The 64,498-nt window shown below is 40.4% G+C and overlaps 1 protein-coding gene across 1 annotated transcript; it reads left to right on the forward strand.

Annotated features, from left to right (window-relative positions):
* Positions 1-22,354: 22,354 nt before the first annotated feature.
* On the forward strand, positions 22,355-54,545 carry SUSD4 (sushi domain containing 4). Its single transcript, XM_027911446.1, has 8 exons — positions 22,355-22,427; positions 23,690-23,902; positions 31,189-31,368; positions 34,705-34,893; positions 49,413-49,604; positions 50,087-50,231; positions 51,888-52,270; positions 53,446-54,545. The coding sequence occupies exons 1-8, from the start codon at positions 22,355-22,357 to the stop codon at positions 53,472-53,474; spliced, it is 1,404 nt and encodes a 467-aa protein (XP_027767247.1). The 3' UTR covers positions 53,475-54,545.
* The last annotated feature ends 9,953 nt before the right edge of the window (positions 54,546-64,498 follow it).

A 64,498-nucleotide genomic window follows, 5' to 3' on the forward strand; every position in this document is an offset into this window, starting at 1 on the left:
TAAAAGTCCATGAAAGTTGTGGTTTTGCACTATCTTTTGAATCTGTATCCTGACCTAAGACACCTTAATCATATGGCACCATAAATTCTGGCCACTGTACTCAAATCTCTTTAAAATGTGACCGTCTGGCCAGGGTTCTGCAAAGGCAGGAAATATTAATTCCAGAGTATTCTGACAGCTCTGGATTTATAACACAACTGAATCTCACCCAATATATAAACAAAATTGCAGCTGATGTTTATTGAAAAATGCACAGCTCAATAGAGCTTTGCTTTCTGAACTGTTTTACCTTTGTATATTAGACAAAAGGAGTATATTTTAAAATAAGACATTGAGTACAAATTTGCATTAAAATGGTACCGTTGCTACAGGGTTTATTATGAACTGTTATATAAATAATCTGCTTTTAAACAGACTCTAAATACTTATTTATGCAAAGTAGCAGTTGAAAAGTTAGTATGTATTTTAAGACTGACAGTAGCTTGCTGTGTTCAGCATTGATGCTTTGTACAGCAGAACATTTTTCACTTAACAACATATTTAAAAAACCAAAGCAAATACCAAGAGACGTACTGTGCACATACACTGGATTTAAATATAAAGTTCAAGTCACATAATGACTCAGCTACAACCAGGAAAATATTAAATCTGACAGTTTTTTAGTAAATGTTTTCCTGTGCCTAGACGTTACAAAGGTTATTTGTCAATAGATAATGCTGTATATGCTATGAGTTGAATGAACTAAGCTGAAAAGGTTTCTAAATGGTTACATTTTAAGTATTGGAACTACACATCAGAGCTACAGTCTGATCCCCTTGGCCAAGCCCATGAGAGGACTCATCTTCAGCTGTGCTGTTCAGTTCTGCTCACTCTGTCTGCAAAACTGCTCACAACCTTGAGTGCTTGCTAAACAAGGGCAGTGCTCTTGCTTTTGTCTTGCTCTTTTAACAGCAGCGGCTCCTAATTTTGTCCTTCTGTTTTTGAGTCCAGCGCCTGACTCAGAACTGAGAATCTCTACCACAGCCTCTGGCTGAGGTTGTGTATCCCTTGTTACCACAGATGACTGTGTCATATCAGTGGATTCACCTCTTGTTAGACCATTATTGAATCTTGCTCCAAACATCAAGTTTAAGAGCAAAATTGCAGGTTTTTGGTAGGCAGTGGAATAATCTTGACGTTGCTCCAGGCTTGAGTTTGTGAGATTTTTATGCAATATACTTCTGTAATGGAGTGGAATATTGTATTCTACCTACTCATTCTCAGGTTCTTCATGTAAATATATACTCAAGTGTTTGCTGGAGGCAGTGATTTCTTAAATCAAACAAGTTGTATTTATTTAAGCACAGATCTTCTACCCACTCCACTAGAGCAGGTGACAGTTCCTAAGACTGATTATTCGGGATGAACACCTCTCCCTTATTCAAAGGCTACGTGAGTATGTCTTCTGTACGTGCAGGAAAGCACTTTTGGCATTCTGAAGTGGTCGCCTCTCTTGCTCACAGATACTGTCCCATGCCTTGCATGTGAGTCCTTCAGGGACTGCTTGTGCCTACAGGTACCCTTAGAATCAGTAGCTATGGTGCTGAATTTGTCTTGTTCTGAAGTTTGTATGACCACACCAAAAAGCTACTGTTGGAAGTAAAAGTAATGATTGTCCATGGTCTACCTCAAACGGGCTGACCCACTGCCATTCCACTTGTCATACTGGAGCAGCTGAGATGTCCCTGTGCACTTCAGTTCACTGGGACACAGTGGTGAGAATCCCTCCCATATCCTGCCTGCAGGGAGAATATGTTTCAAGGGTGGAAAGCAGTGACTTTGTATTTGAAATCTGGAGGAATAAATAGCTGAAGTAATTGTTACCAAATTGTTTTTCTATTCTGTTTTGAAATTAATATATGATTTTTTTCAGTGATGTATTAGCAGTGCAAAGTGGAAACACTCCTTAGGCAAAAGATCTGACTGTTTAGAAGTTATAATGGTACAGAATAGATATAACATCTAGAAGATTATAGTTTCATCCTTTGGGCATGTTCCTGTATAGGCTGAAGAAAGTAGTGAAGCTGGTCTCCTACCTCAGTTTCCTTAATGCCTTGTATATATTTTATACAACATTTTGGTTTTATAAGCAATCATTCACACGTGGTTTCTGATTGTTCTGTTTCTGACTCTGGAAAGTTCTGCTTTGTATTACAGGTCTGGAGTTGGTGAGATATTAAAGATTTAAATTTTGAAATATGTTAAGTGAAGCACATTTTTCTTTACAATCATCCTCAAAACTGAAGACTCAATATATTCTTTGTTTTGAGTGCTTCTTGAAGACTAACCCTTTCTAAATCTCCTGGAAGGAGGATGTGATCACTTGTCGCTTACTGTCTGTCCTTGTACTAGGTACAGTTCTTTGAGATGCAGTGAGGCCATTGGTAATCAATCCTGCATTCATTTTCCAACAAAAGAATTAATCTGACTGATATTCAGTAGAATTTTGCATTGAGAGAGAACTGCAGAAATAATATGAACTGTGCACTTTGACTTTCACATTTTTAACCTCAGTTTGCTCTGGTGCATCTGTCTAATCTGTAAAGATGTCCAATACTAGAAGTTTCTGTGAAAAGAAAGGTCAGGAAAGCAATCATTGACCATATGTATTCCTCCTTTCCTCTGCAGTGCATTAAGCAAGAGTGCAACACAGCTGAATTTTTTACTGATGTTTTTCCCATATATTCTCATTGAGAAAATTCCTACAGAAAGCACTAGATTGCGACATGAACTTTTTGTTTCGTTGTGGTAGTAGTAAATTTTGAGATCACAATCATATTCATACGTGGTATCTCAGCAGAAGAGGTGAAATTCTGACACCCTTTGCCACCCGCATCTATTGTAGTTGCAGGTCTGGTCTGTGGCATCTTGGTCCTGGGAACACTGAAGGACTGCAGCTGCTGGGGCCATAAAGGGGCAGTTGCAGGAGAGGGTGGAACTTTCACACTTCTTCATTTGGAAGATCAATTTGATTTTGGCTCCTGAAACAAACCTCTCATACTGGTTCATTGGGAATGTGTTGTTCTTTCCCTTAGTTATAAACTCTGTAGCTTCCTTCCTGTCTCTATGTATAATGTGAAAGGATAGTTGAGCCAGAAGATGAGAAAGGTGTAGTGTGCTTTGGCTGTGACTTCAAGTCGTGGAAGAAGTCTTTATAATTACAGAAGCCATCTGGATATTGAGTAAAAATCCAGAAGACACTTCAGGATGCAACATGCTACTGATTCCTTGCCTTTGATTAAAAGCTATCTTCACAATGTAGCAAATTCTTTAAAATATTTTCCTGTTCAAGGATTCACTTTTTCAGGATAGCCCAGTGAAAGTTTCATCTGTTTGAAATGATGGATGTATAAAGTAGAAGACTGGTTGTGTTTCATAGGAGGCATAAAACCTTGTGGTGCTTGCTGGTATTTATCTTTTCTCATCGTATGGGACAGAATTGAACCTTATCAGACTTACACCAGGCAGATGTTTTCAGAGCAGAAGACTAGCTGTCTGTTCTGGTCCTATATGGATGTCTGAGAGGAATGTTTTAAGTCAGGGTAGCTGGAAGCTGAGCACTCCACTTTAGGTCTCATGTTTGACTCATCAACACTTCACAGTCAACTGTAACAAATTCCACTGCCTGGTCTAGACTATAGTTGGGTTTTTTGGGGGTTGTTTGGTTTTTTTTTTTTTTTTGGTTCTTTGCTATTTGTGCATCTACATCCAAGTCTGGTGTTATGCAGGCACACATTTTAAAGGGGCATTCATTTTCAGACACTCATGAATCCTTTTAGTCAGTCTGGGGCAGACCAGAGGGAAAGCAGCTCTGCGGTGAGGGAGCTTGGGTCCTGATGGACAACGAGCTTGACCATGAGCCAACAGTGAGCCCTTGCAGCCAAAGCAGGCAACAGCATCCTGGACTGCCTTAGGAAGAGAGAGAGTCCTGGGGCATGTTTCATGTGAGGAGAGGCTGAGATTGCTGAGAGCGTTCAGCCTGGGGCAGAGAAGGCTCAGGGAGAGTCTTACTGATGTATAAAAATAACCTGAATGGAGAGGACAAAGAAGACAGAGCCGGGTTTTCAGGGGTGCCCAGTGGCAGCACAAGAGGTAATGGGCACAAACTGAAACACAGGAAGTTTCCTCTGAACATCAAGAAACAGTTTTTCACTGTGAGGATGACCGAGCACTGGTTGCCCAAAGAGGAGATGGAATCTCCATCTGTGGAGATACTCAAAACCTGACTGGACATGGTCCTGGGCAGCCTGCTCTAGCTGTTCCTGTTTGAGCTGAAGCATTGGACTAGATCAGAAGATCCCTTCCAACCTCAACAGTTCTGTTATTCTATGATATACCACAAATCAACACGCATCAGAGGAAGCCTCCCAGTCAGAGTTGCCTATCAGCCCTGTCAAGGACACAGGTGTGTGACACACACTCTGTTATACAGACATTATGTAGTGATGGAATGACTGAATTGATGGCACAGGCCACGTCCAAAGCACGTGGACTTACATCAAGTTAGGTGCAAGGCTGAGGTGTATACGTAACATAAAGAAGCAGATGGAGAGCTGAGTCCTGCTATTTGAATATTTAGGTGTATCTAACAAGATTTCTGTACACACCTGTGGACATTTTTGCTCATATTCAAGAGCCTGAGTGATTCCAGCTGGGAAATATGGCCTGAGAAATACATAATTTTGGCCACACGTAATCTACCCTTCCTCCCCTTTCCTTCCTATCCCTTCTAGCTTTAGTCCAGCATGAATGTAGTACTTGGTCAAGGGAAGCAATTTAACAACCCTTTCAATACACAGTTAAAGATCTGTAGTGCAATGTAAGTAATCACAGTTATAAAATAAAATTAAAAAAAAACCTATAAAGACATTAGACATGGCAGTGCTTTTATGGTTTGCTATTACTTTTACCACCATTGTTATTGCCATTATGACTGACATAGTTGTTTTTAACTATGGTCTGGCTGCCATCCTCAGCTGAAATTAGGAAGTTTGTTGTATTGGTGTTTTGATGAACACACAACATGACCGTATGCTGCCTTGGCGCAAGTAGGACCAAACTGCTAAGGCACAGCTCGTATTCTTCAGTGTCCTTGCCTTGCTGCTTTCATGATAGGAACAGATGGCATAGCAGGAGTGTTCCCAGCTTGGTTAAAACAAGATGCAGAAGGTCAAATGAACTGGCTTTTATTGGAATATGCTGGCTATTACAGATGGGTGTTGTTTAGCAATTAGTTCTAGATGTTGTTCTATTCTGTTCTATTCTGTTGCATATGCCACATATAAGTGAACTGAAGTTTTTAAGAAGATGCAAAGTGATTGATTTCATAGACAGATGTGCATTTTGAGACATTTCTTCCCATATCTGGTTCTGAATGTGTGGATACGTTTTCGTTTTGTAACAATAAAATGACTGCTCTTTTGGCAGCATCTCATAGTTGCTTACATGAAACCCATGATTGCCTTGAAACCTTGCGTCTGGACAAAGGGATAAAGAAAGGTATATTTTAAGCTCCTGATTCAGTGACCTTAGATCAACAGCAAGAAAAGATTCCTGCCATTTAAATAGATATTAAGTGGCCTCACAAATGTAAAATGGATTTTCCTATTGCTCAGATGTCTGCATCGCACATGATCTCCTCATGACCTTTCACAGTCTTATCAGAGGTGCCAATTTTGGATGAGATTGTGGAAGCTGAACTGTGCTTGTTTGTTAAATTTAACGATTTGGGAGCAGACAGTGCTGCTGGGATGATGGGAGAAATTTGCAATCACCCTCTACTGCGTGTACTGTTCCTTTACTTCATAGCGCTTTACCTTCATTCCAAAAGGAAAATCCTTTTAATGCTTTTCAGACTTTATTCAGTGATGTTTTCTCACTGTATTTTGGCCTTCTGTGTATACTGCTAGAGGTAGGCTAATTCATGTCAGCGTGTGATTGCTTGCTGTACTTGTTCCTGAAACTTGGGGGAGAGGAAGGGCGGAATCCTAGGAACAGATCTGCAAAGTGATTTTATCTTATTTTCTTTTTGATTGCTTTTGCATTAGACTGATCTATATTCTTTTCTTTGTTCTGACATGCATTTCTTGGCCTCTTAATTTTCCACATAAAATGTAAATAGTTACTCACTGATCCACATGTATATGAAAAGGTGAAAGAGGTCAGTGAAGAGAGTAATGATGAGAGGGAGAGGAAAAGCGCTTTTGAAAATATGTTTCTAGTTTGATTAGGTTTTGCCCCGGTTCTAAAAATGAAACCTTTGCAACCTTTTAACTCCTGTAACTGACTTAGGTTTTATTCCCAATGAGTTCCATCTTCTGGCCAGCACAGCATTAAGCAGGCATTTTCTAGTTCATAACTGTAGTAGAGACAATACAGCAGACTTTGTGTGACTGCGAGATGGTCTGTTTTTTATAATTATCTTAATTGGTGTAGTAAAATATATTTCTTTTCCCTACAAATGTTTCCTTGGTGTATCTTGAAGGCAATCACAGCTACAACAGTTCTACTGCTGCTCTGAAAGTCACAGCTGAATATGTCAGTGGGAGTCAAAGTAAAAGGTGCAATAGAAATGTTATGAATTATTATTAAGATACATGAGAGAGCTCTGCAGGGAGGAACTGGAACATCTTGGGAAATGGTCTGCAGTCAGCCAGCTGGGAAAGCTGAAGACAGAATGCTAATAGAAATGTTGTTTTTAAAAATCACCATGACATCAACATTTATATCAAGTGCCTTGTGCTAGAGCCGGTTATATAACTGTGATTATATTAGGTGTGATGAGCAGCTGTGTAGTCAAGAGGGGTTGTGCTGTGTTGGGGAAGGTGGAGTTGGCAATGATCCCTGTAGCTAAAGCTGCTTCGGTAGGAATAGTTGTTTTTATAACTTTATACAGAAACATTTAACTGAAATTTTCCATTCTTGTTTTATCTCTGGCTTCATAGCTTTGGATTTCAGGAAATGTTAGAACAAGATTTTAAAAATACCTAATTGTGTCCAGAGTGTTACTTCATGGTTTGCCTGTACAGAGTTATTTCACATATGTTAAAGAAAGATATGTTCAACTGATCAGTGTTACTGCTGTGGGTTCCAGTAGCATCTTTGCTTAAGTCATGGGGGAAAAAAAAAAATCCAGAACTGAGTCCCCTAGTGTGCAAGAGAAGCATCTTGAGAGAGTATGGTAAGTACCATACATCACCTAGCAGTTAGTCTGGTATTTGCCTGGCAATATTTTCCTTCATTAGTAGAAAGAGAAAGGGAAGCATCTCAGTTCCAGACTAAGTAAACTAAAACATAAGTTCTTGTAATTGTGAAGTAAAACCCCTCTGGCAAAATTTGTTAGAAGGAGGATAGTTAAGAAAAACAACATATAAAGTCTTTATATTGGCAAGTATCTTCTCAGAAATGACATAAGCAATTCAGAAGTAGTTCAGGGACTAGAACAAGTGATGAATATTTCACTAAATGTACTGTTGGAGATACTAGTTACAAACATACTGTATCCTTTTTTTATCCTCTAAGCAATATATGCTTTAAGGCAGATTTCTTCTGAAGAGCCGTAGCAGGAATGGGATATAAAGTGCAGATGCTACTCTGTAGAAGTGTATTTTTAATATTTCATATTTTTAATGAAATTTTGAAGGTCAGCTGTCTAGGGAAGATGATAGGGTTATGCAAGATGTTGAGAGGTCTGAGAAAGCTCTGCTGTCATTTCTGGAGAACTCAGGTTTCATCCCTCTTCTTGGCAAGGCAGCTGTGACACATATTAAAACCTGTGTTCACACAGACTTCCCACATAGGAAAGAAGCTGTATGTTTTCTTTTGCAAACTCCATTAAAAAGTTTATGTCTCGATAGTGAAAATTTTATACTGCTACCCTCCTGTATTTATATATTAATATCTGGTTGCAAAAGACATGCTTTTGGGTAGCCTGAATTGCTTCCTCTGCATGCTTTCCATATTGAAAGGAGGCAGTTATGCCGTAAATTACATCTTTTGACAAAACCTTATACTGAAACAGAATTTGGTCTTAAGGCAAAGTCACTGCTTCTTGGAATTCAATTTCCCGACTATAATTATTTTCATTAATTTTTCTGTCACTGTCAATAGCTTTTTCTTCTCTAGAAGGACATTAGAGGCTCCCTCTGGTGGCTGCGTTAACTTCATTTGGCTTTTGTTTTTTAAAAAAAGCTGGAAAAAAAGAATACCCCCTATGACTGAAAGCCCAAACCAAAAGAAACGATAATAATAATAACAATAAACACAGCTGTTGTACAGGAGCAGGAGGGTAGATTCACAGTGAAGAGGGAAAAGAGAATTTCTTGCAGGCATAGCTGAAGGATTTGCAGCACTGTGTAAGCATTAATTCAATGCGTTCATACACCATTGCTATTGAACACTATGCTCGGAGGGGAACAGGACATGATTTTTACTGAGTGAAGATTTGGCCCGTTATCTCACTTAGCATGGGAAACTACTTTGACTTTTTACTTTTTCTAAAAAAATAGAATTGTAATGCACAGAGGTATTTTGAAATAGTGATGCAGTCCATTGCACTCAAAAGGGCATCACTTAATTCCCATTAGTTACTTACTTTGTGTTTATTCTTCTCCCATGCTTTCCAAGCATATGTAAAATAATTCAGCAGTTCAGCTCTGGTGTTTGTTAGGAATCCATCTGGCAAATTGTCTGGATGCAAGAAGTTAAAACTAATGCATTTAAATCTCAGACAAAGGGCATGCACAGTCTGTTGCTGCAGCTCAGCTGCCACACGCTCCCTAGGTAAGCTTGATCGTGCAGACACCAGCTCAAACAAGGCTCTGTCAGCCCAAGGGGCAGGACTGCCATGTCCCCCAGTTGCCAAAGCAGGGACTGGTTTTAAGTAGTGTCATTCCCCTTTGTACACAGGGAGCTTGTGCTGTCCAGTTCATTCATTTTCTGTAGCTCATGAACAAATATTCATGAGACTTCAGGTTGCCAGCTGCTCTCCTCGCTCTTCATGTTCTGCCTTACCCCTTCCACAAATATAGCAGTCTGTTCTGGGTTACACAAAGACTCTGGTATCTGCTTTTTTCTTTTTTCTCCAGATATGCATACTAATTTAGGCTGTGGGGAGGGACTTCAGATAAGGATAGTTCTCCTAGGAGAAGAATGTATCCATCAGTGTGAAAAGACTGGAAGGCTGCTAACTCAGAGGTGATGCCCACCTGCCCTGTGAGGGTTGGGTGTTGTTTCTTTGTCCTTACACAAATGACTCATCTGTGACAACTCCGCTCAGGGAAACATCAGGTCAGGGAAACATCACACATGTGGCCTGAAGATATTCATCTCTGCTGATGGCCATAATGGATCCACCTGTGCTTAGAAGGTGTCAGAGACTCTTGAAATGTCCCCTGATCCAGTAATAAAAATCCAGTGAAGAACTCCCCACCCCAGGGGAGGTATCAGAGGTGTTCCCACCTACCCTGAGCCCACTAAAAGATCATACTCGGACTTCGCTCGGCACGTCGAGGATCTCCTTCCCTCACTCCATGGGACTTCTCCCACCCAGGCCTCTACCACCGCCTCAGCGGATCAGGACTGCAACCGCCATCGCAGCTGCAGTGGCCAGGTCTCATCGCTGCAGGAGGGTCAGTGCTGGAGTGAGGCTGCAGTGGTGGCACAGGCAGTTGGAGCGGGGCTGGGACTGGAAGGACCCACAAGACCCGCAAGATCCAGCGATGAGACCTGGTCACTGCAACTCCTTGTGCTAATCAGGCACAAGATGATGCATTTTATGAGAGCAGTAGGTCTAAATGCCTGAAGGACAGGCCTGCTTTGTGAGTGGGAAAGATCTTTAGGTCAAGCCGTGTGCTTCACACCACATAGCGACATCTCAGTGTGGGAACTCGTAACTACCTCTGGAGGTCACTTCTGCCTGATGTGTGATGATTGATATGTCTTTGGTGAGCAGCATGGAGGCTACGAAGTGGCTTGAGTCAGAAATCAGGAGCAGAGATCCTGCTTTTCATGCCAGCAACAAGTATTTCTTAAGAATAAGCCAAATCAGATCAATGGCAGCCTCCCTGTTTTTAGGTACGGTGACATATTCACAGAAAATTAATCACAAGTGAAGAAAGGTGTTGTTTTTTTTTTTCCCAGGAATAAAAAAAAAAAAATAAGTAAAAGATTAACATTTTCAGGCCAAGGTTATGGTGGACTGTGTCAGAGACCACCAGATGTGGCAAGATGCTTTTTTGTCTGTGGATTTTAACAACCTAAACTCAAAGACCTCATGGAGAACAGCCCTCAAAGTGGAAAGCAGCTGTCCCTGGCAAAGGATAATTTAAATAAGTGGGGTTTTGAGATGGAGTTTAAAAGACAGCTTGACATAAATGAGGAAAAGGGGGAATAGGGAGATGTCATAAAAATATAAATTCAAGCTTGAGAAGAAACTAGGCAACCAAAAGTATATCCTGGGGAGAATGTAGAAGAAAATTAGGGCACAGAAAGAATGGAGAGTGGAACATGTGGTGAGGAAGAACAGGCTGAGAGGCTTGAACTTCGCAAAGAAAGGAAAGGAGAGGCAGTGAAGGGAACTGGGGCTGTGCTCTCACCAGCCAAAGCACAGGCCTGAGCTGCCTGGAGCTCAGGGGCCATGGGCTGAGGGTGTGAGTGGGGGTTTCCAGGTGGGGCCAGTCAGTGCCATTAGTGCCTGTCAATGCCCTTGGGGTCCTGGCAGAGACATTACTGGGAATAACACAGAGATATGGGATTCAAGGCAGTTCTAGAAAGGCAGTTTTGGCATCAGACGCTAGATGTCAAATCATGTTGGGTGATTCCCATCAGTCAGAATGAGAAAGGAAATTATTTTAAGAGAGGTTTTTGGAAAGAGGCACCCAAGAGAGCTGGGTGAGGATAGAGGAGGTATGGAAACAAAGGGATGTTATTGTTCTCAGGAGGACAGTAAGATTGGTAATGATGAAGAGCAAAGGGGTGACATAGTGTGGTGGTCAGGGAACTGATGCACGTACCATTCTTTTTCCACTAGCATTATCAACAACCAAACCTGGAGTTTTATTCTGAAACTGTTTTTGAGTTATTTGGGGCCAAAAGTACCCATGCATTTCATGTGTAACAAACAAAGACAATTAGTCTTGCCTAATCCAGCAAGAATTTTGCAGGAATTGGGTGGTGAGGCACTGGCACAAGTTGCCCAAGAAGTTGTGGATACCCCATCCATAGAAGTGTTCAAGGCCAGGTTTGATGGGGCTTTGAGCAGCTTGGGCTAGTGGAAGGTGTCCTTGCTGATGGCTGGGGGGTTGGAACTAGGTTGTCTTTAAAATTCCTTCCAACACAAAGCATTTTATGATTCTATAATTTCTGACATTCCTAAAGCAGTTCATCTCTGGTCTCAAACAAGGTTCAAGATGGTCAGATTATGGAAAAAAAAAGTCTTTCTAAGGCAGTCAGACACTGCAAGTTGGAGTATATTTAGGTGTGTTCAGCTCAGTTTTAGTCATTGTATAGTATGACACATTGGACTAGGTACTGGCTGACTGGGGTTTGGCTTTCTACTCACAGCTGTTCCATTGGCCCATGCTATTTATGACCTCTGTTTGTTTCAGTGCCCCTCATGTAAACTGGAAATATATTCGCCTGTCTTCATTTTAAGGTAATCTGTAGTCTGGTTATAGGAGTTAAAAATCATTTCTGATCATAAGATTAGAACTGGCATGCTGTAGTCACAATAGCTACTGGAAGGCCATGCCTACTTAATAAGCTGCTTAACTAGCTCAGTTATTTGGGATACATTTATAGAAAGAGGCTGTAAATGTAAAGTGTAGATATAATAATTAGGAAGAACAAAATTGTCTAAATAACCGAACAGCTCTTGTAAGTCAGGAAGCTTGATGTGTTGTTTGTATCAGGGAGTCTGCAATTCGCTGAATGCTGGAAGGCGGGCTCGAAAATCTGCATAAAAAGAAATGGCCAAATATTTTGTAAAAAGAAAGTAAGATTTGAAAAGAGAGACCCAGAATTAAATCAGGCAACCTATTATGCGCGTGGCTGGAATCTGGTATAAGGAGGCAGCCAGACTCCTGCATTTATTTAAGTCTGCTTACTATATAATTCAGGATGGTGAGGTAAACTAAGAATGAAGCATTAGCTTCAGCGTAGGATGTCTTATTCTGATTACTGGAGCCTAAGGTTATTAAAAGAACAAACACAATTACGACATCCTAGGGGACTGGCACACACATAAATCTGGATATGCTGCCTGTTTCTCGCAAAGCATATGTATGGATCTGTGTGCCGCCTGCTTTTTATTTTAACTAGGTTTGCTGCAGCTGTTGCTCTGAAAAGAACCATCTAACACTCTGGGGAAAGAGAAGCTGCAGAAATCCTCAAATGAATATCTATTAAGAAAAATTATTTTAAATAAATGGCTTGTTTATGTGGTTAAAGCTCTTGTCCCTTGAATAAGAACAAAGAACTACTACTTTGCTACCTCTAGACCTTTCCTAGTTCCCAGTTAATCAACTTACAGTACCATAAAAATTTAATAACAGCTTATTCTTCCTCTAGTTCTTCAAAATGATGAGAGCCTATTTTCATGATAGGTAGGGATGTGAATGCTTTTTGAAGCATATAATCTTTAAATTTAACTAATACATGTGATTTTCAGATTGGCTTTTATGAAAATATTTTGAGCATCAGGTGGCTTAGCAATACCTATTATCTGTGCACATGAATGCCATATCTCTCAGTTTTTCAACTAACAGTGATGTGTAAATGTTATATAAAGTGTATCAGACTTAATCTGACAGTCTCAGCTTCTGTGTTGTCAATGCTGTGTGTGTTATGGACTGTATAGTTTTTAGAGGTGTCATCAGAAAAAAAAACACCCAGGTTCTTCTGATCCGAAAGGGTAGGCCATTAACCCTTGGGAAGGCTCTCACAGTGTGTTGCCAGCCTCCAAAGTTGTTCTGCCAGGCATCTTCCTGGCACTGATGCCCTGTTCCTGTTGCAGGCACTGCCTATCCTCTTAGCTTAGTTGCGTGTGACTGAGGGTTTTTCCCTCTCTTCCCACTTGTCTCTCTCCAGTTCCACGTTTTAGCCTCTTGGGAACCATACTGGGCTTCTTCTTGTGTTCCTATCTCTTTCTCTCTTACATCCTAGTGGTATCACCCTCCAAACAGCTATCAATCAGCTTCCAGGCTAACATATTTTTGTATGTTGCTACATCCCATCTCTGTACCTTTGCCAAGTTGCTCCTGCTGTTCCTGCTCCAGTTTCTTCGGTTTCTTTTCTGTCCTCAGCTTCCTCCTCTTCTGTATAAGGTCACTGCCATATAACTAAAAGGGACTGACTTTCAGTAGTTCCCTAAAACACTATCTGTAATACCCACGGATTATAGAGAAAAAAAAAAAAAAAAAGAGAAAACCCCAGGATGTGGGCAATCAGGGGCTTGGTTCTCTTGCTTCAATAATTCATAAGATTTTAGAGTTGTTTTAAGATAGTGAGGTTAAAAACCTTGGAGGTATGATATAAAATAAAGCATAGCTCTATTAAAAGAAATATTATGTCAGGCTAATCTGCTAATCTCCTGAGACACAGCTGGTTTCCCAGGGATGGGAAGTGCACCAGATATCGTCTGTCTTGACTTTTCAAACTGTCACCAGGGAAAGTGTTTGTGAAGATTTGGATTCATAGAAGAATTGAAGAACTGATGGGAAACTGGCTAGAGGGGAAACAGATTGTGTTGAGAGGGAAATACTGGACCAGAGAGGACTTCACACACCAATAATTTTTTGATGATGCCACAAAAATTGAGAGTGTGCCAGTGGGATTTGTCATTGACATTTTTATGGAATTTTTTTAGGGGGTTAAAAGTGATGACTGTGTAGTGGCACAATGTTTTAATTATAAATGATTCCATCTTGGTCACTGCCTCTTCTGGGACTTTGCTCTGAGTTGCTTGCTCCGATGCTGTGAGCAGCCTGCCATCCTTGTGGCCAATGGGCGATGCTTGGGGAGGACTGTACGACAAAAATGGACACACGAGAATTAAGTTGAACACAATTATGAATCAAAAAGAAAGGGAAAAAATATGCTTCTGCATCATCTTAAACTACCACTGATTTTTCCAGTATGGGCAGAATAACTCACAGGAAAGAGCACTCTAAATGAGTAACTTAAGTTAAAAATTATTTGGTATGATGACAATACTTCATTATTAGTGCCCAACTGGATTCCTGTTGCCTTTCTATACAATTTAGCAAGACAACTATGTTTCATTTTACTTCAGAGAATGCATTCTCATGAAGGGAATCAACAGACTAAAACCTCTGCTTAATGCTAAGAGTACTAGCAGAATATAGAAACATACAGTCACTTTTCAATACAGAAGCAAATCAGAAGTTCTCCTTGGGTCCAGATTAGGACCAAAATCATTAAGGGTGTGGTGTTTTTTTTTTTTTTTCCCCAGTGGATATTATCTGCTTGCTTCCTAAAAGCTTTACTTGAGTAGAAATGCTTTACAGGGTGATGTGAAGCAATTGTGAAAGGTGCAATGCCAGTCCTCATGTGGAAAATACCTGGTGAACCAGCAAAGCCACCTTGTCTTCCTTTACATCTTCTAGACCTGTAGGTAGATAATGTCACCACTTTTCAAGGTTAACCAAAACAAGTACCAGCAAGCAAAACATACACAAAGGAAAAGGTGAATGAAAAATGGATGACTGCAATGGGGTCCCATCTAAGAGAAAAGGTCATGGTTTCATGGGTGGGTGCATATAGAGAAAAATCACTGTAGGGCATAAGAGCTGTCAGAGTACCCAGAAGCATCATAGGATTTGTGATAAGGAATCAGTGCAAAAGCTTGAAACAGTTCCTACTCTCCTGTTTTAGTTATGTACCAGCTTTTTAAATTCCGTGTCTCTCAGTCTTCTCTAGTATGCAATTCATATAAAAGTTTAATATTACAATATTCACACATTAATCCTGGTTGTCCCTGTATCCAATTCTGCCTGGTCTTGGGAAAGTATAAAATCAATTTATATAGCACAGCTGAAAAGCAAAAAATTGTTGGATTACCATACTGTGGTGTACAACAAAAATACAGTATTGTCTAGGGAAGTCTGTAGTTATTAGAGCATAAATACCAAACCCCCAACTCATACCCCTGAGTATTTGTTTTCTGCATCTTATAGAAACAAGGATCTATGCTGAACAATGTGACATTTCGTCACTTTGGATTTGCTATGATGAATAATATTATATGCTATTGGCTAGAAGAAATACTACTATAGTAACTAGCTCATGATTCTTTTTTTTTTTTTCTATATTTCCTAAGGGTTGCATATCTAGACTAAAATTGTTTAAAATAACTCACAGTAATTAATTTTTTCCAGAGTGCTAAAAATATAGGACAGATAAACAACAGTACTTAGATACTGCTTTTTAAAAACAGAGCAGACCCGTAACATTCTTGAAATTATGGGAATATTGGTATATTTTATTTGGCACTTTTTTGTTAGTAGCTTTCTACGTTGTTATTAGTCCGGTTTAGTGACCTAAGGCTGGATTCCCCCGTCAACAATATTGCAACTCTAATGAAATCCTTAGACATATAATATATAAAATGTTACATCTGAAGATGAAAGTATAAATGGGGTTGGTTGGTTTAAATCCAAGTAATGAGGTCACTTATTCATTTAGATCAGTAAAAAGAAAATCTTGGCATAAGCGATACATTAATATTTTATATTTTGGATTTGTACATATTTAACTCCTTATGATGATTCTTATAGGTCAGCAGTCAACAAGCACATGTTGTCAAATACCATCTTTATTACAGTGCCTTATCAGGAAAATGAGTGGGAGGATGTGTTAGGTATGTGCCCATTTATTGAAGCATATATAGAGCTTAGCATGCCTTTACTGCATCCTAGCTTTTGTTGAGGTGAAAGATGTGGTTTGATTATTTTTTAAAATTGAATTGTTTCAAAAATTAGTCATCCATGTCAAAGCATGTTTGTCAGGAATAAGAATTCATAGATATTCAGTGTTTGGATGAGAAGTGTGGAGCTACCATTTCCAAGAAGAAACATTTTAAAGTATTTTAAATTATTTATAATAAATAATCAAAAAGATAAGCTTATTTAAGCACATTTTATATATTAAATTCACTTAGAAACATGAAATATTATTGGAAATTGAAGAAGTCAATGCTTCTTTTTCACAAAATAGAAAGAAACCCTCTAGTTTTATACTTTTTAAATTTCTTAGAGCTTGCAACTTGAATAGAACTAGTCATTAAACTGACCTAGCTGAATAAATGGAGATAAAGAAAATATTCACCTTATATTTGCAGAAAGCTGACCAGACTCTGTCTTCGGGTTTTTCATTATTTCTGCCTCACACTTGATTTGAATTGACCTCAGTTTAGGCCTCAGATTACAAGTTTTATCATTTTCAGTGGCTTTGTTAGAAAACTAAACATCTCATTTAAAATTTTAGAAACTGGGAGGAGGTTGGGGGATTTACTGTATGTTAAATTGATTTCTATTTACTCTGAATCATATCCCAGGATAGCCATGGTAACTTTCTGTAACGAGAACACAGAAGGAGAGATCTCTTTCAGCAGAATCACCAGCAAATTCACTTTCTGCCTTTTGTTTTTCGTTTGAGTGATGGGAAGTTCAGAGGATCACAGAGCAGCATTATGACATTTCTTAAGGGTTTATAAATTATGCAGTCAGACTTGTTGGATTACAAAAGGCTGGAAGTAACAAGTGCTTCTTGCATTATAAATGAAATGGCTTATTTACTATGATGACATAGCTATATTAATTGTGAGAACTTATGATTAAAGGGATAGGCCTACGCTGTTTAAGATGTTAATTAGAAGAAACTCATTTTCGAGAAAAAACAAATGCATCTTTTTAGTTTGCTGTGGGTTTACTGAAGTGCTTTGCTGATTGTATTGTGAACGATCTTCCTTTTCCAGCCAATTTTAAGTGGGTTTTGATCATGCATTAGCCTAATGTTAAGGCAATAAAAGAATCCTGTATCAAGGTTCACGTTCAAGTTTTAAAATGGTGATCGCCTCCGTTGGTAGAAAATTCAGCTTGTTTCCTGCTGCATGACACTGGTCAGGCACCAGCTGGGGTATGCTGTCATCCATGAGTGTTGAACAGTAATTGGAGTAACTAATTGGAGGCACGATCCCTGAAATAAAGATGCTGGTTATTACATTTGCAATCATCTATGCAGGGCCCTCAAACCTGCCCTGCTGACACTGCAGCTTGTCCCCCGTTCTCCCTGGTGATGTTACCATGCAGAAGCAGCTCCTGCATGGTTCCGAGACCTCTTTTGTCTTCCATGGGTGTTTTGTCCTGCTTATGACTCCTTACATTCCTTCCCCTGTGCCCACTCTGGAGGGAGCAGCAATCCTTAGGCTTTCTAGGGAGATGTCAGTTTGTTTTAGCACAGAAATGCCCAGGCACTTGTCACACCTGAGTAGAAATTTTAAGGTTGATCTTACCGTCACTCTTAGGAGCATCTCTGAGTGACTGCCCCTTTCCAAGTGCTCATGGAGAAGAGGAGAAAGGGAGGTGGTGAGCATGGTGGTGGGCAAGATTTGGGAGCATAGAGGTCTTAATAGGAGGGTGCAATGGCAGGTGTTGAGTTGGCTTGGGGTGGGTTGGGGTGAAGGAATATGGAGAACATAGGTGGGAGGCCAGGGCTGTGGGAGAAGAGAGGATGAAATATAAGAAAAAAGAGGAATTGCAAATGAGGCAACCTTTCAGCCTTGTGAATGACCAGTTGCCTCTCTTGGAGCCTGTTGCCCTTCGAGTAGGGCTTGCATGTTCATTTTTCATTGTAGATGGGTGGGTTTGGTACTCGGGAACTGCATTGCAGTTGATTTTCTTTTTTTCCTGCCGTGACACTTGGGTGAGGAGAATGAAGCATCATGGTGTTCCTGATTTGATAGATCAGCAACTCTAGATCAGTGTCTTAAGCACAGTACCTGCCCCCAGAGGTCTTTTTTGCTTTTTTTCTCTTTTGTTCTGTTTCTTCTACAAAATAACTTGAACTTTTATGTTTCTTCCATTGGCTTGTTAGGCTCTCCTGGATAAGGCTCAGCCAAGTGAGGAGGGAAATCCAACAGTGCTGGGAGTTGGGAGCATGTTCTGCAGGGATAGCAAGGGAGTTTGTGATTCACATCTTAAACAGGGCAGGGTTTTACAAAGCTGCTGAAGTCTCAGGGAAGCTTAAGAATTAGTGACCCTTAAGGGATTAGAGAGAGTTTAGATTTTAGCAGGCATTTCACTAATGAAATCATAGGTTTATAAATTCATTTCACTTCCAAGGCTAGATGCTAATCGAAGCACATCCTTCCTTTTCTTGTTACTGGGGTACATGGATAGTTCAGTTAACGTCATCAACAGCGAGGAAGCATAAACAGCCAGAGGGACAAACCGTGGTGCCTGCGTGGCTTTCGCAGAAACGGGGCAGAAATTCATAAGGGATGAAAACGACTTTTCCTTTGTACAAGACAAGCAAACCCTTGGCATGTTTGCACTTGTGGCCCCTCTGTTTTAGTCCCAGAATGGCTTTTTACTGAGAGCTGGCCTAAGATAACCTGCTCCTGCAGTGTTTACAGACTCCTTATAAAATGTGCGTGCAGGCAGTCTGGTCCTGCCTCAGGCTGTGAAGCCTTTCCCTCCCTCTACCCCTGACCAGGATAGCGAGGACTTGCTGATTTAGTGAACCCAAGTGCAGGTGTTGCTGTACAAGAAGCTCATTTTCCTTCCTACTGAAGACAAATATTGAAAAAATTAGTCTATATCTTTAATATTATTACACGTTATGTGTCACTTCTCATTCACTGTGTGTATGTAACAAACTGCAACGAGTGTGATGCCTCTGTTCAAGAATGAGTGGAGCCAGTTCTGAGCTCACATCCATTATCAGTATGTCAGTGAAATGTTATATAGCAGCCTTAGAGGCAAAGAAGTCCATCAAATCTAGATTAGAAATGACCCCACCATCACCATGAATTTAAAAGGAGCTGTAAGACATGGAGGTGATGGAAGAGGGAAACAAGGAAAACCAAAAGTGAAACTGAGAAAAAGAAGCAGAGAAATACAGATTTATGGGATGAACTGAGGGATTCTTCCTCTTGCCTATTTCAGGCATGTCTGAAGTTCAGTTGTGGCTATCATGATTTCTTGTCATCAGAAATATGTAATTTTCTCCTGGATTCCAACATTTCAAGCTTTTCATGGGGGATGAGATGAATCATTACATGTTTAAAAATGTACAATGCTGAATTCTAGAAATAGTCTGTTCAAATTATTTACAATGGTTCATTTTACACCCCAAGGAGGGCATTGCTTATTTTTCAGTCTTCTGATTAATTTGATATCATTTATCTAACTGACAATACCAAGAAATTTAGGTAAATTTATAATATGCTTGTGTTTCATCTAGGTTAAGAGCATTGCTGTTTTCTGATGACCTCTGTTTGGTCCAACAGTAGAAATATGGTAAATACCACAACCCAAATATATTCTGTATCAACTCCATGCTTTACTGGTGATGATAACCTGATGTACTCGATAACCTTACCAGAAGGCATTATTCTACATTATGTTTTACACAATATCCATTAAAGGTCCTGCAACTTGGACTAAATATTAAACGATTTTGGTTACTGAAATGGTCAGTTCCAGCAGTAGTTGTGTAGTCTTTACTTTAGGGATTTAAAGCCATACATCAGCATACCATAAAGTTGCTGATACTGATGTAGTGTTGATTTTGATGGCTGCTGACCATAGTAAATTTTTACTATGAAGGCAACATAAAAATTTACTGCTTTATTTGACAAGTGTGTTGTATAGTTTTTACTAGAAGGTGGTGATGATTCTCCATTCCCTCTCAGCAAACATGAGAAAAAGTCCAGTAGTCTTCTTTTCCCCAAAGATTCATAGAAGAGTTTATAAAGAAGCAGAAGCCATTGTAGTTCTGAGTTATTTTTTATCTTATTTGATATACTTTTTGCTGAAGGGCAACACTTTTCTATTATAGCCAAAAGATTGGCTTTTGCTTTTATGTAACTTTTATGGTTCCTTCCAAAGACTTATCTTGTGGCTCTGGTTGAAAAGTTTTTTGGCTGTTTTCATTAAATTCTAAAGGGATCAAAGCATAAGATGTCTGTAGCATCTCATCTACAATGTAGGATTACTCTTGTCATTAGAAAAATACTGTATCACAACTTTGAGTAGCTGCTGTTAAATGCACAGCTTTGAAAAAGGAGAGAAACCAAAGATAGGAAGAAAAAAAACCAAAACCATCTACCAAGCTGTATCTCATTGAAGACATATTTACTACTTTTGAAAGGGTGGAGCTTAACTATATGAGATTGTGTGGAAGGGATTATTATGTAAAGTGTCCAAGCCTGCTATCATTAAAAAGAACTGAAATTCTCAGGGATGTTTCAGCAATATTGTTCTTAAATATTGTACCAGAAATTTCATACTTAAATATTTCATTCTTAAATTAAATTTCACACTTAAATATTTCATTCTTAAATATTGTACCAGAAACTGGTACAAGACTGATGGACTTAGCTGTCAGCTAAATAGCTGCTGAAACATTGAGCACACCTCTTGTGCAGGAGAGGAGCAACTCTGGTGAAAATCAGAGCAGTTCCTGGCTTCTATAGATGGTTGTAGTTGCTCCTTCAGAACACCTGGAGTGCCCTCAGTGCACTGGGAGATCCTCAGCACAGTGTCCAGTGACAAGTCCCCCGGGCGTTTCAGTGGGAGTGTCGCTGCACCTCCCACACACGTCCTTGCTTCCCTCTCAGCCAAAGCACAGGATGAGGTGGCACAACACTGGCTTCACTGCTTTGTGCCTGGATCATATACACCTTCACAAAGAAGCTTCCCATACAAGTGCCTCCCACTGATTTCCATAGGACTAAGATTTGGGCCAAGTCTACTGTTGGTATCTGTGGAGAAAGGATGCGGTTATAGTTTTGTATGCTTTGCTTTCATCATCTTACCATGAGAAGTTACTGTATTGCATGTGTAATCTGCCTAACTGACTATTCCCTGAGGCTTTTTCTTTCTTCCTCGCTTCAGTAACAAGCCAAGGAAGCAGTGATCCTGGGCCGATTCCTTGTGTCATCTCTTATTCAGTAGCTGAATAATAACTGGCTACTGACTTTGTAGAGACTAGAGGGTACATAATTCAATTTTCCTCATTCGTGTTCCAGTTTCTACTTGGGAATTCCCCTTGGGGTTAGATTTGTCTGCTCACAAACTGCACTCAGGAACCTAAGAGACCAACTTAATGCAAAAGGATCCCTAGGAGGAATGAAAATCTTCACTTGTGAAAGGTCACCAGAAAAGTGGCAACAGGGTCGTAAAATTAGCCTGCACCAGGGAAGAAAGCATTCTTGCCTTCTATGTTTTGTTTTGTGCTGACGGTTGCAAAATCTCTAACTTTGCATATTTGACTTAATGAAAACTGAGAAACAAGCTTGGCTCATTTTTTTTGCCAGGCAAATTGTGTGTGACCTCAGCACATTTCTCTTTTCTGTTGTTGCGGAGGCAAAGCAGCAGGCAGTTGTGTACTTTTCCCTGATGCAGCTTGGAAGAAAGAACATGTATTTCAAGGTGCATTGCAATATTCCGTGCCTGATTGCAAATTCTGAGATTAGTGAAGTAACAAAATTGATCTAAATGTCATGTTATCCCTTGGTTTAATGGAAAATAATTAAGATCATCGCTGGCATTATTAAAGGATGTGGGTTTGCTGTCTGAAGCATAAGAAGCTTCTTTTTAATCTCCGGTAAAAATGGACAGCCCTTCTCTGTTAATATTTCCTGCAGTGTGTAATCCCATGAATGTAATGACTGTACTTCTCCTTGCTCGTCATGTTAGCAAATGACAGAGAGTCTTGCGCAATTTGCACTTGAGGACTTGAGCTGTGAAGTTCAGAAATGTGTTTGACTTGGTTACTGCACTGGCCCTTCAGTTCTCATGATTAACTTCACTGGCTGGAGGAGTAAAGCCACGTAAGGGCAGATGCTCTGCTGCTCTTGTGCTGCTTCAACAGAGAAGGAATGCTAGTAAAATCTCTTCAGGAGAAGAACCGTGGGCATTGGAGCACTGCAGAGGGACAGAGGCTGGCTGTAGGTGATGGCTCTCTCCAGCACACATGGCACATAGGCATTCCTGGCCATCAGGTCACCTTCTGGAAATTGTAGCCTGGTTGGGGAGTTCAGCACAGGACCTGGGCACACATAAAATCAGCGATGTATGGAGTCATAAAGATGCAATCTGCTCTGGTGACCCGACAGCGTTCCCTGCCTCTGCGACCAGGAGCAGGTAACTGGACATACAAAGTGGATTGGTGTGGGTCTCTTATATTCTCCACTGGCAGCTGTCAGCCAGGGCACTGAATGGAGACATACAGTGTTCAAATGCCAGAGCCCTTTGTCACCTTCAGTGCTCTCCATTTGGCTGCTACAGTGTCACAACGAGACTTTGGGTGGGAGTGATTCGAAAGGGATGATTTAGCCTCGGGAAACAGAGATTTATTTTGAAAAGTCCTTTACTGTAATATCTTCCTTTTCTCTGGCTGTACCATGGAGGCACTCAGCCTTATCATGCAGGAAGTAGCTGAGGCTCTCTGATAGTATTCTTTTAAAATCAAAACATTAAAACTACAGTGCAATGATTTTCACATTTTCCAGGCATCCCTCCTACCGGCATTAATTGCCCCCCTGCTGTTCCTGTTCCAGAGCTATTTGCTTTTTCAGTATGCAGCGCTTGTTCAGTGCTGCACTAAACCTTTGTTGCTTTGCAGTAAAAAAAGCTTCCGTTTATGCAAATGGCATTGTAATGAGGTTGATAAAGTGATGAACAGTCACATTTAATGATTGCAACTGGTGGGGTTCAGTTTGTTATTTTACAGTTAATTTTGGGAAAGTAAAGGGCTTTACAAACTCCCTTCTGGTGTCAATGCAGTGGTATAGCACTCCCAGAACTGTGTTTTAAAACTGTAATAGGGCCAGCAAGATTATGTGATAGGGGGGGTCAAATACACCCAACATCACAGTGACCCTTTCCCCTGTGATAGATCTCCTGTCAATCTTGAAATCTCCCAGTTCTTCTCCTATTTGGATTACTGTATCTTTGGATGGCAGTTAGGTTTCATGCCCCTTTATTTATTTCCTCTTCCTCTCTGCTTCTGACACATTATTATTCTTTCCACTGACTGTACCAGACCTCCAAAATCCCATAGTCCCCAAAAGTAATTACAGATACATTACTGAGCAATCCCACTGGTAGGTTGGGTCAAGTGCTTTATTTTTATCCAGGTCAGCTACTGAGGCGTGTGGTTGACTTTGCTTCCTCAGTAGCTGCATGAAAAGACAGGAGTATTTCTGTCACCTGAGCATTTCATCTGTAGCTGGGGGTTAGTCCTCTCCTGGCCCTGGAGTACCTGGTACCCAAACAGGATTGCTAGTGGTCAGTAATGGAAGGCACAAGGTCCCCATGATAGATGGATAAAACTAGGAAAAGCGTGACTATGGCTGCACGAGGAGTAAATGAACACAGTTTGATTGTATGTTTGTCTGACATAGGGTTTGATGACCTACAAGCTTGTGCTGATCCTGGAGCTCCTGAACATGGATACAAGACACCCAGTGCAGGTGTTTTCTTTGAAAGTGTGGTGGTTCGGTTTCATTGCCAAGAAGGATACAGGCTTAACGGTACTTCCAAAAAACTTTGTGTGAGACACTTTAATGGCTCCCTGAGCTGGAAACCAAGTGATAAACCTGTGTGCCTACAAGAAGGTAAGCCAGTTTTCTTCAAGCAGTTCTCACTTGTCCATGTACCATATCTCTGTATCTCAGGACAAAACAGAAAAGGCTGGAGTCCATTTCACTGTGTCTTACTGGATACGTACTTTAGTTTCCCATCATAATCCCATTTGTTAGTTAAACTGGTACCGTGAGAGACTGTGTGTGTGCATGCGCATGTGTTGAAAGGGACATAAATGTGAAAGAAAAAAAAAAAAAAGGATAATTCATGTCTCCATGTCTCCTTTTAAGTACTTACAAATTAATGCAGAGAAAAAAGACAAACTCCAATGTAAGTAAACCGTATATAACTATTTATTAAAGCTGCCCACTTAATATTTCTTTCTGCAATGGTTTACTAGAAAAATAAAATCCATTTCCAATGTTACTGCTCCTGCTAATCGGGAATTTTAAGCAATTTTGTTTCATAATGTGTGTGTAAGTCAAGTAGAAAAATCGAATATGCATAGACAGCAGAGGTTTAAAGTCAGGGTAGAAGTTTACTCTGAGATAATTCAAACAATTATGGCATAAACCAATTGATTTTTATTGTATTCTATACTTGAAATTGTATTTGGTTGTAAATAATCAGGACATTAAAGTACTTTCTTCTTCTAGGACTTAGAGGCAGGATTAATTTGAATTTCATAAGTGTAAATTTTGGCCAAGGTACACGTAAGCAGCACAAATTATTTATTTCACCAAGTATATTGAAGATATAACATGACCTTGTGGTTGATTTATTTTTGGTCAAACTATTAAAATCAACAGACATGAAAAGTGTTAGTTAAATCGAGTGCGTACATTTTAGCTTTGTGACTCCTCCACCAAAGTCATTAACCATTGCCTCATTGTCTTCAGGGCTGAGCAAGATAAATTCTATTTCACCATTTAAAATCTGGTAAATATATGGACTTCATTCAAAAGTATTCAAAGACTTAAGTGGCTCATAAACACACTTACTGCATAGGATCATGCATCACTCAGCGTGTATAAAAACTACAAGTGTTTATTTATGGTAGTGGGTGGGTGAGTGTGAGAAGCCTGTACCAGGGCAGGGGTGTGCAAAGGGATGTGCCCCAGCAGGATCAAGCAAGACCTGGGAGGAGCACACTCAGGAGGTGCATGTGAAGGGAACAACCCAGAGCAAAGGCCTGTGAGAAAGTGGTGCATGAGATATTGCAGAGAGTAGCCAGAGGCAGGTGGTAACTAGTCCATGGGCTTTCAGGTAGCTGCCTGTTGGCAGGAGAGGTCTTGGTAAAATACGGTCTCCTGGACATGTGTGAGGCCACAGGCTGCACGGGTCACAGTTGTGAGCTGTCCTGTGGTTCGCACTGAGAAGGCAGCTGATGTCTGGAACGTAAAAGGCAAAGGGTGGCCAATAACACATCATGTGGCCTCATGGGTCAGCTACCTGATGCCTTTAAAGTAACTTCTGTATGAAAATCATGCCCTCTCCTGTACAGACATTTTTCCTAAATGTCCTTGTCTTTCATCTTGTGGTTATTTAAGAAAAAAATGCATGTAGAGTGACAGCAGCGTCTGTCTAAACTGGCTATTCAAGCTACCAGAAAAAGCTTTAATGCTTGGAAAATCTGTTTTCTTAACCACTGCAGGTAGCTTCTAGGGATTTTTTATACATCTTTGAAATGTTACCTGTATCATCCACTGCAGTTGTTAAAATAAGCATTAATGTGTTTTATTAAATGTTCAATATTCAGTGGAAATCTGCGGAGGAAGTTTCTGATCACAATGCCGTCAAAAGCAAAACTGTCACCAATGTCAGTGTGTTCAACAATTGACCCAGGTGTTTTCAAAAAAGAAAGAAATTGGAAAATGAGAGTGTGATGGATGATGTGACAACAGTTGCTTAAGTGACAATAATTACTTTCCAGCACAGAACACTTAAAAAGGATTGCTACCCAATGCTCTGATCAAGCAAAGCACTTAAGCTCGAGCATAACTGTAATTATGTGATTAGTCTTGTTAAAGTTCTGTGCTCAGAATTAGGCATATGCAAAAATGTATTCTACTATTTGGGCCAAAGAGTAGGACCCTGATTTAGGATTTAGTGAAGCAAGTGCTTAAGTACTTTCCTGATTAACATTATAATAATACCCAGGTGTTATTAAAACAATCCTAGGCTTTGGCAGTAGAAAAAAAGAAATTAGATTACAGAATTAGTTCTTCTATCTGATGCACAGTAATTCTGCAATCACATTGATTCAGAAGAAATACTAAACAAAGGCTCAGTGGCAGTCCATGAGACCCAAGCATTTGCTTAAGTGATTTTTAGAGTGATCCTTTTGCATACTGGGAGCAGAACCGTGACAGAGGGGCATGGCAGGGAGGTGTAGGAACACGGTGCATCTGGAGAACAGTTAAGAAAGAACAATAACAGGGTTTGCAATTCTCAGCTGCCTAACGACATACATAAAAGTCTACATTGCAGAAATTCTGTAATGATATATAGAAAGAAATCTGAAATTTCTAGCAAATCCTGGAGAAGGAAGAAGCTAATGTTGTACCATTCATCAATACCTATCACAAGGTGAAATAAACTTTATGCTGCATTTACTGTGGGGGCTGACTGCTCTGTGTGCCATGCTCTGCTCTACATGCCTCTCGTACCGCGATATATAAATGTCAGATATTGCCAGCTGAGCTTGCACGCTAAAAATGCTCAATACTTTGTGGCTCATTTATTCTCGGGAGTTTAGATTCAACTTAGGATAATTTAGATTCAACTTAGGATAATTTTATGTCTGTATGTTATGTATGTTTAATTGTCTTTATGTGTTTACTAGAACAATCTCTAATCACAAATGGATGTTATTTACCAAAGGAAGTAAAGCAACCTGTTCCAGAACGTAATTGATTTTAGAATTAATACGTTTGCCTGGAGCTCTTCACCCAATCAATTTGATTTTATAGGTCTGTCATTTCTCGTTAAGAGGCAGGAGATTTTAAGTGTCAGTATGAGAATAAAGTTGCACGACTAGGTGCCAAATAAATGCCCTGTCAAAAATCTGTGTGCTTCAAGTTATGTTTTCTTGTTGATCTACAGCATGTTGTGACTGTAACTTCCATCAATTCTAATATGGTTATGCACATAAATACCAAACCTCTAAGGTGGGAATTTTGTATTTACTGTTTAAGAGCAGTATGTCATATTGTTCACACTTTAATCTCATCTCCTCCCACTGTGATAACGTGGCTGCTGAGGCTGTTGCCCTACTTGGAACAAATGTTAGCTCTTTCCTATGAGATTGAATCTAAATTTATAGTCTGCTTGGAGATGGCAACCAAGAGAAGAGTTGTGCCCTTCTGTCTCTGTGCTTCTTCAGGCAGATGCCTTTGAGATGTCCTCAGTGCCTTCTTATCCCACTGACCAGGGAGATAAACCTGCAGTGAAAGTAGTGGACTGGTACATAGTTTGGCTACAGCTTTCCTGTAGGACATTCAGCCCTCATTTTTCTTTACCTTTGTCCCTGGATCTGTGAGATGACTGCAATATTTTTATTTCCCCATCTCTTACCTGTCTTACCAACTGATTCTTAAGCCTGGTTATGAGCACTCTATGCTTGTAACTCTGTGCTGCAGAACAATAGCCACAGGTAAAATCTCTGCACTGTTGTAATACAAGCAAAGACAATAAAGGGAAAGTGTTATTTAATATGCCCTATAATACTGTGTTTGCCATCCACAGAACTATCCTAATAAAACACTACTATGGATTTAACACTATTAAAAAAGCAAGAGACAATACTGACCTTAAATATTTACTTTTAAGAGCAAAGGGTCCAGATGAGCTGTCCCTGCACTAAACCCATTCTTCATTATGTTTCTTTTATCTCTCCTTGCTGTTTCTCTCTGTTCCAGCCTGTCAGTGGTGTCACTAGATGTAAGCAAGGCTAATTCAGAGACCACTCCACAGTGAGATACATAGGAGCAGTGGACCTCTGCATTTGAATTTATGTACAGGCTACTAAATAAAACAGTGTCAGAGCACAGACCAGGGCACTGTTTTCCAATTGTACACACTCTTACCGTATTAGAAAACTCCCTAATGTGGGTTTGGCCAACTTCCAGTAGTACTCCAAGCAAATCCTTCAAGCACCTTCTGGAGTAGCATGGAGCGGGGACAGTTTTTGGATGGTAAGGGCTCGCTTGCAATAGACACAAGCCGTCCCAAACCAGCTGGTACTCATGGATGATGTGGCTGTCTCCACGGTGTCTAGGTCATGCCTTCCTTCTGAGTTGCTGTTGTGGCCCAAGTGCCCCTGGGAGGAGGCAAGGTGGTCCTCCTTCCCCACGGGCAGTTCTGAGAGATGATGCATGGTTTGCACATGAAGGAACACACTATAACTATAGTGATTAACAAATTTTAGTCTTCAGACCAATATTCCTTTGATGGGGGACACACTTGTTTTGCTACAGGCTAGAGCTCCTATCATACAAAAAGCTGCATCTTCATGAAAGTTAGGTCAAGATGAGTCCTTGCACTTGGCAGGGTGCTGAGCCTGCTGTCTGTAACCCAGCTCTTTCTGCCCCTCCAAGATAAGAAATGTGTTCTTTTGGCTGACCCATTTTAATTCTCACATGGTAGATATAAGCAGATCATGTAAAACTGCCAGGAAAGAGTGTAAGCCATAGCCTTTGCTGTTCAATGCTGGCTAAAGACCATGTATTTCCTTAAATGGTTTAGCAGCTTCCACGGATTTGCTTAAAAATTCTTAGACTAAAGTAGTTTATTTTCTAGGACAGGACATTTTAAAATTCAGTCACTTACTTTCAGCTTTTCCAAGCAGAATTGGTGCCAGCTAATCCAGTCGTTTGCGGAGAGGTGGCTACTGCAATTTATGCCTGACTAAGTGCTAAACAATATGAATTCAGCCAGTGGGAAAGCATTTGCTTGCAAGGCATCAGGAAAAAGAGCTGTAATACTGTGGTCCAATGGTCTGGCATTTAGCTGGGGCTTGTAATAAGCCTGTTACCAAAGTCAGACAGGATTTTGCAGGCAGAGGACGGTGGGTGCAGTGAGCAACTTATCACTGTTCTTTGCCAACATCTAGACGATTGAAACAGTTTGATCTGTACCTGTTACTTGGAATAATGGGGATGAAGTCGCTATAAAAGATCATAGCTACGGAATCAATTTCCCCCACTTTGGGAGTGAAATCTTGTATTTTACTGCACCATGTGTATACATACCTCCTTTATTTGTAGAGCAACAGGAAGCTGTTATGTCAAGACAGTGAGGTGTTCACTGATGTTACCTTCTGGCATCTATCTCTGACCTCCTCCTGTGTGGCTGCCAAGCAGGTTCTCCATGTATCTCATCCCATCCTCAAGGGTGCCCAGGACAGCCTCTTCGTGGCAGTATTTAAGGCTTAGTATAAGGCATTTCTTGTGGGGTATCCTCTGCTGTCTCATCTGCTGATTAACTTGCTAGAGAGAGTGAGAGAAAAGTGTTCAGTCTTTGAAAGTGATGTTTGCACCCTTGGTATAGCCTCCTGTTAGGGTACAGATCCTCCCAGACTTGGGCATTTATAAATGAATAAATTCTAAGAAAACTTCTTGCTGCAGTTTCTCAGCTTGCCTGGCAGGCTGCCAGCCCTTCCCATTACCAGCAGCAGGAGGCACCTGCAGCAGCTGCCAAGAAGCTGAAAGTAAAAAGAGAAATGGAAGAATTTTTAACCAGTAGTATGTCCAGGCCCAATACCAGAAGTTAGCTAAGTACAATGTGTTTTAAAAAACATCCCTGTGATGGGAAAGCACAAAGGAAAGTATACGTCAATTGGGAAAGCGATACTCTCCCACTTCATGTTTGTAAAATTTAGTCCTGGAGTCTCAGAGTAATAGATCACCCTAGTTTGCCTAACTAAGTAAATACATTATGAAATACATTTGTTCTTAGTAGTTTGTGTGTGCTATGCTAAATGACAGTTTATCTTGTTTCTACTTGGGCTTCTACAGAAACAAACAAGCTGTCAGCATAGCTTTACTTTGTGCATACTCACAATTAATTGCTAAATAAAAATTTAGCTTTGCCTGTTCCCCTTTAGCAAGACTTACCCATGAAAGTGGCAGAAACTTTCTCTTTTATGCAAATCTCAATGGACTTCTGAAACTCTTTTTTTTCGCAATAAATATTGCATTCCTGAATTAAGATAATTGTCTTTCATGGTAGAAGTATTGGGGGGGAAAGCAGCATAACACAGGCTTATAATATTTTTAGTGTCTTTCTTTTATTTTAAGTACTTCTGGAGTTTTGGTGCCTGGAAACTTTTATCACCATCTCTGTCATGGATCGACTGCTGGAAGACAAACAGAAATTCTCTCCCAGTATTTAGTCTTTTCGTCTCTTCTGTTTAATCTCACTTTGCATTTTTGATGAGGATAAACTTTGAGTCACCTGGTCTATTCCCTCATACCCTCTTGGCTTGTTTCTCAATTATTTAGTATTAGCAGAGGGATTCTTCCTCCATCTCACCCTTCCACTTTCCACATCTTTCAGTCTTCTGGGTTTTATTCTATATTTGGTGTCTTTAGCACTGGCATATACAGAGAGATATATGACTGTCTGATACGTGTGTCACAGACAGCAAATAGAGCCTGTGCCTTTATATCACTACAGGTTTTTAGTCCCTTGCTGAGGGTCTTCTACAAGCACTTGAGATGCTGCTCAGGACCTTAAAAATCGTGTCCTCTAAAGGCATATGAATGCAAGCACATAAAACTATCTGATTTAAAACATAATCAATGAGGTTAATGTGAAGACATTCTTATAACGAACTCTGTGGAATGGAGCTGGATAAACCCTTGTAAATGTACCTGATTTTCATCTGTGTCTCTGCTAAAACAGCAGTCTTTCTGTGTCCCTCGTGCCATATCTGTATTTTCTTTCGTCCTGTCCTTAGTGCTGTCAAAGAGTCTGCCTTCACATGGGACCCTGGGATTGTCAGACACTGGGGTGTAATTTGCACTCATGGTGAATGGAGGGCCAAAATTAACAACAATCTCCCTAAAAGCTCCTAGTTTTGTTTGTTTAAAAAAGGCTGGGGAAATGATCCATTATTATAGCACCTCGGCTTCTACTGCAGTGCTATAGACTGTAAATTGTACTTAACTAGGGAAAGGGCATTTTTACTGAAATGCGTGTATTTTCAAAACAGTTTAAGCAGAGCACTTAAATGCTAACTTTTGTTTAAGAGCTTGATTACTGAACAGTTAGCCATGTTTTTTTAATTAAGTTACTATTTCTTTTTTTCATGAAGTCACAGATTGCCTTGTTCCTCATGTTGAAGATGCAGAGATTCATAACAAGACATACAGGACTGGCGATAAGTTAATAATCAGCTGTCATGAAGGATTCCAGATCCGTTACCCTGACTTAGACAATATGGTTTCCATATGTCAAGACGATGGAACATGGGATAACCTACCTTTATGTCAAGGTTTAGTACTCCAGCACATTCTGTTTTATAGCTCATGCATCTTGTGATAGTTTGCCGATATTTTTTCCTACAGTTGTAAGAATGTCAGTGATCTGATGAACTCCACAGTGCAGTATTTGAATAATTCTGCTGCTAAGATTTTTTTGATTTCTCTTCCATGTTGCTCACTGCAGGAAAGAAGATGCTGCTTTCTGAACATACCCATACTTAAAATACTACTTTAAATATTACTTTTTGTTTGTAAATCTGACACAAATACATTGCATTAAAAAGAAAAAAACAACCAGGGTAATCAGTCAGAAGTTCAGCAAAAGATCTGATGGGCAACTGACATTTTTTCACTAATTAATTTGTGGAAAGATTTAAGCTTCTAGCTGCAATTTATCTTTCTTTGCCTTGTGCAGAGGGAGAGAGGCTGGAACCTGTTCTTCTGTCAGAGTTTTCAGCAGAACTGTTGATTAGGTTCACAGTCCATTAAACCTGTAGCTATTGACTAAAAATTCAGGGTGTGTACCAGAGTGATTCTGGCCAGAAAAGCCATTAACTATAGGACTAGTAGTGTCAACAGCATGGGATCCCTGCCCAGCTGTGAGAATTGTGACTGTGAGAAAAGACTGGGGATAAGCCAGCTTTAGTGAACGGAAATTCAATAACCTTAGGCTCCTTTTACCTTCACATTTCTGATAAGCACGTGTTAGTACCACTGACTTCGTTTTAATCAGTTCACATCTTGCTAACAAGCTTGGCCCACTGAGCAGCATCGAGAGATTTTAACTGTCTCTGCTGAGGAGAAAAAGTCTTAACTTACCTCAAACCCTTATGTCAGCTCTTGAAGCTAACAGTTCTCTGTAGTCACTTAATTACACCATCCCATCAATTTGCAGAGTGAGGGCAGACACTCAGGGGAACTAGGACCCTTCTCAGGAGTGACAGCACACCAGACTGTCCCCCAACATCCTGTCTTCGACTATGGCAGAAATTTAGGCATATTAGCAGAATAGCACAGTGTTTTAGATGTCCACATTGTATCTGAATAGTGCTAACAGCAAAGAAGAATTTTCATGAACCCGTAGAAAGAGTGGACACCAGTTTTTGGGTCTCTTGTCATCAGTGGCATCACGTGTGATGGTATGAAGTGTACAGCCCTTGTTTGAGAGTGGGTGCACCTTGCATCTAATTCAAGTATATTCAGACTCTTAGGGTTAGGTGAGATGAATAGTCGAAAGATTAATTTGCAGGTACTTGTTTGCCAAAGGTCCAGGTGGAAACTTCAGGACAGACAGTATTAACTGTGTAAGCAGAAGATCCCCAAGTACCCCTTGGCTTGTTGCTTTCGTCTTGTATTTATACTGTGAAGCACAATCAACTGCTCCTACTCCATATTTGATATTAACTGCTTTCCAGTATAAAAGCAGTGCTAATACAAGTCAAGAAATCAATTGCACAAGACCCAAGTACTATGATTACCAGACATGCACAGGATAGGCAATTCAGATTCAAGTATCTGAACTATTTTGCCAAATTCTTGCTGCAAAATTGTCCACAGATTTTTTTTTTTGCTACATCAAACACTAATAAGATCAAACCCACTTGTCTACTTGCACTAGGTAGCCTGTCAGTTACATTTCTATGGCCCTTTGATTACAACAGGCAGGGGAGTCTTATGACACTAAGATGCCTTTTTCTTCTGCCCGAGCAGTGATAAAGGATTATAGACCGTATAAGAATCCAACCTCTATTTTTGCAATAAGATGATAAAATTAATTACTGATCTGGAATGATGTGAATTACCTGGCAAAAAAAGAAGCCAAAATCAAGTATTCAAGCAGCTTGAGTTGTTTGGAGACCTAAGAATTTTCACAAATGCTTGGCTGTCATACAAATTCAAGTAAATCTCTGTTCTGCACTACAGGGAACATAATGAGCATTAAAATTCTGAGCCAGCAGGACAAAATTTTCCCTGATACAGTTCAGAGGAGAGTAAGCTGGGTCTTGCTCGGGCAATCTATGCTCTTTCTGTCCCACTGGTGGCTGCTTATGTCATCCTGCTCAGTGGACTGCTCAGTTTGCAGGAATTAGTGTGTTATGTGTGGGGCATACCTGATCAGGGTACGAGCAGCATCCCGTAGATAGGACACTTGAAGCTTTATTTGAGTGGGGACAAAACCAGCTAGTAAAAGAGCAATCAAAACCTTTGCTCTGGCAGTACAGCATGCTGCAAAAATCTTTCAAGCTTTTTGTGTTGTTTTCTTTTGGTTTTGTCCCTCTCCCTCAAAAGACCGCTCCAAGGAAATGACTGCCTGAAATGCTATTGAGACTTTTTCTCAGTTCTCAGACTGATTTTCTTTTCCCCCTCAGGCTTGAAGTTAAGGGCGTCCTATGAACATCCTTCACAAATTCCTAGTAGTGGCAAGAGACCTATTTATGGATTGCCATAATGCAGCTTCCATTAGTCACATAACTTTAAAATGCTATTTTTCATTCCCTGATTACTAGTCATCTTTTCTCCACATTATTGTATATTAAAAAATCAACAGTGTTAAGTATTACCCAGAGGGTCATTTCTAAGGCCATGAGGAATGACACATTCAAAAGACATGCCATCTATTAAATTCACTGCTCTCCCTTGCCCCAAATGTGGCTGGTGATCATTTAACCACCATTGCTCAGTAGTAACTGTGATACAAATCCTACAGAAGTAATTCCAGAAGTAGAACTGGTATGTAGTCTCGATTCGGACAACGTTTACAATTTCTGGTGATAACAGGTACCTTAATTTTTTGATAACCTAATTGGAGACCTTGTTCAGTGTTTATCATGGGACAGCTCCTAGGAAGTCATACACTTTCTCAAACTGAAATTTCATAATCATTAATTCTGCTTGCAAATCTTTTACAGTCGTGTGCACTTTGTCACAGGAGCAGTTTAATATTTAAGATGGTTTACATGTCTGTCACTTTTAGAGGAGGAATAAAACTCATGGTTTATATAAATGACAATCTTTATTTTTTAAAGATCCTACCTCAAAAAGAAATTGCCATCTGCAAAACTGATGAATGTTTGTTAAACAAAATACTGTCAGTTTCAGTAAACCTTTCCTGGTTTTTCCTGGGAGTGAATCCCACGCTAGCAAAGTGTGTGGGCTCAGCAATAAAAGGGTTTGAAACAGGATAATGAGGCATATGTATCTGAGGGAGATCATGCAGACATGCCATTCATAGTGGAGAAGATGAAAAATATCACACTCCTCGATTTAGAAGTTGTAACTGAGATGTGTGAAGATGACTGAGATAAGCACTTCATAATAAAAGAAACCTTCCTCTTCTTAATTTGCAGGTTGCCTGAGGCCATTGGTTCTTCCTCATAGTTACATTAACATTTCTGAGTTCGAGGCCTCCTTCCCTGTAGGAACAATGGTGTATTACCAGTGCTTTCCTGGATATAAACTAGAAGGGGCAGAGATCCTTGAGTGCATGTATAACCTTATCTGGTCAGATAGCCCACCTAGGTGCCTTGATGTGGAAGGTAAATCTCTTCTTGTTTGTTTATGTTTCCATTTTGCAAAACCTGCATGCTGTGTATGATTTTAACTCAGGGCTCTAAGCACGGTTCCACTACATGTGATGTTCCCACTGGCTGTGCAGAGCCCATCTGGTTTTCCCTGCTTGCATCCTACTGTGCATCATGGCACCATCAGCTCTTGGTGTTCCCTAACTAATGTTTGCTCTCTCAGTGTCCAAAGTGCAAGAGGGAAAGCTCCCAATGATGATTACTGTGCCCTTAAAATGTAAATTCTTTGCTGCCTTTCTTATCAAAATACTGAAGAAGTTAAGTTAGGGAATTCACATTCCTGTGCAGATGGTAAGAGTTCCTGTACATATGGATATATTTCCATGATAAACTAAAAAATACTCCATAGAAACTCTTAGTTTGGTCTGTGCCAACTGCAATCATTATTCAGGGCTACACAATGCTGCACACTTCAGTATTTGTTGTCTCTCATAGTAGTTAACCTTAAAGAAGGATTGGCAACTAAAATGACTGAGCTAATTTATTGATTAGAACATAGAGACCATTGAGTGTGAAACAGAGGTAAATTGTATCAAGCCAAATGGAATAATCTGTGACTAAACCTGCAGTGCTGGAATGGAGGATATTGTAGTGCATTTATATTTGCATCCCATACATTTAGAACAGAGACAGCAAATCGACATACATTACCAAAACTGCGTGAACTACCCTCCTGCATCTTCATACCACATCTTTGAATGGAACATCCTAGGGAGTCATCAGACTCCAAATACATCCTTTGCATTTCGTTCCCCTAACAGGACTATGTTTTTGTTCTATTTCAAGCCTGTAGGAAGCTATCTATATGTAGAATTTAGCTAAAAGCAATTATAGGATTTCATATGTGATGCTTATGTCACTGAACTAAATGCTAAGCACTCTGGAAGTGCAGAAATTTGCCAGAAGCTTCAACAAAGTGATACACTGCACAAAAATAATTAAATGATCCTTATTTTTAACTTACAATTCAAGTTCCAAAATACGAAAATGCCTTTGCAATTTTGGAATGGCAAAACAAGATGATTTTTTAAATTTATTTAACACAGCATGAAAGATTAATCCGCAATCAGCTCTATGTAAGCCTTTTTTTGGAAGGCTTGTCTTCTGTTGTTTATAGCATGGAAAATACATTAAAAAATCAAAAGGGCCCTGTTAGGCTTAATCCTAGGAATACAACTGATTTGATAAAAATAACAGTTCTTCAGTTAGGAAAGTAAGAGTATTAAAATACAGAAACTCAAGTGTTATGAAGCAGAAAAAGTTCTGTCTTACTCTCACTTAATACAGGTGAGGATTACACCTCCTATCAAAATACCAAGAAAACTCATGTCCTCATTGTTTATTGCTTGTATTATAAAGTCATGAGAGGCTCTTTTTCTTGATAATTAAAAACATGAGGTAAGAACTGCTGCCCTCACAAGTCCTGCATTTTAAATAACATGTCAGAAGTAATCATCCCCGCTCAACAATGATGATCTGTGATAGGGGGATCATAGTGTGCCAGATGCTGGGCCTCTAGGATGCCTCCTGAGTTTTGGTTTTGATTCAGCCTCCCTTTTAATCCCTTTCTTATGGCTGTCTTTAAATGTCAAAACTTTCCATGGTGATTCCTTGTTGGCATCCTGTCAGTGCATGTGTTGAGTGAACCACGGGAGACCAAAGTCTAGAGCATAACACTTGGAAGAGCTGGTTCTGCTCAGCTTTGGGGCAGAATAGAAAGCAGCATCACTAAAAGGTCACCCCTGACAACACCCTTTGTGAATTCTTCTGTAGGGCTGCTTCAGAAGGTATGTAGCGAATTTCAAAATTAAATCCAGATAGGGTAAATCAACTTGAGATGTTTTTTTCAAGTGATTTATGAAGGAGTGCTAGTCTCCGGGAATCTTGTTACAGTCCACTACTCTTAATTAGTGGACCAAACTCCTTCTCTGCATATTTTTTATTTTGCACCTTGCATTCCAATGTCAAGCTCATTTTTCAGCATTCCTTTTATGTGTGCAGTGTAATCTCACCAAGCAGTATTTTTCACAGAGGAACTCTGCAAATAACAGATTAATTCCATTTATTTCTTTCCATATTCAGTTAAAAGTGTATTGTAATGACATTTCCTACTCAGTATTTTAATATGATAATGATTAAAAGCAAATGACTGTTAGGAAGCTATTGCAAACCATTTTAGAGCTTTTATTCTCCTGTAAGCAGTGCTGCTTACAGCTTTCTCATTCAGATATATGTTCTTCCTGATTTCTCTATGGAAGGGATTTCTTAAATTTGTGTGTAGTCTCAAAAAAATACTGCATGTCAGTCTTGTGAATTTTTCTCTCTTTGTTAGGCTAAATAAATTCTGAATGAAGGGTTTGTAGCTCCATTTAAATGAACGGCTGCACCAGGGACCACTCAGCTCCTATCATACAGCGGGCTTTGTAATGCTTTCCAGTCTTTATCCTCGATATTGCTGAGCACGGAGCTTCCACCAGCTCCGTGGTGAGACGCTAATTTTTGCTGATAGGGAAGAAGTTTTTTTTTCTGATCAATAAAATCAGTGTGGCTTTAGTCACAGCAGTGCATAGACACTGTTTCACCCAGTACTAAAGTGCAGCCAACAGTGCAGAGCTGTGCTCTGGCTGCTCGGAAGCAGCTGTTTGCATCTGACTGGGGCAGCGGTTACGGCTCGGGCAAATAAGGATGCCTTCAGCTCACACTGCCAAGTATTTGCTGGTACCTTTAAACGCTTGTACCTTTGCCAGATTTAAAACGTTTGGATTGGTTTTCGAGTGTCTGCCTCAAGCAGAGTCATTTGGGAGACTTCAGTTGAAACAGCTGTCTGATCAGAGAATTACAATAAAGGAAACAGTACTGTTTTACCAGTGCTAGAAAATTTTGCAGTCATTTAGGGGATAAGATGAAGCATCTTAACACTGCATTTTCTACTTCTTTAACTTTCTTAATTTCCTCTCTTTCTAGTGGAATTCCGTAATTATGCAGAAACTTTTAAAACTTTCTTTTGTATTGAAAATCAGTTGACGCTTCCAAGAATTATAAAAATCTAAGGAAAATGGTTTGGGGTTTTTCTTTATTTATATGATTTTGAAATTACCAATTTGGGGCTAATCATCCATCTGGACAAATTGATGTAAGTTAGTTATTGCCTTCTGTAAAATCTGATATGCAAAACATGGGTGCAAAATTAATGGAATTGAAGAATACCACATGCGGTATAAACACAAATTGTAAAATAAATCAAATGACTTCCAAAAGCATTGGAGGAGAGCAAACACTTAAAAACATACCTGCATGGAACTTGGTCAAATGAAATGTCTAAAACTAGGAGGTGATTTTAATATGATACTTTAAGGTGAATAAAGATATTACATGAGATTTAGAGAAATTAAAAAACAAACAAACAAACAAACAAAAAACCCTTGGCCCTGAGTACTTTGAGAACGTGATCTGCATATGATTACACACTTTGCCATCTGGACTCTGTATTTTAATTTTTCATGCCCTTTGGAAGACTTCCAAGAAGATGTAAGGAACAGTTCTTATAAAAAACTGGGTGGGAAGCAGGCAAATAGATGAAATGCTGGAAGAATTTGATTATAATGCTAGAAAATAAAGAAGGTGTATGGATAGCAGCATTGGGAATTCCCTGCTTTGTACTTAAAAGGGAAAACAGGTTGATTCAATTTGCAAAGAATGGACATGATCCTACTGTCTGGAATGTCTTGTTTCAGCATCATCCCAGCTGAGCAGATAAGCTGGTCCTGCGGGAAATCAAATATGTTGCAATATCATAACTTCATTCTATGTGCTGGGACCAACAGATTCTCTAGCTGAGGTTAAACTTGAAAGAATGTAAAATAGAAAATATTTCAAATTTTTGTAGGTAGATTCAAAATTAAATGAAAAAAACATGAGGAATAGACTTCAAAGGGAAGATTCAATGAATAGAAGAGAGTAAAAACAGAGAAGAAAACTCAAGGCATTACAGAACTTTGGAATATAAAATTACCTCATTGTGAGGGGAGAGGAAAACATGTAATGCTAAGCAACCATAAATTACAGAAAGGATCCTGAAAACTATTAGAAACCGTGGAAGAAAGATAGGAGAAGGAAGGAATTAAGAAAATTGCACTACAAAGTGAGAAAAAGTTCAAGGGAACCCAAAGCCCCTCTACCTGGAGCATGAGGAAATTTCTGGAGAATAAAAGGGGGTTAGTCTTGTGAAAATCAAACCCAACAAAGTATGATACAAATAAAAAAAATGTTCTGGAAAAAGAGGTAAGAATACAGAACAGAGCTTTAAAATTTTACTTCTCATAAACTTGTGGACAGACACTCATAGAGAGGCGCTGATAATTCTGACTTAGAACCTAGAAAGTAAAGAGCATAAAAGAGGAGGGTGATACTGCTGATGAAATAGTTCAAAACAAAGTAGCTGAAACTTTGTAACCAATTACACACAGGACACTTTGAAGGAAAGCTTAAAAAAAAAAATCTTCATTTTAACAATTGTTAATGCCATAAACAGTGACTGACACCGAGCTATATGTTTGATAAACTAGGCCCTTAAATTCTTTTAAATTCTTGATGGAAAAGAAATCAGCACACTGAAGAAAGAAAGATAGAAGTCATCCTGTAATCAGTTATGTTCAGGAGACAGAATAAAGTAAGCAAACCTAAGCTTGAGATATTGTACATTGGTACGAATGGATTTCTCTCTGTGTTTCTTGGTTGACATTGAGAAGGTTTTAGATAAATTCCAACATGACAGACTGATGTGTATCCTCAGGGAAGATAATGTTGATGCAGCAGATCTCCAACAGATAAAAGTCCTGTAAAGGGAGCAGAGGGCAGCAATACAAGCAAGTTATGAAACACTGTGGTATTAAGAAATTAGGTGAGATAGATACCAGGATTCTGTTTTATGTGTACGACTACTCAGTTTGAAAGGCAGGAGGGAGAACAAGTTAAATATTGCTCAAGTGCCAAGGAGGTCATCCATGTTAACTGAGCTAATGTTAACATAAGATGTATTGATAGCCTTGTTTTTAATAGCTCTGACTACAGTGGTGTTTCAGAATATATTCACTGCCTACGGCAATACTTGTTGTAACTCAGGAACTACAACCAGCAGTAAATGCTCAAATAGCAGCAGACAACAATATTTCTAAGCACTTTTACCAGGGCAGCACCGTTCTGTCAGTGACACTTTTAGCCTGATACCCAGAGGATAAACCATGTTGATAGTGCTGCACCCTGGGGGTGCTTAAGTCATAGAAAGCAAGTGTGATGAAGTTTTAAAAGATAGTTTTCTTTAGAAAAAAGGTGTTCAGTAATTCTACATGTTTCTGCACTGTAGAAAGTTAATTCATTTGTCACCCAGGAGTGCAGAAATTATACATATCCAATATGGAAGTTGAGCACTTTGACTTGGAATATCTGGATTTTTGTGCTCTTGGAAAAGGCTGAACTTCATCTGCACGCTTTTACCCACAGTTGAAAAGGTGTGCAAAAGAACTGAACTCAGAAGGAGCACAGAGACATGAAATATTACCAGAAAAATCATGTTCTTCTGTGGACTTGCTGCTTAGCAAATGTCCAGTGTCCTAATTCCAGCAGGTGTACTGCAAAGTGAAACACAATGAAAACCAGACCACAATTTGAGACGAATGGATGCACAAAGTGGGCTTTTTGCAGCTCTTGTTATGAGGAATAGGGGGTTTAGAGAACAGTCTCCAAGTGGAAGACGCTGTTTGAAGATAAATAGCATTATATTTCTAAGTGACTGCTGCTTTTTTGCATTGCAGAAATCTTCTTTTATCTTGGCAGGGATTGATATAGATGCCTTCTCCACTGTTCATAGTTTTTCTAGAAAGCAACAGAACAACATCTTGTAATCTGTTTCTTTTATGTCTTCTTTTTCTGCCTGATGCACAGGATTGTCACCGTAAATCATTGTTTTACACCTGCTCTATCACCTCTTACCTTTCAGAAACTCCTTAGCATTTCCAGAATCAGCCAGACATCCCAACTTTTTTATGGAGCCATAATTTCTGCCCTGAAGTTCCACATTAGCTGCCAGATATGTGTAGTGTTTTCTCCATGGTGCTTTAAATATGCAGCAGATTAGGTGGGGGAAAGCATACAAAATTTCTCCCTGAGGGTTGTTTTATAATATTGATCTTTAACTGTGTCTGGTAAGACTCCTTGGAAAGGAACACTACATTGTCTACCTTGAAATCAAGTGTATCTGTGCTTTATGGACATGGTCATTAAATTTGGCAATCACAGAACATCTTCCACGAATGGAGGGAACTGTAGCTTTGAACTTTGTGCATTAGGAAGTCTACTCGCTGTGTAGGTTTGTTCTCTCCAGAGATAAAAACCAATATTTAAAGGGTGGCAGTTTCACCAATCAGTGTAGGCAGGCACTTGAGAACTAAACATAAATCAGAGAAACTGATACTCTTCCATGTCTTCCTAGTCTTGTAAGCTGGTTTATGAAATTACAGTGCTAAGATCACCTGCTGGGAATGGGACCTTGTGCTTTTCCTTATTCCAGGTGGTACAACTTGTTTTCATCAGCTTTCAGCCAAGACCTGGAATACAAGTTTGCCTATTTCAGCATTCTTTCTCTCCATCAAGCTGAAGGGATTCCTGCTTATAAACAAAGAAGAAAAAGCAGTTCAAAGAAGAGGGATTAAAGTAACGTAAAAGAACTGATATGTCCAGCTCACAGTGAGCACTGGCTTCTTTGGATATCCCTGACAGATGTCTTTATCTGTCTGGTTTCCTTAGCCAACTTTCTGACAGCTCGCTCTCTCTCTCCTCCCTCTCCATTCTACTTCTAAGCACTTTGACCTTTTCCAGACCTGAGGTTATCCTGTGATGTCTGTCAAACACTCAAGCCTTGACTTATTTTGGACTTCTCTAATTTCTTCCTGAAAAATGTCTGTGTAGTCCCCAGCATCTGCTTCTCAAAGTCCTAAAAAGATCATTACTGATCATAAAGTCAACCACTCATGAGAAAAGGAGGAAACAAAACTAGAAGCAAGTGATGAAGAAAGCTAAAACAATCTGCTATAAATGAGACCACAGAACTCCAAGCACTCATAGGTGAATAATGAGTCTAAATATTTCTGGAATTAAAATTATGGGCCAATTGCTAAAAGAAGTCCTAGCTCTAACTGCAAACTCGTAGTCAAGTTTTTGTAGATTAAATGAAACTGGCACTGTTGAACGTATAATTTATAGGAAAAAGATCACTTGGGTTGTGTTTCATCCTGTATCTGTTGTGAAATCCATTTGAAACTAAAGAGTTTTGCATTGATGTCAGTGTTACACAGGTTACTGTGCTGGGAATGGCAGATTTATTGAGGATGAGGGTGAATTTGGCGTGATGCTCCTGTAGGAGCTCAGCTAACTGGAACTGCAACAAAAATGTGCTCTGTAATTTGCAACTCCAGTAACAAGGAAGTTCTGTGTACAATAAGTGATTGCAAATCACCTCCTGTTTCCATTTAGGAATCAACTAATGTTAAATTATTATTCAAATATGTTTGAAACTACTTTTAGACTGTTTCATTTAGGCTCTTACAGCTGGTTTCAATGATAGCAATTCTCAGCAAGATGGTGTTTGTCAAAGCTAGACCAGAGAAGCAGTTTTTCATTAAAAACTTAATTGTTCAATTCATTTTGCACTTTGTAGAAGGTGAAAAGTTCTCACTGTGTGCACATTGAAAGGCTGAACTCACTGTTGTAGCTGGTACAGAATTGCCCAGGAATGACTGTCTGGTACATCAAGCAGCCTGGAGACCTGGGGTACATTCCTGACTGCTGGAACATCTTGCTGAATGGTCAAAAAGAAATTGCTTACCTGTTAGGTGTCTTTTCAGAAGAAAACATGTAAGTGGCATTGTGAGGGTTAAATATTGAGAAAGACTAAGATTGAAATGAATTTGGATACTATTGGCTAAGAATACATTATTTTTAATCATTCTTGCTGTAGGCTTGCAAGAAATAAATTTGCTGACAACTTCAGAGTTCTAAGTAAGCGTCTTCTGTCTTCATTACTTTAAGTCATGTCTACTGTCAGGCTTAATAGGAGTTACTTTATATATGAGTGCTCCCTTAGTTGTTTCCACTAAACTTTCCATTCTGTCATTACTCTTTGTGCTGTTGTTTTGCTATGGGAATGAATAATCAGAAAAGTTCCTCAAAGCATATCTCCACTTTCAAAACACACATTCAGGGGCCTCCAACTTTGTTCTAGTACAGCTATAAGATGAACAAAGTCTCCCATCACAATACTGGCAGCATTTGTTACAGAAATGTATTATTAGGATATTGTTAATGTGATGTTCATGATAAATGAAAAGTTACTCTGGTAATGCTTCATGTTCTGCTTACATTCCCAAAGAGTGCCATTAAAAATAAAGTCTCATTAAGCAGCTGTTCTAGAATGAGATGTTTTGACAGGACTTATTTTAAAGCAACTGGATTTGCTGCTTCCTTTTGCAAACCTCTAAATTTCTTCTTCAAGCTTTCAATTGGATATGAACAGTTGAGTCCAAAATTTTTTCTTCCACCTTACTTAAAATACTGGACAATTTAATGAGAATTTTTGTTTTGCAATTTGAGAATTAAAATACTTTTCTTTTTGTACATTCGTATAAATTGAAGTCTAAGTATAGAAGAGAAAAATTCTTTTTTTTTTTTTTGTTTTAATATTCAAAGTGCAGAAGTAATTTTCTTTGCTTCCTTTTTCTGTTGGCCATCCACTCCCCATTCCCCATTGATATCAAATATCAAATATTTGATATTTCTCTAGAAATACCAATTTTTATCTACCAGTTTTTGTACTGAGACCTTTTTGCCTAATAAATCAGTAAATTCTCCAAACAGCGCAGTGTCTTTTAGGTTTAAAAATCCACAACGAACAGCTACTCTGTTTTTTGAACACCACTGATTTAATTCTTTTGTTTGTTTTTTTGTTGTTTTCTACAAACTCGTAACTGTTAAGAAATATTTTCATTTGTGAGACTAACACTTGTGTTCCACCAACTGAACGTAACAGAAAGGTGTTATATTGCCCTCCATACAGACTGCCTTATAATGTGGTGTTCTGTCTATGCGAGAGGACAAGGAGCTTGAAACTGGGGCTCTATACTGTGCTGTGCAGGTGTGATTCATGTGTTGATAATACCTGTGAAAATGGCCAGGTCTGTCGGATAAACTGGACAGGAATTCTTGAGGTATATGAGATAATGGCTTCTCGGTTGATTATTTATTTTACTCTGAAGGTCTGAAGGCTGATGACACTGAAGTAACCAGGGAACCAAGTTTTATTCATACAGTATTCATAAAAAAACAGGAAAAGAAAGAAACATAATCTTCTATATTCCTGTAAAAACAAACAAACAAAATTTCAGATCCTGCACCTGCAAGCATGTGTTTGCAAGAAGGCAGGATATGGAAAAGGATCCTTCCTTAGGCCCCAGAAGCCAGCCAGTAAAGCTTCAGGTGGGGAACCAGGCCACCAGCTGTGGTCTCATGGAGGAAATGACAGCTTGAATTAAACATTAGTTGGAAAGCAGTAGCCAGATGACAGTGACCAGATTTCTGGTGATAATTAGTGTCCAGATATGTACAAGAATGACAAATGAGAGTCAGGAGAAGCTCTTGTTCTCTTCCAGTTTGTGAGCAAACCAGACAGTGTGTCCCGTTCTCAGATTACTATCTGAGCAAGATAATACCAGCATTTTCCCCACACACTGGCAGGAACTGGCAAGTTTTTATCTGTGTCTTTCTCATCAGGAATTTTCATCTTAATCTGTTCTCACTCTTTTCATAATTAGCAGACATTCACAATGTGTTTGGTAGAAGTGTTATTTTTTATTAGGTGCAAATATCTCTAATCCTGTCCACCCCTGTGTCAGACAGAAAGAGCTGGTCTTGCACTGGGTTTTCTACTAACCCAGCTAACCAAGCAACTAATGTTCTATATGAAAGGTGATCTAGTAGCTAGAGGAAAAAACACATACTACAAAAAAAAAAAAAAAGTAGAAAATAAGCTTCTTGCTTATTCTTACTCCTTTTGTTTATGAGTAAGTGACCTGTATTTCAAGACATTCTTGCTTTTATTTTTTGGCTCACATACAAAAGCTAGGCAAAACCTGAATAATTTACCACTTGTCTTCTTTGACCAAAGACTAAACCAACTTGCCATTGAACTGATTGACAACATTTTGAGCACTATGAGTATCTGGTACTCCACTGTGGTCTCTCCCCCAGGGGCTTTTAAAAACTCATATGATGTCTTTATTCTGTGCCATCGATGTGCTGATGCCAAAAAATCTTCCCTCCCTCCTGCAGTTTCAGTGTCAACATTTCAGAATAACTGCAGCATCTTTTGTGCTGTGGAGTTTAAAAAGCTTCTTGACCATAGTGGGTAGGAAAAATCACTGGGTGAATGCCACTTATTTCTCCAGTGCCCGGGCAGTAAGCACCCACAGCCTGTGCCACCCTCAGTGTTCCCCTGGTCCAAGGGATGTGGCTTTTGCCCTGCAGAGGCTGTGATGGAGGGGACATGCCATGGGGCAGACCAGCTTCTACCTCTGCTCCAAGCCAGTATGCCACACTGTTCGTGAAGCAAGGCTGGACTTCCCAGGTTTTAAGCTCTTCCTGATGGTTCTAACCCATCTAAAAAATCAGTCAGAGCAGAAGGCCCACAGAGGATCTCATAGGAGAGCCCTCAGCTCTAGCAGCTCCTAAGAGCAGGCAGGGAAGTCCACCAAATCAAATCAGGAATTCTTCCCTTCAACTTACTTGAGTAACAGGACTTTTGAACATCCAGCAAGGGATCTGTTTGCCGTATAAACACAATTGCTCTTTCTTTTTGATGAACGATTCAACTTCTCAGCTGAGAAAGCTGAGCTTGTTGTAAAAGTTCTTGTAAATCCCCTTACAGTCTGTGGTCAATTACTCTACAACAGATCTGGAGGTCTGGGATCACCTGCAGCAGAACCACCAGCAAACACAGTCTGAATTATGTCAATCTTTCTGGCAACATCCAAAGTTAGGGACACAGACATCTGGTCTTATAAAGTTGGTCATCAGAAGATACTACTGGATCATCCATGCTGGGTGTTGTAATTAGTGCACTGAAGTCTCAAAAGCCTTATAAAGTGAAGACACTGAAAGCTATTGGTAGTAAAGATTTAATGCCATGTTTAAGAAGAGCACATAGGGCTACTTTTTTAAGCTATGAGAACTTCCTGACATAGAATTCCCTTGTTTCTGTGATTATCTGTTGTCCATACTGCTGTTTGCTTTGACAGTGAAAATGTACTTGTCAGATACACTTTTATTTTAATCAGTTTGTGGCTATTTTCATTCTGAGAGTTTGATGCATTTGCCTGAAGTCCATGGCCTGTAATTTCCAAATACAATTAGTGTTCATCCCTGGGAGTGCTAGAATTTTAACTTCCCTAGAAAACTTCAGAGGTATTAGGTTTGCCACCTGAGTCTTCCTCCATATTTGGTCCAGCACATTCCTTTAATCTGTTAACCCATATCATACACTGGCATTCATCATAAAAAAGAGATCTGACCCTGTAAACTGACTAGCTCTGCACTAAAAATCTTCTGTCATTGGGAGCCAAGAGTATTCAGTGGCCCTCCAGAATTTCATAATCTTTCTTTTCTATGATCAAAACTAAACACTTGCTGGCTGTTGTTCCACTGTCCACCTTTTAAGGATCTTGGGTCTGGATGGCCAATGGAATGGAGTGAGCTGAGAAAAGGACTCAGTGCACAACTAACTGCCCAGAGCTTAAAGCCAGTTTGTTTTGGGTTATTTCAGATGTATCTCATTTGACTTGATTTGGAAAAAGAGGCTTTGAGCCTGAGCATTACAGATTTTACATGGGGTCTAGTTTGCCCATGGAAATTTTAAGGGATCCGGAAACTGGATGAACATACTCCTGTTGTTCACAGGAGGTGGTGAGGGATACCCTGAGGGAGTTGGAACCCTGACTCTTGACAGTCCAATTGACATAATAATGAAGCACTGTTCAAACTGAGCTCAAAGCCCTCATTTTCAAACCTCTTCTGTTCCATTGCATCTGCAGGTTGCAAGTGTTTAATGCTGGAGCTGTTGGCAGGTATGACTGCTTAAACCTCGACTCCAGTTCATGACTAATGCTCAGCAGTGCCATAAAAAAGCTTCTGCTGGAGTCTCTAGGTATCACCAATGTACGAGCATTTCCCTTGAAATGTGGATGTTCAGTGGAAGAGGTGCCACTCCTTTTTAGTACCAAGGAAGTATCCTACACAAAGAGTGATGCTCTTGTTTTGGGGTTTTAAAAAATACATCTCCATTTGCAAACAGACTGACAGCTCCACATCTGGGTTGTCTCCCCAGTGTATTACTTTTAATCTGCTTGGAGATGTGTCATTCCTGAGCTGATCCACATTGCTGGGACACCGGCTTTGAGGGATTTTTGATTTAGAAGACTGTTTTGGCTCTCAGTGATATTAAGAGGTTAGGGATGATGTAGCAGGTACATTGCTGGAGGGAAAAATTAGTTTCCCTGAGTGTTGCTCTTTGTGATAAAGTGTGCTCTACTTGCTCATTGCTAGAAAGGTACTGGGTGTGTACTCATCTCTTGAACATGGCTGTAGCTTGGCAAAGTTCAATAGCAAAGAAACTTGAATTGCTGTCTTCCTTTGTTCTTATGCCCTAAGTGTAGGTAATAAAAATATACCAGGTTTCCTTATGGTAGTCCAGAATCATGGATTTTACTGATCACTTTCTTCTTTAATAGATGAATGATCCAGAAAAAAGGTGCTTTCCTACTATTTCAGTCTGACACCCTTGTCCTAGACGTAAGGAAATTGTTTTCAGTCTTGAGTTGACTTCCCAGTAAAGTACTCCTCTTTCTTGCGGGCCCAGAGACTTTGGAAAGTATGCAGAGCATTGAGGATGAGAATTTTTATGTGAATTACTTGCTCTGATTTCAAGTTATTATTAAGCCTTGCCAGTGAAAATGCAAACAAAATCATGTCTCCAGGGGATGGGGAATAGACATTGCTGCACATTGTAATCAACCTCTCTTGAAGATTCATTTAATATCTTGTGTATTTTTTTATGAAATGCATTATTCATGTAACAAGATTCACAGAGAGAAGCAGCTAAATCGTAATTTCTGGGAAGATTCTTCTTCCAAGAGATGTCATTTTCATTATTTAAATCAATGCAGTAGGTCTTGCCTGCATGAGGGAGGCATGAAGTGAAGGGGCAGCCTGTAGATGGGGCACTGAGCCAGTCAGCTACTGCCCCTGAAGGGAAATAAAACAAGCCATCCAGTAATTTAAGCCCCTTTTGGGTCAGTATGTAGCCATTTGAAACATCATTACGCTTTGTAAGGTTTTTTTCCTCTGTTTTAGAAGCACTTAAGAAAACAGTAATCAACCAACACTTACAGCTTGGAAAAGTTTCCTCTCTTATAAAAATACTGCTTGTGAGCTGCTCTCCCCACTGCTGTTTTCTAGAGTGCTCCTTCAGCTCTGCATTGAGTCCATCAGCCTGAGCATGTGAGATTACACTGGTTTTCTTTTTGGGGCCTGCAATAAAAGTCCCACATGTTTATATTGCAATTCCCTCTTATTTACCTAACCTTAAGTAAACCACTGTACTTAATTAACACAGGCTCAATCTCTGTTTTATTTAGGACCTCACTCCAGCAGTGGTCCCACTGAGATCAGTGGAGCTGTTCAGAAATAACAAAACACAAATACCACCAGTAGAGTTTAAGCCCAGCTTAATAACATTACAGTGATACAGACTGTCTATGCTTAAGCAACACTAGGTGCTTGAGCATCTCTTGCGACGCTGCTGATGGCAAACTTATTTTTAACAGTTAGTGTTTAGTAATTTAATTAGTGCATATAACCATTTAATTATGTTAATGAAACAAAAAATAGGATGTTACAGATGAATTTGAGATGCCTTATAAGGAAAGTGATTCTCCTTATTTTGATTGTCTCCCTCCAACCCCATGTAGCCATCTGATGGGTATGTGCCCCCTTTTGTCTTCCTCTCTCCTTCCTCTTCCCACAGAGGACTGGAAGCTTACCAGATCCCATCTCTCAGGCCTTTAAACAAGCAGGTGACATCAAAGCTTGCTGGTGTCAGTGAGAGCCAAAAGTGACCCCCTGACATGTGTTGCTATGCAGGAGGCATGTGCATCCATCTGCTAGTGCAGATGGACACCGGGACTCCCTGGGCAGTTGTCTGGTACCACTGAGACAAACCCAAAACTTCAGGGAGCCTAAAGGGAGCCTGAAGTGCGCCCAGTGCATTTTGACACACTGAAGCTTACCCAGCAGTGGGTTACTGTCTTTAATTAATCAAATTAAAGACATTTTGGTAATGTTTTCCTCCTTTTCTCTTTATTTGTTTGCCTAAGTTTGTCCACTACCTCCAATGGTGAGTCATGGAGACTACATCTGCCACCCGCGGCCTTGCGAGCGTTACAACCATGGGACAGTGGTGGAGTTTTACTGTGATCCTGGTTACACCCTCACCAACGACTACAAGTACATCACCTGCCAGTACGGAGAGTGGTTCCCTTCCTACCAAGTATACTGTGCCAAAACAGGTAAGGGATTTATAGTCTTACAATCCAATCTTCTTAGAGTCCTCCTTTTTGGAGCGAACTTATAGGTCTGTAACACCTGGTGAACTTCGTCTATTTCATGGTTAAGTGATGAACGTTGATTTTAAGGCGCTGTTAAATGTAACACATTTCCAAGATGCTGAATGATCCTGAACCATTTTGAGTATTACCTCTTCAGGTGTATTTTTAAAGCATCTGGATATCTTTATATGTATGTAAGCTAAGGTCATTACTGCATGTATTAAAAAACAGTCAAGGAGAAAAAGCAAGATAGATACAGCCCCTGTGACAGCTTAATGTTAAGGTCGCTTTTGGTATATGGCATTGGGTTTATGTGTGTTTTTACAACATGCATATAAAAAATGTCTTGTGCTACCTGGCACTTCTGAGTATTGCTGTAGTATTCATACAAAATAACAATGGTAATAATCAAGCACAACTCTTGTACTGTCTTTTTGTTACAGAACAAACCTGGCCAAATACACAGGAGACCCTCCTGACTACATGGAAAATAGTGGCGTTTACTGCTACCAGCGTTTTATTAGTACTGCTACTGGTTATTTTAGCCAGGATGTTCCAGACCAAATTTAAGACACATTTCCTTCCACGGTTTGTACTGTTTTCTTTTTTATTTTTGAAGATTGATGGCCTTGATTCAGTTTTCATATTCAGTACTCTTTGCTGAAGAGATGGAGAAGCTCACAAGCCTTGCAGATACTTTCTTCTGCTCTGAGCAGAAGCCTCTGAATCACTGGTGTGGAAGGACACCCCCAAAAACCTACAGTAGTCCTTTCTGCAACTAAGATAAAAGGCAAAGTTTGCCAGGTTCACTTTCAGAGTAATTACAGCTCTGCTACTGAGAATTGCTGCTTCTGCATGTAAAAATAGCTGACAATATTTTTAAATACTCATTTTCAGGTGCTGGGGGAATTAATTTTTTAACTACTGTAGACTTAGTAATGTAAGTTTTAAGAAAGCATTTCTTTTTTCTCTATGGACAAATTTATATTAAAAGTTTGCTTTACCTTCATTAGTATTATTTTCATCATGATTCATAAATATCTCCTGCATCTTCCTTTATTTCCATAAAATACCATGCAGCTATATGAGCATTGGTCATTGATTCACATAGTACTCCTCATGAGACAGGTAGGTATTACTGCCTTACATCTGGAAAAACAAAGGCGGACATGCTGAGTTTTAGGCAAAGCTAGAACTATATTGGGGGTTGGACGTGTTTCTCATTTTCAGTCTGTTCAGATCGCTGTGGACCTTGACTTCTCTCCTATGCTTGCTTTTCCTCATGTTTTTATTTTACCACAAGCAGATGTGAGAACTGAAAAAGCTGTATGTCAGTAAATATGTCCCCATGCTAACGCAGCAGAAAGGACTTTGTGTTCTTAATGTTAGATATATGCAGGTTGTATAAGCAGTGTGTAAATTTATATACATAGAAGTATTAATGTATAGGGAGCAATATACAAATACCTGTGCATACACCTATATCACAAGGAAGATCTTTGGGGTGATGGGCTGCACTATTGGATAGGTCTATAGACTGTACTTACAGAGCTTATGGAAAGGCTTTCTGTTCTGTCCTCTTCAGATATTTTCATGACTTAGAGGTACCTGGGACCAATTCCCTCCTGCCAGGACTATACTGTGATTTAACTGGCTACTAAACAGATACTTCAGAGTTTAACAGACCTTCCCAATTAATAGAAATGTTTTACTTAAAAAAGAATACAGCTTAATACTGGTTAAGGAAAGGAAGCCTCCATCCTTTGAAAGGAAGACCTGAGGGAGGCTACAAATCTGGCCACCAAAGCCCTGTCATCCAGCAGTAGTTATCTCAGTGCCTGTTTACATGGGATGGAAACACTTCTGTGCTCTAGCACATATCTTTCCAGGGTGTTCAGACACTTTTGGCTGGTGAACTACATCTGTGATCCTATATCCATGATATCTACTGTGCACAGCACAGCAAATTGTGCTCCTTATCTCTTCCAAGCACCTGTTTTCCTCCCTTCTTGAAATTGTCCTTCACATTACTAGTTTCATTTTTCCGCTTGTAACAGATTTCACCTGTCAATCTGAACAGAGTTTTGCAAACCCGTGAGGCAAACATTTATGTAAATGTTAATGACCCTGTAACTTCATTTTGCACGACTAGAAAGCGCTGTGTTTACAGAAGTACAGCATTTGTTCCGAGGTGCTTCTGACATGCTCCTTCTCTCTGTGATAACTCATCTGTGTTTGACGTAGAGGCAACCAGGAGGGCTCCATGGGTGACCCTGACTTCGTGGTGGTGGATGGCATTCCTGTCATGCTGCCCTCCTACGATGAAGCTGTAAGCAGTGGTTTGAATGCTCTGGCACCCGGATACTCAGCCACCACAGACCAGGGGCATGTTTTGCAGACAGAAGAACAGAATCCTCCCGCTTACCCTGGCCCCAGGATTACAGACATGCTGCCTAGCGAATTTGAGACCTGTGACAGTAGGTCGGGTTCCTCTGAACTGCTCCAAAGTTTATATCCATCCCTGACGTGCCAAGCGGCAGCGCTTCCCGATTCAGATCGAACTGACTTGTCCCGTAGCACTGACGGGGAGGCTGCATCCATGAGTCAGCGGATCGATATTACCGATGGTGAGTCTTGAGTAGGTGCAATAGGTGAGTCCATAAACAGGAGACATCATTTGTTTGTGCTGGAAGAGAAGGAATTCACCTAGCTGACTTGCTCACACTTTCTCCATGCTTTTGTTCACCTCTTAATTTGGACATTTTTTTAAAATCATACAACTCCGAGGTCATAGGGCTTTGTGTCTGTGGTATGTCCTTGCTAGCTCTAGTGCATGTGATTTGAATCCCAGGCCAGAAGGTTTCTGTCCAGACCCCAGTCTCATCAACAGGGATGTCAGGAAGCACCTGTGTTCAGCAGCAAACCCAACCATCATCTTGCCTGTGCTGATCTGTTCATCTTCTCCTCAACTCCTATACTCACAAATCTCTCACACGCCGTGGCTTTGACAGCAAAGAACAGGTTTTTCTCCTTGAAAGAGAAAATAAATCATGTTTTCATACTGGGTCAAAATTAGCTGCCTTTATTATCAAACTCCCTGTGTCTGTGCACTGAGCACAGGGTTCCTTCCATCTGAGACACGAGGGCATTACGTCATGGACGTGGAACTCACAGCATAAGGGGAATGTACCCACAGGACCATGTGTGAGGAGGGAGCTTGCCATGTGTTACTGTCTGCATTTAAATCGAACATGGGCATGCACTGATACCATTTCACTGAGTTCTGATGGTGTGCTGCTCAGACTGTTGAGGAAATTAGATAGATTTCCTTGGAGAAAGAGAAGCTCATATCTTTCCACAAGTCACTGAGCTGAAGCCCAGCATCCTAAATTCAGTGTGGGTGAAGACCTGGGTGGAGGAAGTCTTCCTGCTTCGTAGGGATTAGATTAATTTTAGTGATATCAGAAGGGGAAGAGGACAGTTAGGAGAGGAAGTAATTATGATAATGTCAGTAAAAGTAGTCCCTGCCTACTCTGAATACTGTTTCAGTGATTATTGTAGTAGCAAGGATGTTTGCATTTAGGTTTTTGTGGGCCTAACTTGTTTGAGGAAATCTGGGTAGTTTAAGTAAGCTAATTTTCATATAGGTGTCAGAGCATGAGCAGTCTAGAATTGGCAGTACCTCATGTCTTGTTCAGATATTTGCAATGTCCATTTCTGGTTTTGTAGAATTGCTGACAGTAATACCCTGCAAAAGCATAAAGGGAAATTACAGTCATTGCTATTTCTTTGTTTCCCCTAGAGATTCCTTTGATGGAAGAAGACCCTTAGCCTGCACCGAGTTGTGTCTTCATCGCATTGCACTCTTGGGTGACAAGAAATCATGAGGATTTAGAGACAGAAAAGACTTATCTGTGGATTTGGGAGGGTATTTTCCTACTTATCAATCTTCCATGTGATGATGTTACGAGATTGGGAGTATGTCTTAATCCACAGCAGGGATAACAGCATCAGCATTTGGAACGGCAGCAGTTTTATGAATGAATCCTGGGGATTTGATGAGAGCAGATGTAGAAAAAGAACTGTGGCTTTTTAGAAATAAAATGTATATCTGCATTGCAGAAAGTCATATGGTTCTGTAAGAAATGCTATTGGATTTTGATACTAACTGCCTCACAAAAGCATGTCAAAATATGTAAATTTGCTTATAAAGACTGCTTTAAATGATGAATGGACCTCTAGTTTATGAAGAATCCTTTCAAGTTTTAAAAAAATACCAGTACTGAAACACACACAAAAAAGAGGAAGGATCCTCTTTGGCTTTCCTATGATAACCAGGAAGCTTTTGATTTAGTTGTTGGTGATTTTGGTTCAGACCGTGTCTGCAGAAAATATAACAGAAATGATGGGATTCATATATACTTTGATGTATGATAGCAATTATATATAAAAATATATATATATATTTAAAAACTCTTAAAGAGAAAGAAAAGGAAAGACTCCCAGGTCACACAATGATCTGGAGATTTTTTTTAAAGATAAGGCAGAATTTATATCATAGACAATATTCAAGGTAAAGTATCAATATTTGTATTTATGCAAGACTTCTGTGATTACATTGCATTTGATAAATCCTGCTATAAAAAGAGAGATCTAGAAGATGTTAAAAATATGAGCTATGTGCTTAAGAAATGTTGAACCATCCTGCATTAACCTTTTTTAAGCTCTTAAATATATATATATACATTTATAAATATATATATATACACACACTGGAGTAATCTACAGTCATAGCCCAGAGCACTGCCTTGTCCCTATACTTTGTGGTAGTGTTCTGAGCCATTATTGTAGAATACTTAAAAAAAAAAAAAAATAAAATTCAGTTTCGGTTCTTTTGACTTATTGGACTGTTGTGACATTGGCCTCCTTTTCCCTTCCTCACTTCTTTTACCAGCTCCTACCTGAAGGCAGAGAAGGCAGCGAAACACCTGCTCTGGTGCATTTTCACTTATATCCCTTATCCAGCTGCAAATGGAGAAAGTGGTTTTGGTTAAGCAGAGCACACGAAATGGGTGCAGCAGGGGCACAGCTTCTGTAGGTGCAACGTGGCTTTTCTCTCCTCTGCGTGCTGTGCCAAGCATTGTGCCAAAGCCTGCATGGTTCACCTTTGTGGTGCTACAGGCTATTCCTTCTTTTTCAGGAGAATTCTTGGCTGTTTCATGCACTGAAATCCAAGCAGATTTTCTCGTCTTATTTTTGGTCTTGAGCGAATGAAACATACATTGAACTGGTGGTGTTTGAAGGAGTAACTTGCCGTGTGTTAATGACAGAGATTGCCATCATGTGGGCTGGGCTGATCCGAACCAAAGGGAAAAATAAGACTGAGTTTTGATTTTATGTACAAAGTAAATTAATAGTATCTCTATTGCCCTAAATAGAGGATCACTACAAGTTGCTCTGTTATTTTTCATGAATGTTTAATGATTTATTTGTATTGTGGTAACATCTAGTGGCCCCACTCATGAGTCAGGCTCGTAGATTTATAGATGTGCTGCAACCATTCCAGAGAGTGTTTCTTAGTAACCTGTCAGCAATTGCATATGACTGCAAGAAGCAGAAGGAGACAAAAAAACTGTATGGTGCAGAAGCAATTATTAGAATAATGCCAATTATTCTGTGGTAAGATGGATGAGAACATAGTAATTGGTATTGAAAGATAAGATGTACTCCACATTATCCTCCATTCCTGCTTGCACAAGATTTGCAAATTTTTCTGCTGAATTTTCTCAACTGCATCTTCAGATTGATCCCAGAGACACATTTGTCAGGTCTTAGTACTTTTTTAGCTACCCCTTTCTTTTTAGGCCCCATGCTTTCCAGAGGTGTTTGCACGACCAACTGATGTTTAGGATTGTCACTCCAGCAAATAAGACAGGAGTGCTGTGATACCAACCTTGAACTGAAGCACGTCTCAAACCTACAATCAGTTAAGTGATTTCTGTTTCACAGTGTCATTGAAAAGTATTGAATTTGCGTTAGATGCCTTATAAAATATTATGAAACCAGTCTTTGCTAGTCTTTTAACAGCTTGTGAAATTTCATTCCTTATTAAATTTTTGGACTTCCATTTATTAATTTCTCTTATGAAGGCTTCTGATTAGTGTTTGGAGCTCTGCGGTTTTATGGATTTACGCCGCTGTGTGTATTGTATTGCAGTCATTTTGTTAAGGGAGCCAGACATGGTAACTTAAGAAATGTAAATTTATGACTTATTAGACCATTTGTATTTTAAAAAGCAAAGAACTGCAAATACTCTAGAAAACATGGATGTATTAATATTGTTTGATAGCCCTTTGCTAGCACTGTACTAAATACAGATTTTAAAGGTAATAGAGTTTTTACCATTTTTTGCTTCTGATTTATGAGACTTCCAGAGAGGCTGTTTCGGGGGGATTACTTGTGTGGTTAAGTTTGGGAGTTTTATGTGCTTGCATGTTTGGGAAAAACAGAGGACTGTGTCTGATGCTAATATTTTTTTTTTTCACACAGGGCTTGAATTCTCATGAGAGGACTGCCCATCCCTGGATCTGCACCCATGCCCCCACCCACAAGCAGGTGTCCTGGGCTAAGGGCTGTCCCTAGGTGCCCCCCCAGTCTTTGCAGCAACCTGGCCACCCTACCAGCCTGGAAAACTCCGCAACCCCCTGGCTTAAGACCTCAGGTCAACCTCGAGCTCTCCCTGAACCCTCAGCAGCCAAACCTTCAGGAGGGAGGATGCTTTTAGGGCCTTGAGAGACTACAGAGCTGGTAAGATCATGACAGGATGTTTGCCATGTAAATGAAACTAGACAGGAGGATGAGCATGTCTTATGCAGATTAAGCTGTTTTCCCTTGAGTTATCTGGATGTGAATTAAAACAGACCCTGGAAAACCCTTGTTGGTGAGGGGAGAAGCAGCATGTTAGTGAGGATGGACAACTCGTGTGCCTTCAGCAGAGAGAGCAAAGGGTACGTACTGAGAACTGCAGGAAAGAGAAACAAGAACTGGCTTCACCCTGCCAATATTTCTAAAAATGAAAAAAAGAGGAGTGTGTCAGCCTTCAGCACTGACTTATGAATGAGGGCTTGACCTGCAGAGCGCTGGATGAAGGGTGGAGATCCAAGGTCTCACAGGAGCTCTGCAGGGAGTGAATCATAACCTGAGCATGAGTCAACAGGACTTGGCTGTTGTGAAAATGTTAAATGTCACTATGAGGATGTTTACACAGAACTGTAACTTATAAAATGCATGAAGCAATCCTTCAGCTGCACTCAGCACTAGTAGGGCCTCAGCTAGAGCAATGTGTCAAATGTTGAACAATTTTTTTCCTCTTCAAGGAAAATGTGGAGTAGCTGGAGGGCAACCAGGCAGAGAGAACTGGAAGACCCTGGCCTGTCCTCACAGGTCATAAATCATGTGTTCAGTGTGAATAACAGAAGGGAACATAAAAATTTAGTTTTCTGTAGTAAGCATATTTTGCAAAGAAGAAGGATTTTATCCATATAAGCAGGTCAAGAATAATAGGCTTAATTGAAGCTTTAGAGAATTAGGTTAGATATTAGGAAAAACACTCTAGTCACAGGGATGGTTACAAGGAGGGAGAGGAATCTGTAAAAAACCCTCTGAGAGGTTTTTTTTAGACTGTTCTAAATAAAAACAGGCCAAGAAAACATTGGGGTGAAATGAGCTTTGGGGGCCCTTCCCATTCTGTTTCTGCATGATTCCCAGCTTGTGAGAGCTAAACTTGGCTGATGCACAGTTTTGCCCACAGACTAATTCCACACTGATAGTACTGGACAGACTGGTCAATACTCCTCAAAATCACAGCCAGAAATACTCTCTATTCCATCAACAGAAGCTTTAGTGTAGTGTGGGCTGAACTACAGTAAAATCCTGTGAATTAAACCCTGTTGCGTTGTTGAAGTGACACTGATTTCAGAATTCTGTTTTGTGACAAATCTAAACTTGGGATTTTCTGGTCTTCATGTCTGTCTGAGGCAGCCCTTCTAATACTCCCTGTGCATTAGGTGAAGTAAATCCTCTCTTGGCAATTATCTGAAGACACCTATTGAGCTCAATGAGAAACAGCAGCTCAGGCAGTGGAGCGTGGAGACCATCGTCATGTTTATGCAAAACTTGCTTCACATCCCCAGAAGCTGTTTGTTCCTCCCTGTGCTGCGCTGCGGATGGTAGCACAGCTTAGCACGTCAGCTGTCAGAGAAAGAGTAGGACAGATGAGAGAAGCACATCTCAAGCTCCTGTTCTTGATCTCCCACGGATGCCCGGGGGGGCAGAAGGAATTAGAAAGCAAGGAAAGCAAGTAAATGTCTGCCCCAAACCCAGGCAGATGTCCCATTGCCAAGGGCGTGTCCAGTCCCCTCAACATGGTTCCCAAAGGAACTGGAGAGGAGGCACTATGGTGGAGGGAAGACAGGCCCTGCTTCGCCTGTCACTCTCTGATGCCATGGTGTGCAGCCAGAATAGACAGACAAATCCTTCTCTCCCTGAATAATGTATATAATTTACTTCATGCAATATATGTTTCTCTCCTCACTACCATTATACAGTAGCCTACAGTCCACTCTTTCAGCCCTACATTTTCCAGGACAGGAAGATAGGTTATTTAACAATAACAGAAAGGGCATTAGCCTGAGATTGAATTACTTCCTGTTCGGGTGCCAGAGCACACTTTTAATAATTCACATAGACCCCATAAAGATGGAATTCTTGAGGCACCTTTCCTCAGCAAGGCAAAGGAACTATCCTACAGGCCAGGGGAAGCTGCTACATGGGGGCGTTTTATAACCTAGGAAGACTGGATTCACCTGATAAAACATATTAAAGAAAAACTTGGAGAAGGAAGAAAAGACATTTAAATTTGAATGAAGTTCAGGGGACATGGATAAGTTCCCCATGTTCCACAGTCAGGACAGAGGGAGCTGTTTGTTTAATACAAATTCAAAAGAAAGTCAAGAGGCAGAGAGGGAAGACAAGGTTCTTGGTTTGGTGGTCCAGCATCTCCTTTCTCTCACCTCTGCATTTGTGTCATCAGACTGGTTCTGCTTGCAGTAAGGGCCTTGATTTTGGTTTGGATCCATTTTTTCCATTTTAATGTGTTTGCTGTTGTTTCTCCTCTGCTTATCCTTCTACTCTCTTTCTCGTGGGTTTTTTTTGGTAACTAATACTGTTCCAGTTTCATCCTGTCACCTCAGTCATGCTGGGAAGGAAAACAAGTTGCTTAATTGCAGTGCAGTACCCAGCAGGACATGTCCCCTCCCTCCTAAGAGGTTGCTCTTATTTGCCTTGCTCATTTGTGTTCTCAGCAAGAGAGGACAAGAAGGGACACGGAGCTCCTCACTCTGCTGACAAATGGTCCATGAAAATGGTTAGAGTGGAGCACTGAGGGGAGCCCACACTGCTCCATGTGTGGTGTGTCTATATGCTTCGGTCCCAAGACTATCAGCTTACCATCATTCATTGTCCCAGTATTCACAGGTGCACACAAATGCTCCTGGAAAAACCTTGTAGTCAAGGCTTTTAAGAATTGACTTATATTTTAGGGTGTTTCAAGGTAAGACTTTTTAAAGACCCCCTCCTTTCTGAAGCTGGTGAGCTCACAGCTTCAGAAAATTGGCACTGACACGGTCCAGTTAGGGAGCACAGGGTGCCCAGCAGGTCACTTCATCTGTCTGCTTCCTGGTGTTCCAGTATGAATTTCTTGTTCCCCGGATAACTGCTTGAACTAAAGAGTTGCCAGTTGCTGAGCTGTCAGGTTCACATATTTTCCTTTTTTTTTTTAACCTAATGAGGCTAAATTTATTTTTAACGTTCCTTATTACCATCCACTTCTGACTTCCATCCATCTACTGCTGAGCACAGGCTGCTCTTGCCAAAGCAAGTGTCTTTGAGCAGCTCTCTCAGCCCCTGGAAGTGTACTGCCCTGCGGGGGGATCGCATTTGCCACCGTTGTCCCTTCTATTAATTCCATGGCAGCACACGCTGTTCGCCTGCCTTCTTCAGTGCTCTCGTGTTAATAACTGTGCAACCAGTTGTTATTTCGTTCATAACCATTACCATAGCTGCCTGTTGTTAATAATTCAGGGTTAATTACTTACTAAAAAAGTTTAGCAGAACAATTTAGCTTCGCTTAGCTTGTTCACTGAGGAAGACTATAAATGTCTGCAGTCTATCACTGATAGAGCCATTACTGGAGCTGGGTATAATTGGCTTTTACTGAAGTGCTGCAGCAAAAATGAATGTTAGTCCAATGGGCAGTGTCAGCTGCCTGCTTGTACACCTCCTGTTGGGTTTTCCATTGGATTTTGGGCAACTGCTTAGGAGGAGAACTACCACAGTAACTTACCAGGTTTACTTACACCTACATTCATATTGCAGCACTGTGCAGTGTAGACCAAGCTATAGGCTGAAGCCTGAAATTAAAAAAGATATCATGACAGCTGTGAAGAGTCCAGCATTTCAGTTAGGCTCAGGGTGCTGGGCTGATCTGTCACAAATACATCTTGGTGGAGATAAATATACCTATAAGATGTAGGTGATGATGTTCTCTCTAGTTTATGAAAAAAGTGGGGGGAAAATTTCCAAAAAGCACCATCATTAAAGGTAGTGATGCCTCTTCACTCAGTTTTCTCTGGTCTGACAGTCTCCTGTTCCCTGAAATTTTGAATCTAGGAGCTGTTACAGACAAAAGGCTCCGGATATGTGCGCTGCTCTCAGTTTCCAGTGAAATGGATGGGAACTGGGACCCCTTTCAACAATGAGCTCTTTCTAACTATGCAGTCTGAAGTCCCCATCTCCTGATTCCCAGAAGCAGAAGAAAGGCCATGTGCTCCCATTGAAGAAAGGGAAGGGTTTAGCATTACACTCCTTTAGAGCAAAACTGGACTCTGGACTCTGGAAACTCCACCCAGACTTCTGATTTTACTCGCATTGCATTATTTGTAGTGACTCAAGGCTGACTGGGTGCATTGTAGTACTCTGCATTCATTTAAGCCTTCACAACACAGGGCTCTGCCTTTGGCTGCTCTAGGCACTGACAAGCAAGCAAGCCAGTTCCCTCAGGCATTTTTTAAATCCAGCACGGTGCTGTCTTCATCTTTGGATGCCTAAATATCCTAAAAATGCCTACATATCTTCATAATTAATTATGATCAAGAAAGTGATTAATTGTTCCCTGACCTTCAGTTTCCGCATTGGAACTGTGTCACCAAACCATATTTCATGTCACTAGGAGACAGTAAGCATAAATCAAATATCTGCCTGTTCTAGAATATCTAAGGGAGGAAATTACTTCCATCCGTGAAGGCAGACAGATTTTCTTGAGAGAATTTTCTGCCTTCCAAATTCACTTTTAAAATGTGATTTCATCCTCACAGATCTACCTTTGGTTTCCAACACAAGAGGCATTGCCTCCATTTGTTTGCAGTCCTGAGAAGAACAACAACCTGCCACTCTCCCTCATTTTCTAAATGCATTTTTCTGCACTAAATAATTTAAAAACTTTAAATAATTTGTAAGAAAAACACCCAAGATAAATTCAGATCTTAGATTTCTTCATAAAGAAAGTTAGTGGATATCCTTTCTCAATAATTTAATTAGTAATTTAATTAACTTAAAAGAAGACTGAACCCAATGCACTTTACTTCTGTGATCCAAGACTGAACACACAGTAAGTAGAAGTGGCCTTTTTCCCCAAGTAATCAGCAAGAAATGACAATGGGCCTTGGGTCTCTGAGAGCACCCACGTTTGCTGCTTCCTGCTGGGCACTGCAGTCCCCACTGAACCTGGCATATTTACAGTCCATGGCAGAATGGGACCCTCCTTGTGGCTGTGCTTTGTAATTTTTTTCCCTTGGTTTGTCCTCTTAGGGTTTTGCATCAGCAGCAATCAGCGCTATCAGATCATATCAGGATGTCCTTCAGGCCCAGCTGTATGAGATAGTAGTGAGTATTTTCAACTCACATCAGCTCCAAAGCAAGTGGCATTGAAAACCAGGCAAATTAAAAAAAAAAAAAAAAAAAATCAAGCTTAGGAGTAGCCTCATTGTTGTGTTGTTCCCATGCATTCATTTTTCTCTTCAGATTAGTCATGCATTTGAAGAACGGGAAGTTCTCAACAGGGCAGCCAAATCTCACGTTCACAATTAGGACCCTGGAAGGAAAAACCAGCATGTAAACCAGAAAAATATTAGCCTGTGATTACACTGAAATCTCAAAGCTTCATGCAAGATATGTTCAGAAGTGCTTTTCCTGGAAAGCAACAGCCTCTGCCATGCAATTACATATTTAAGCTCTGTGGAAAAGATTTGTTTACTGAGTGAAGAAGGCATAAATCCCAGGCTGCTGGTCAGAGAGAGTCCTGAGTAATCATCGGGATTACATAGATAAAACAGTTCAAAGACCTTTGATATTTGATGAGTATTTTTCTCTTTTACAGAGTGAAGAGAGTTTGGACCTTAAAAGCAAAATGAGCTGAGGCTTTAATTAGCGGAGCCACAGAGAAAGAAATGAAGAATGATTGTGGAGAGCAGTAAGTATATGCTGAAAGCTTACAGGGCAATGGATGCCAAGCAGGCTGTGATAGATTTTAAATTCCAAATGTAGATGGACTCACATGTGCAGATGCCTAACACAACTGTTCCTATATAATTCGAAGAAGACAAAAAATGCAAAAAATCCTGAGAAGCACAAAATTGTGATAACTGGAAAACGCTTCATTTGAGCCTCCACTGCTTTACTTGGTATGATCATAGAGAATTGATTCTGCTCTCTTTAAAACAACATCTGTTCACTGCTGAAGGCTATTCCTGGATTTGCACCATACACATTAGGGCAAAAGAGACACAAGTTTATGCTACTGTAGCCCATCTGTACTGGGTCTTGACCCACACAACTCTCTCAGTGCTGGAGCATTGGCCAGGACAGACAGCAGCAAAGGTGACCAGACACGAAATTCTCTCAAATGTACAAAGTAAATAAATAATAACAGTAATGTGTGGGGTTACGGAAAATGGCAAGCATGCATTTCAAGCAAATATGATTTGTGAGGTGATGGTTGCTTCACAGGCAGGAGGCACAGAAGCCTACCCTCTGCAGCATCTCTTTTCCTTAGGCAGCACGTTCCCTGGCAGGAACAGGTGTAGATAAGAGCAGTGTTTTAGGGCTTGTACTGATAGCACAAAATGAGTAGAAACTGCTGTCAAGTCAAAACAGGCAGAAAAAGTACAGAAAGAGGCCATACAAAAGACAAACACATTTCATGTCTGAAAGGTTGGACTCTCAGGTGCGGATGAAACCAGAAGCAACGTGACATCCTGCTCAAAGTGCTTTCTCCAGTTACTCCTGGCTGGCAGGTGCTGTCAGCATAAAATCAAGAGTGCAAAGCACCACTTAGTGGAGTTTGGCTAAACTGGGCACTGCGTGAGGTAGAATGAGCTGCAGCACAAATGCTGTATTTTCCTGTCCTGGCAGGTGAGACCCCAGTCGATGGGATTTCCTACTGTGGGGCAGGAGGCTAAGCTGAAGGTCACCCCTCCAGAGAGGGCTGTGGTGGCAGGATGCCTCTGGGAAGCACAGTCTTGGGCACAGCTCTCAGGGTGGACAGGTCCCACTGTCTGCAGCACTCTGAGGCCTCTCCTGCCCTGAACATAGAGGCCAGAGGCAGCAGCAGCAGCAGCAGAGGGGCTGCCACCCAGATTGGGAATTCATGTTGTCACCCAGCAGCCCTTCCTCTAAAATCTGGGTAGAAGATTGCTTCCTCCTGGTTCTTGGTAAAAATGTGATCTAGTATCAAAAGACTTGCCTGCCTTCATCTTCCCATGTGAAAAAAATATTAAGGATGTTTTCCTCAAGGATGTTACCAGCTTTGCTAATAAATTACACTGGAGATACTTAAAAGGATAAAGCTCGTTTTGAACATTATCCTTTGAACATTGCTCCCCTCAGCCCCCACTCAGCCCAGCAGTCTCAGCCCATGGAGCCGACCTGGTCCTCCTCCATGTCCCAGCAGAGCAGGGGGGGCGCAGGGCTGGGGACACGGACCCGAGGGTGGGGACACGCTGTCACACGGAGGAGGGGACAGGAAACCAAAGCCTTGCTGCCCTCCTCACTCTTCTGACCTCTCCCACCCTTTTCCCGTCGGTTTAGGGGGGTCCCAGCACTTTCTGGGGTGTGCCTGGTGTCGTGCTGAAGGGCAGGTGCCCTCCCAAAAGCCCCCAAACATCCCCGCCATCCCCAGTGATATCACCACTGTCCCTGTGATGTCTCTGGTGTTGCCAATGATGTCCCAGCTGTCCAGTTGGTGTCATCACAGTCCCTGTGACATCACCAGACAGTTGTGATGTCACTGGTCTCCAGCGATGTCACTGCTGTCCCATGAGATGTCACCACTGTCCCATGTGATGTCACTGCTGTCCCCAAGGGTGGTCCCTGTGTGCCCAAAATGTCACTGTTGTCTCTGTGATGTCACCTCTGTCCCAAGTGGTAGCACCATGTCCCCGTGATGCCACTGATGTCCCCTGTGGTGTCACCAGAAACCTGTGATGTCACTGGTCTCCTGGGATGTCACCACTGCCCCCTTCGGTAAAACTGAAGGCAGAGGGCCCAGCTCCCTGCAGCTCTCCTGTATCCAGGGCCGGAGGCTTGTGCAGGGCTTGCAACCAGCAGGGGAAAGAAAGAGCTTTCCTTTTCCCTCTAAAGCCTCACATGCAAGAGCTGAACAGCAGCACAACCTCTGTTCCAGTGAGGTCCTCCCTCAGCCAACCCAGGCAGCCCTCCAGCACAGCCAGTGCCCAGGGAGA

This window comes from Empidonax traillii, unplaced genomic scaffold, assembly GCF_003031625.1.
Source record: "Empidonax traillii isolate 1590-97213 ecotype Southwest subspecies unplaced genomic scaffold, ASM303162v1 scaffold31:size1920502, whole genome shotgun sequence".
NCBI lineage: Eukaryota > Metazoa > Chordata > Aves > Passeriformes > Tyrannidae > Empidonax > Empidonax traillii.

Coding starts and splice junctions, on each gene's coding strand:
- SUSD4 (XM_027911446.1), top strand. CDS start 22,355: ATGTATGGAGTCATAAAGATGCAATCTGCTCTGGTGACCCGACAGCGT. Junction 31,369..34,704: donor TAACCTACCTTTATGTCAAG/GTTTAGTACTCC, acceptor CTTAATTTGCAG/GTTGCCTGAGGCCATTGGTT. Junction 50,232..51,887: donor AAGACACATTTCCTTCCACG/GTTTGTACTGTT, acceptor TGTTTGACGTAG/AGGCAACCAGGAGGGCTCCA.